Source organism: Panicum virgatum, chromosome 1K, assembly GCF_016808335.1.
Source record: "Panicum virgatum strain AP13 chromosome 1K, P.virgatum_v5, whole genome shotgun sequence".
In the NCBI taxonomy this organism is placed as follows: Eukaryota; Viridiplantae; Streptophyta; class Magnoliopsida; order Poales; family Poaceae; genus Panicum; species Panicum virgatum.
In genome coordinates this window covers 6,506,844-6,558,872 of record NC_053136.1, presented here as the reverse complement: position 1 = coordinate 6,558,872, position 52,029 = coordinate 6,506,844, and the positions used below count along the sequence as shown (strand labels likewise).

Here is a 52,029-nt window from a genome sequence, read left to right as displayed (position 1 = left end):
TAGTTGGTCCTCAAGGAAAGTCCGCTTTTCTCCAGTACTCTTTAAATAAGATCGAAATAAAGCAAAACTATAATGCCAATGACATAGAGATTTGAACCAAATGGAACTGGAAAATTGCACTACCTTGTCGCGAGCGAGAATCCATTAGAATGAAACCCACTGGAAGGAAGACCTATAAGATATCACCCTCAACTATGTTTTTTCCGTCAATGACCTTATCCTTCTTCACAACACCAACAGCAGAACCACATAGATCATATTCCACCTTCCGCATGGAGACCTGGTATTTCTGCTGTCTGTAATGATCAATTATTCAACAATCAGCTCGACTAGTTTGGCTTTTCGCAAAAGTAATCCATACTTAATCCTTGGGTGTTCGAATGTCAATGAGAGAATGGAATATATAGATAGCCATGAGGATTCGTCTCAAATTTTCTGGAGCAAAAATTTAAACAGACAAACATTCGGAATATTCTGTCACATTGATGCTACAATGGGGCATTCTGACAGCCTTTGCAAGGTATAGTCAAGGGGTAAAGAGATATATATTAAATTATTAATCTGGAGCAACTGTCGTCGAAGATATTTTTGCTCAACCATTTGCAGTGACTGCAAGGAAAAACACCACTGGTTAAATTGTTAAATCATGGTAATTTTAGAAACTCTCACCTCCCCTCGTACAAGAGTGCAATCAGATTGCTGACAGCCGTCCACAACCCCCTTTATAACCTACATAAAGCATAATAAAGACATTATGAGCAAACTTGAAATGTCCATGAGTAGAAAAGCAGCACAGTAAAATGAGCATGAAAAATAATATTGTGTTCAATGTGAGCAAAGAATTATGTCAGTGCCTTCTCTGCAAGGTCAACATCAAGCTTGCTTGTGGTAGTAATCTTGGAAGGACAATGGTTTTGCACCTGAAGTTACAATGTCATTGACACTCATAGCCACCTGCCACAACGACCTAAACCATTCAGTCACTGTACCATTAGGAAAACAGTGCATATATATATACCAGAGTGAGCACGTACCAGGTCAATGCCAATTGTGTCATGAATACCAGTTTCAAAAACAAGCTTCAGCTTTGTCCCTACTCCGTCAGTGGTTGCAACTATGCAATCACCATCCTCTGCCCAACAAAAGCAACACGGAAACATTTTTTTTCTTTTCAGAAAGAGCTACACAGTGAAGCTAGCATCACCAAATCAAAACTTGAAGTAAATTATTGCTGCATCTAAGTGAGCAGTTGCAAATAAGCAGTCAACTACAGGGGGCAGTCGTGCAGACTTCTCCCACAGGCCCAAGAGACGAGTAGGTATCGCATCAACACTCAATCAATGACTGAAAGGCTCAAAGCAACGCTCGTCGCTTCTCACACTTGTGGCACTGGCGAATCTCGACCGATAAACTTCACCAGTAATTTTTGCATCCAAGCACAAGCACAGACGCGACACATTGCTTATTTAATTTGCAAAAGGAAAAGGAGCAAACAACTTAGATTACCACCAGTAATTGTTTTTACCAACTTGGAAAAGGGCACAAGCATACATATTACACGATCAGTTTTTCACCCGACATGGAAAATACATAAAAAAAATTCCAGCAAAACAGATTAAGCTGGAGGGCGAGAAGTTAGCACAGGTATAAGGTGATGATCGCAGAGCATTACCGAAGATGTAGCGACCGCCGCCGCTGGTGATTCAGTTTCGATTTTTGAACGGACGTGATCTTTTGCAAACTCGTGCTGGGTTCGAATGTTCGCTCTGGGCCGTTTCTGGTGTTTTGTGGGGCCCAGAAGATACTTTGCCTCTAGTAGTAGCTCCTCAGAAAACTCGTGCTGGGTTCGAATGTTCGCTCTGGGCCGTTTTCTGGTGTTTTGTGGGGCCCAGAAGATACTTTGCCTCTAGTAGTAGCTCCTCAGAGCGTGGGCCGAATGAAGGCACTTGCCTGCGACAGCATGGCCCAATTAATCAGCAAACATCTCCAAACTCGCACATTTGTCAATCTTTTTCCTTTTTTTTGTATAATATGAGAAAGACCTTTGTCAATCTTTCGTCCAAGAGCGGCGCTCCTATACATAACATTTTTTTAGTAAAAAAAAAACGCGGCGGGTGGTGTTTGAACAGACTCCACTATTTTTCATTAAGAGAAAACAACACGGCTTTACCCGCCCGCGGAAAAATCCCCCGAACCCTACCTCATGCCCGAGAGGGCCAAATCTTGTGACGAGTATAGTGAGAGAGATTTTTTTTACCCCTGCACTATCCGCCGGAAAATCCGTCCCTAATGGGGATCGAACTTCAGCAGGAAGGCAGGGGGCGACCATACCTCAGCCCCTCTAGTCAAGGAGCTTTGGTACTCCCATTTTGTATGACTAAGAAGCTGCGCACATCTTGCAGTCCTATATCCGAACTGATATACTAGGTACATAAAAATGCTGAACTCCATCTTGTTCGGTAGCACTTGTTCATCGACGAAGAACCGTTCATGATTTCAAAAACAGAATTGCAAACCATTTTTGTCCTCGTCGCGAACCCGTGCGATCCTCTTCCTCCTCTCCTCTCCTCTCCTCTCCTCCCTTGTAACGCCGGCGACGCCAGATGCCCTGGGCACGTCGGCCTGGACGAAGGCGGCGTGCGGGCGGGGCGCCACCGCCCCGTCGTCCTCCGCGGCCTTTTCGGCAAACCAACCGCACCTCTTTCCCTCGGGCCTTTTTAGGCACGTTGCCTGCCGGGCCGCCGCGACCGCGACCACCGCCGAGCCGAGTGAGGGCGAGGCTGCCAGCCCGGGCCCCCCCAAGGGCAAGGCCCGCGCGCTTACCCACGCAAGCCAACGCCACCTGCGCCGCGCCTTGCCTGGACGCAAAGCTGCGCGTCAAAAGACTCTTCTCTCCTCCTCTCTCTCTCTCTCTCTCTCTCTCTCTCTCTCTCTCTCTCTCTCTCTCTCTCTCTCTCTGCAAAGGATGGAAAAAGGAGGGTTTGGCGAGGTAAAAAAAAGATAGTGGAGGTCGGAACGGAGAATGGGCGGTGATTAGTTAGTGGTAACTAGTAATGCGGCCGCGCCTGAAAGGGAGGGGAAAAGAGCCGCGCTTGCTGCCTTTGCCGGTGGTCGTGGTCTTTCAGTTTTAAAAAGTAGTGCGGCGAGAGAACCATTCGTGATTCGTGTTTAATTAGTTTACCATTTCCCTGCCCGGTGGTTTTTCAGCCTTCGATCTGCTTTCCTGGGTCAGTTGGGTGAACTTGCAGCACAATAGTGGCGCCACGCTGTTACTAGAGGATTTGCAGGCACTGTTGGGGTACCTGAATTTCACTGTCCTTCCACTCCAAAGCTATGGATCATCCGGTTATCTGCTTTCTCCTTCCCTTCTCAGATACGAATGAATTTCCTTTAATTTGTTTGAAATTTGAAGCTACAAACTGGAGCTGTCAGAGTTTGAGGGTGTCGTCCACTTGTCTAGCTAGCTCAATAGTCGTCGGCATGGCGGCGCTCTCCAAAACCATACCTTGCGCGGCAAGGACGGCATGGCACGTGGATGAGTGCGTGGGGTGAGGTTCAAGATAGGAGAATGAAAACAATCAAACATGGGACCTTGTTCTTGGGGGAAAAAAAAGAAAGAGAAAAGGACGACGGACCTAGCAAGAAGAGAGGAGGCCATCTATGGCAAAATTTAGGGTGCCAGCTAGATATCCTCGATACAACTTGACTGCGATCGAAGGAGGCATCTTTTATTCTTTTGCTACCTAAATTTGGCCGGTAGTGAGCGAATTGCTACCACGAGTAGGAATATCTCGCTGGTATCTGAACTTAGCATGCGTGTTAGATTGCACAACCATTCAACCAAAGTGTCGAGCGTCTCCCTCACTCCCTGCACACGCTCATAGGTCATAGCTTGGTGTTGATGCAAGCAAGGAGAATTTAGAGGAGTTTAAACGGACTTTCACAACACACTAGCAAAATATTGAGCGAGGCTACTGTGTGTTGTGTTGTGTAGAGTGCTAGACAGGGTGTTTGTAGTCTTCGCTCTTGTTTCGGTGGCTATGATGTCATGTGTACTCTTAAAACTTTCTTTCCCTCTTAATTGAAAGACAGAGCTCCAGCCATTTGCGTTAAAAAAAAAGAGAGAAGAGAAGAACCGATGAAATGCTGGCAGGCCAATAGCACCGTACTACTACTCCACTTTAGTTCAAAAGAAGAAAAAAATAGCACACTGCACATCACGCGTGTAAAAACGACAAGTAACACACTCCTTTTCCATCGTCCAAAGCGTGTTTCATGCTGCTGCTCCAGTAGCAAGTAGGCGTAGCGTTGAAGAAGATCAGTACTTGGGAATTGCAAACTCCGAATGTTTCTTCAAATTTTGTATGAAAAAAATAGCTGTGCATCTGCATTCAGCAGCAGCTGCGATGCTGCACGAAGATTCGTGCGCTGTAGCTTGGGATTTGTGGGGGCGGCCGGCCCAGCCTGCTAATCATTGTGAGACCGGTGGGGAGGAAGCAGTAAAAAAATCATTGCTTCTGGGAAATTAAAGGAGCAAAGCCAGCAACTTTACTGTCACTGCACGCTAGTATACTGGCTGCCTCCATCATCCACTTCTTTCTTTAGTTTATTTCATCTGAACAAGTGGAATTTTTCTCCTTTTTTTTTTAGCGTGACAAGTGGAATTTTTCGGTGATCAGCTAGGTTATTTTTTGTACAGTATTTACTAGCACAAAAGTTTAGAACTTTTTTACAGCTCGGATTACCTATAGTGACCTTATCTGGACTACGGTACTCTATGTATTATCTTCATGATAAAATGCTGTCAAGTGGGTATTGCACTGCTTCTTGCATCAGAAAACTCCAACAAAATCATGAAAAGCTAGCTAGGTCTCATCATCATCATCAGCTAGTTAGTGTGCAATTTTGGTAGCATGCAGTGTTGATCCATAGTTCCAGATATGGCAGTGGTGGTAAAGTGAGGCCATGTTTAGTTTGTGAAAAGTCGTTGGTTTTGGTACTATAGCACATTTCGTTGTTACTTGACAAATAATATCCAATCATAGACTCATTAGACTTAAAAAATTCATTTTGTTCTAATCAGTTAGACTGTGTAATTTGTTATTTTTTCAACTGCTGTTATCGCCATAAATTAACAGGGTTAGTTTATGGGCCGAAAGCAAGATGTGCTTAAAGCAGAAGATTGAGGAAGGCTTGTAAATCGGCTCCTGCGTGAGCATATGAGCCACATTGGCCGTGTATCCTTAGATTTAGTTTAAGATTAGAGATAGAGTCCAATCGGGACAAGATTAGTTTAGATTGTTTCCCAAGTCTCCGGACTATAAATATGTATCCTTTGTTATTCATAAAGGAGAGCGTCATCACGTCTCGCAAACAACAACTCTCGGCGCATCCCCACCCCTAATCCTAGGGTTTCATCCAAGTAAGTGCCATGCTGCCCTGATCGCTTCCTGCGATCAGGGCAGCGTAGTTCTTGCTTTTACCTTGGTATTACTCGTACTGAAGCGTTTTTTATGACGAGTAATGCTAGTTATCCTGATGTTCGTAGCATGGCTTTTAGTAGATCTGTTATGCTTCGTTGCTTATCATCTACGAATATCACGTTGTTCCTGTGCTGTCACGTTCCAATCTCATGCTAGTTCTTGTCGCATAGAATTAGTTGCACAGAAGCAACACTCTGCTTCTTTTATGTCCAGTAGATCTAATCTGTTATGGTTTGCTCTTATCTTAGGAGTCGGCGTAATATCTGCTAGGTTAGGCCTTACAAACGGATTGGACGATCCGGTGGCGTAGTAGATACTTTATCTTGGCCTTAATAGGGATTGTTCCGGGAATCGGCTCTTGCTAGTTCTTAGGCCTCTGTTTTGGGTTCTGGTTTAGTCGTCTGTTACGTTCATTAGGCCTAGTCACGTGTAGGATGTTCCGATCTAACAGTGAAGCTTTTACCATTGTGGATTAGATTAGCTAGATTTAATTGAAGTAGCTTTATAGTTATTTGCTTTATTCATCGAAATCTGGATGGTTACAGATCCGATCTGACACCGGGACTCGATCGGCTCTTTAAAGCCGATGCAAGAGTCGTCCCGGGGAGTCGACCACGGCTCGGACTTACGTTTACACGTGTCCTTGTATGCAGGAAACTGTTCGGAGCACGTCTGCACCCTCCTGATCGGGTATAGGTCAGGTGGCACGCCCAGTTTTCCACAAAACCTCCGGGCGCGTGACGGAATTGCGGGCCGTCGACGAGGGAGCAATGCCTGCCAGCGCCCCAGCAACCTCCCGGCTCTTCGTGTTGCCCGTCGCTACTCGCCGGTGGATTTCGACCGACAACACATTCTGGCACGCCCGGTGGGACACATTCTCGGCAACAACGTCCACTGCAACAATGACCGGAGCTCAAGATCAAGAACCTGCCCCCAAGCCCGTCATGTATGAAGAGCTCTCTCCCGAACACAAGACGAAGTATGATGAGATCAAAGCTCTGCTGGAAGCCGATCTCATCGGCTCTTTTGAGAGGACCCGCAACCATGGCATCAGGTGGAAGGGGTTCTCGTCTGAAGGCGCTCTCGACAACGTGGACCTGTCTGTACCATCAGAGGAGCGCACCAGGGCCCTGCGTCAGGAGATGAACTACATGGTGGCCCATTCGCTTCATCGGCATTCTCAGAGCCTGATGAACGAGCTTGAGCGCATGGCGCACCGTGTCATCCAAGAGATAATCAAGAACCAGTACTCTCCATCGGGGCCGACCCTGGGGAGTCACACAGAGGAAGCTACGCTGCATTCTAGACCAGTGTTGCCGTTCTCGTTTGCGGCCCCAAGACCACAAAATTCGCCGATCTACGTTGTCCACAAGATCGGCGGCGATCCTGGAGAAGGTCAATTCCTCACCGAGCCGCCCAAGGAGATCCCGCACGGTTACACGTGCATCTACATCCCTGACAGCGTCAATCCAACACGCTCGGTGCAGGTGGTAAGCCCAGGAGCTTCTGGAGTAGACGCAGAGAAACAAGCGTGGCTGGCAAAGTACGCTACTGGGTCGAGTGCTGAGCCATCGGCCCCAGGAGTTCTTAGTGTGGAGCAGGTCAGTGCAATACTGAGAGATCTGTTTGGTATCTTGCCCAAGAGGAAAGCGGTCGGCTATTCCAAGCCGTACCCAAGTGATTATGACTTGATCCCGTTGCCGCCCAAGTATCGGCTTCCTGAGTTCACTAAGTTCAACGGGTCAAAAGGAGCCAGCTCCATAGAGCATGTGAGCCGATACTTGACGCAGCTTGGGATGATCTCAGTGTCGGATCCTCTGAGGGTCCGGTTCTTCGGCCAATCCCTTACAGGCCCAGCTTTTGGATGGTATGCATCACTGGCTCCGGATTCGATTCGGACTTGGAGGCAGCTTGAAGATCAATTCCATACCCAGTACCATTCGGAGGCTGCTGAAGCTGGAATTGCCAACCTCGCCCAGGTCAGGCAAAAGCAAGGAGAGACCGTGTCGGAGTACATACAGCGCTTCAGAGAAGTTAAGAACTGATGCTACTCGTCGCGCATCACAGAGAAGGAGGCAGTCGATCTGGCTGTCCTCGGGCTTGCTAAGCCGATCAAGGATGCGGCTTTTCAGTTGGAGTTCACGTCTCTGGCACACCTGGTGCAGAAGCTTACCGCGTACGAGCATTATCATCCCGAGTTGTACCAAGATAAGTTCAAGCGCCATGTAAACGTGGCCCAGGCGGATGAATCTGACGACTCTGGCGAGGAGCAGGAAGTGGCCGTAGCAGAGTGGACTCGGGGGCAAACCCTGTTCCGTGCAAGTGGATCAAACAGCAGGGGCTTGTGAAGGGCTTCAACTTCGACGTGGCGAAAGCAGAGCAGATATTTGATCTGCTCCTCAAGGAAAAACAGCTGAAGCTCCCAGAGAACCACAAGCTACCGACGCCACAAGAGCTGCAGGGGAGGCTGTACTGCAAATGGCACCACTCGTTCACTCATGCCACGGGTGAATGCAAGGAGCCGCATTGTCAGATCCAATCGGCTATCGAACCAGGCCGATTAATCCTGGCTCAACACACAATGAAGGTTGACACGAAGCCCTTCCCGCAGGTTAATGTTGTGGAGCTGTCAGACTTCGGATCCGAGGGCCAGGATCTAGCATTCCAGATCAACATGGTGGGACCTATGCGCCGCCATGACAAGCAGAAGAGAGAGGCCGCTTCTGGCAAACGGCCGCAGGATGAACGCGAGTTGGAGCAGCAACATGTGACTGAAGAGCAAATACGTCATATCCGCAACCAGCTCCCAGCTTCTAATCGGCTCCTGGAAAAATACCAGTACCAGTACAAGCTGCGCCGCCTACGCGAATCGGAAGAAGACGAGTACGAGCACCGCACAGGAAGGACGCTGGGGAGGCGCTAGGCTATACGTGACCATTGGCATTGCCTGTTCTTCAGGTATTGCTAGAACTCCGGCATGAGCCGATTACCTACCATAGATGATTGCTTGGAGTGCAGGCCTCAAGGGCGCCAGCGGGTCGAGACATCGGTGTTACGGCGCTTGGGGCCCAGAACACGTCAAGACAATCATGTGAGGCGCCCATCCAGGGGTGATTCCGAGCCAGAAGAAGAGGACAGGTGCCATCGCCCACGGTGGTGTCCTGATGGGCTTAATCGCTCGCAGAAACGCAGAGTGCAGCATTTGCGCAACATGGAAGAGGCAGAAGCCAAGTACCTCGACGTGCTGAGGAAGGCGCGTCCGGATCTCGCGGAGCAAATCAGGCGACCGCGAAGGGAAGCGAGGCGTCCTCTAAGGAAGGAGTGGCGCCCCAAGCAGGCAGAAGCCGATGAGAGGCCATCGGCTGACGTGAACATGGTGTTCGTGCTCCCATCGGAGTTTCGGGCACCCCAACCGGAAGAATTGGCTATCGCGCAGCTGGACCTCGGCCCGCGGCCGATCATCTTCGAGAAGCCCAAGGAGAAAAACTACAAGCACCTGAAGAGATTGTATCTCAAGGGCTTCATCAACGGCAAGCCTGTAAACAGGATGTTGGTCGACACTGGCGCCACAGTCAACCTGATGCCGTATTCTGTGCTGCGTCGATTGGGTCGTTCTTCTGCTGATCTGATCAAGACCAACGTGATGCTCAATGACTTCAACGGACAACCATCAGAAGCAATGGGGGTTCTTAATGTGGAGTTGACAGTTGGCCGCAAGACGATCCCGACTTCGTTCTTCATCGTCAACAGCAAGAATACATATACGGCATTGCTTGGGAGGGATTGGATCCACGCCAACTGCTGTATCCCTTCCACAATGCATCAGTATCTCGTTCAATGGGATGGCGATGAAGTGGAGGTAGTCCGTGCAGATGATTCCAGCGAGGTTTCCCTCGCAGACATGAACGCGTGGGATGCGGAAGGGCAAGAGCCGATCTCAGGGATCGCCCTGGAAGATTGTGATCGGATCGAGGCGACAAAAAACAGACTGAGGCTGGTCTTATCCACTGGCCTCAAAGAGTAGATGCATCCTGGCATGCTGATAGAGAGGCCGGTCCCAGCGACCGGCCCCAAAAAATAGAAAAATTCCGTTTGTGTTCGGAATTCTTATATCATGTACATACGATGGCCTGCTCTGGCAGTTGGCCATTCGTCGACTATTTGGTTCCGAATGCTAATGGAAGAACAAAGGCGGCCAGCCCGTGCGGTTGGCCAAGTAATTTTTCCTGTCATCTCCCTGTGTTTGCCGCTGATCTTGTAGACAACGAAGACTCGCCTGCGTTCGCAGCTGGTTTTTCAGACGACGGTAAATTAGGATACGGGTTCACGTCGGCTGACGATTTGGAAGAAATTGATATCGGTCCTGGGGATAAGCCACGGCCGACATTTATCAGCAAGAAGTTGGATCCGGTCTTGCGTGAGGAGATGATTGCATTACTGAAAGAGTACAGGGACTGTTTTGCATGGGACTACACTGAAATGCCCGGTCTGGATAGAAGCATCGTCGAGCATTGGCTCCCGCTCAAGAAGGGGTTTCGGCCGTTTCAGCAACCAGCACGTCAGATGAAGGCCGAAGTCCTAGAGGAAGTCAAGAAAGAAATAGAGAAGATGTTGGATGCTGGGTTCATCAGGCCGTGCCGGTATGCAGAATGGATCTCCAGTGTGGTGCCGGTGCAAAAGAAGGATGACCGATGGCGTGTCTGCGTCGATTTTAGAGATCTCAACAGAGCAACTCCGAAGGATGAATACCCGATGCCTGTTGCAGAGACATTGATCAACGCCGCTGCTGGCCACAAAATGATGAGTTTCATGGACGGTAATGCCGGTTACAACCAGATCTTCATGGCCCCGGAAGACGTGAACAAGACCGCGTTCAGAGTGCCAGGCGCAGTTGGCTTGTTCGAGTACTTGGTTATGACCTTTGGACTGAAGAATGCCGGTGCAACGTATCAACGTGCCATGAATTACATTTTCCATGATCTCATCGGCAGATTGGTAGAAATCTACATTGATGATGTTGTGGTCAAGTCCAAATCGGCTGGGGGGCATCTAGAAGATCTGCGCCAAGTTTTAGAACGGACTCGAAGGTTTGGACTCAAAATGAACCCAAAGAAGTGTGCCTTCGGTGTATCGGCCGGTCAATTTCTGGGATTCCTGGTGCATGAACGGGGAATCGAGATCGGCCTAAAGAGTCAAGAAGCTGTGAAGACGATGAAACCACCTACTACGAAGAAAGAATTGCAGAAGCTCATCGGTAAAATCAACTTTGTCAGACGGTTTATCTCCAATCTATCTGGGCGTATCGAGCCGTTCATGGGTTTGGTGAAGATCAAATCCGATGATGAGTTTCGCTGGGGGGGGCAGAATAGCAGCAAGCTTTCGATGAAATCAAAGAGTATTTGTCAAAACCTCCAGTGTTGGTTCCTCCTCAGCATGATAGGCCGTTTTATGTGTACATATCCGTGGGTGACACTTCTATTGCTTCAGTATTGGTTCAGAAGCATGACGGCCAGGAGAGGGTGGTTTTCTACCTCATCAGACGCATGTTAGACGCCGAGACCAGGTACCCTGAAATCGAGAAGCTTTGCCTTTGCTTATACTTTACATGTACGAAGCTTCGTCATATTTTGCTCTCGGCGGAAACAATTGTCATATGCAAATCGGATGTCATCAAGCACATGCTGTCGGCTCCTGTCCTGAAAGGCCGACTTGGAAAATGGATGTTTGCTTTGTCAGAGTTCGACATCCAATACCAGCCTGCAAAAGCAGTCAAGGGACAAGCACTGGCGGATCTTGTTGCGGATAGGATCAGTACTGATATTGCCGCGGTATTTATCCGTGCTTGGGCTATGTTCTTTGACGGATCGGCTTGTGATGATGGGTGTGGTGTGGGAATTCTGTTGGTGTCGCCTCGTGGGGCGACTTATTCCTTTTCCATCAGAATGACTGCCCCATGCACCAATAATTTGGTGGAATATGAAGCCGTTCGCAAAGGGATGGAACTACTCCTTGAAGCTGGAGCAGAAGCGGTGGAAATTTTTGGGGATTCAAAATTGGTGATTTCTCAGTTCACGGAGGAATATAAATGTGAGAGCGAGGCTCTTTTCCCGAAATGGATGCAGTACCGTGAGTTGATGTCACGATTCAGGTACATCAATTTCCACTGGATACGCAGGACTCTGAATAACGAAGCCAATGATTTGGCACAAATGGCTTCTGGCTACAAGGAAACAGCCGATGGAGTCGTTGTAGAGGTTCAGTTTCTGGAACCTGGAGACTGGAGAGCCGATATCTTCAATTACTTGAAGGATTCGACTCGGGGGGCACCCAGAAGGGTAAGACTCAAGGCCATGAAGTATGTTCTGATAGGAGATTACATATTCTACAGGACCTTAGAAGGACTACTGCTCAAATGTCTGGGACCTTCAGAGTCAAATTAGCTCTTGCATGAGGTTCATGAAGAAGCCTGCGGTACGCACCAATCAGCTCATAAGATGAAATGGCTGATTAGGCGATCGGGTTATTATTGGCCCCACTATGCTTGAAGATTGTTTCAAATATTATAAGGGATGTCAGGCATGCCAGAGGTTTGGCAAAATTCAGATAGTGTCAGCATCAGTGATGAATCCTATCATCAAACCCTGGCCATTCAGAGGTTGGAGCATGGACATGATTGGACAGATCAACCCGTCGTCTAGCAAGGGCCACCAATGGGTCTTAGCTGCCACAGATTATTTCACAAAGTGGGTAGAGGCAGTGCCCATGAGGTCAGTAGCATCGAGAGATGTGATCAGCTTTGTCAAAGAACACATCATTCACAGATTTGGGATCCCTTAGACCATTACGACCGATGGAGGATCGGTCTTTATATCAGAGGAGTTCAGAAAGTTTGCTGATGACATGGGGATTAAGCTGATCAGATCATCTCCGTATTATGCCCAAGCTAATGGACAGGCTGAAGCATCCAACCAGAGCCTTATCAAGCTCATAAAGAGAAAGATCGATGAATATCCTAGGCGTTGGCATAAGGTGTTATCAGAAGCTTTGTGGGCATATCGTATTTCATGTCATGGGTCCACCAAGACGTCGCCGTACCATCTAGTCTACGGCCAGAACGCTGTGCTACCATGGGAGATCACGGCTGGATCAAGGCGTGTTGAGTTTCAGAATGATCTATCTGCCGAACAGTATGCAGTCTTGATGAACGATAATGTGGAGGGCCTGACAGAGCTAAGGCTTTGGTTGCTGGAAAAAATCAAATAGAACAAAGCTAAAGTTGCCCGTGCATACAACAAGAAGGTCAAGCCTAAGGATTTCCGAGTTGGAGATTTGGTTTGGGAGGCGGTATTGCCATTGGGAACTAAAGACAAAAAGTTTGGTAAATGGTCTCCAACTTGGCATGGGCCGTACAAGGTTGATCAGGTTTTGCCTGGGAACGTATACATGCTCGAGGAATTGGACGGCGTCAAGTTTCCTGTTGCTGTCAATGGTCAGCATCTCAAGAAGTATTTTCCGAGCATGTGGGAAGGCGAGTAATAAGAGCCGATGACATCCATCTGGCTATATCACGACAGGCCAACACGTTGAGTTGGCCGCGAAAAAAAAGAAAAAAAAAGAAAAGAGTCATGACAGGCCAACACTTTGAGTTGGCTAGTGAAATATATGAAAAGCGAACAGCCGATGTGTGACCATCGACTTAAGATGTTTTTTTAAAAAAAGTTACGGATTTCAAGTTAACAGGCAGTACTAATTCTCTCTTGAGCCTATCTACTAGTTCAGGAACTCTTCTATGGCATGGATGGCTTCAGTTCGGACGGTGTCTGCTTGTGCTACAATCGCTTCGTCATCCTTGTCATCGCCTGTAACTATCTGCCGACTCAAGGTGCTGATTTCTGCAAACTCTCCTTGTATCTGCTTGGCTAATTCCTGGGTTTCTTGCTTGGAGTTTGCAATGGAGGTTTCCTCGGCCTGGATGAGTTCTTTGGTGGTGCGGACCTTTTCTTCGAGTTCCGTCAGTTCTTTCTTCAGGAGGTCGAGTTGATTCATGTTGGCAGATATGTCAGCTTTGATATCTAGAGTTGCCTTCTTCTGGTTGAGGGCCTTGCACTTTTGGGTAATGTCAGCTTTCAGAGAAGCTTGAGAGCGACGTGCTTCCATCCTTCGTTGTGCTTTACTGACTTCTATCCGAAAGAATGGAAGGTTGCTGGCTGACCAGAGCTTGATTTGCAATGACTCTGGGAGTTGGGATTCTATTGCTCGAAGATGTTCTTTATTTTGCTGGAATCGTCATCCAGAGCGGTGATTGGAGCAGATAGAAGATCCTTGATAAGTTGAAGCTGATGTGTCAAGTTAGCCGATTGCTGCATAGATGATGTTTCTGTTCCAGGGACGATAAGACCCATTGATGCCGGGTCGAAATAGAGCAAACCTGAAATGTCAAAGCTCTATGGCATATTTGGAGTTAGAGTAAGGTGCATTTATGGAGCTATCGGCTAGTTCAGAATTGGTTTTGTAATGTTACCTGTTCTGAAGAAGAAGTGTTGGGTGGTTCAGGAGCAATCGTCCTGTCAGAGCTGGTGTTAGTGTCAAGAACAATGACTGTATCAGCTTGTTCTTCGTTTGCATCCATCAGTGCATCAGGAATTGCAGCCATCTCATGTTGATCCAGGCTTTCTACACTGGGGACTTCTTTAGCTGCATCCTGGAAATAGAATTATAGTCAAGCAGAGTACATATGTATGAAATAAAAGATAAGTTCTTGAATGATGAGTTACCTGGTTGGTGTTGGACTCTGATGGACTTGGAGGGGATGGTACTGGTTTCTTGATGACACGCCTTGTGATCATCTTCCTTTTCTTGGTCAAGACTCGGGGGGCAATGCTTGCAGAAGTTTGCCTTCGCTTGGAAGCCGACTGGAGTAAGTCTGGCTGAACAGTCATTATCACTTTCTTCATTGGTGGTGATCCTTTGCAGAAGAGTACATTAGGAGCGGTTGGAAGGAAGCGAAATGGCTCCCCAGTACTGGTCATGGGTTCTGGACCATCTTGTTGCTGCTAACAGGATGAGCAGGTTAAGCCAAGAGAAAGGAATAGAGGATTTAAAAGGATGAATGCATAGAATCAGTACCTCTTCCTCGGGGATTATGTATTCATGATCGATTTGCTGCAGTCGAGGACCTAGAGCTTTTCTGAAGACATGAGTTTTCCACATGTTCCACCAAGTATCAAAGCCGGTTGATGAGGAGGTGAAAGACAAATCGGCTGGTATTGGAATGTGGAGATTGTCAAACATGCTGTAGCATCTCGAGCTAGTGAGACCATCAGGCAGATCGGCTCTGCTCTCCACCAAGTGGTGAATATGGAAGTGGGGAGGGACCTGTCCTAGGCCAAATTGCCGAGCTGCTATGACTGGCTGGTAAGATTCATAGGCTGGCTTGATAATTCTATTAGAAGTGTTGATGCCAACAGGAAGGAAGCTAGGTCGAATCATCAAAGAATACTGATGCCGAGTGCTGTTGTCATCGGCAAAGCTATCTAGTCTGAAGGCAGTTGGGTTCTCAAAAGATTCAGATTCAGTAAATGGGAAATATAGGGGATTATCTAGTCCTTTGTAGAAGACTCTGAACCAGTTTGCTGCATCTGCTGAATTCAATTTACTGCCAGGGAGACTGAATAAAGCTTGGCCATAACTAGTACATCTAATTGGTTTGCCATTCTCATTAGGAAAGGAGTTCTTGGTCAGGCGTTGGAAGTTGGGAATATGGTGCTGGAAGTACAGTTGTGCCCACAATTGAATAAACCACCAAAGGCCTCCGGTTCTCAGTTTCTTATGGTTGAGCAAGTTAGATGTCATCAGATGGAGATATTTGTATGTTTCTCCGAGAAAAAGTTTGCCTAGGCTGGTGTGATTACCATGGGACAGGTGATAGGCCAAGGGGAGATAGTTCTTAGTTGGAGCTAAAGAAGGACCACAGAAGATGAAGTGCTCTAGCCAAAGATTTAAGAAGGCTGTGTGTTCCTTCTCAGTCACTGGACCATTTGTTTTCATGTGCTGACTCATGTAAGTACCCCAGTTTGTGCAGTTAACCTTGAAAGAAAGCTTGAAGGGGACTTCTGCCATTTTGTGAGCAGCAGGATTAGGAGAGCTAATATCTAGTCCAGTGATCATGGTAACATCTAGCAGAGTAGGGGTCATGGGTCCATGACCAAAGAGGAAACAATTCAGAGCATCGGACCAGAAATAGCCGATGGTTTTCAGAAGATTTTCATCTTTGTCAAGGGGTGACAGTGATAAACTAAGTGCATCGGCTATGTTCAAATCCTGCCATAAGGGCATGTGAGCTTTTGCTACTCTGTTGTACCATGTAATCCAGTTTTCAGGTGGATTAGGCCAGGCTCTTAAGCAGTCGGCCCAGAGGTTCGAATCGATGTTTTGACTCACAAAAGAAATCCTATTTGCTTCACAAGAGATCAAATCTATGGGGTTTTCATGAGTTTGTGGGCCAAGACAGAAAAATTTTGGGTTGGAAGGATGCGGCAAAAGGATGTCTGACACCTGAAGTTCAGAAGTTCAGAAATATGCGTATGGTGTCATGTTTCAGAGTTTCAGTTTCAGAAACTTGGTAAGCTGAAAGAAAACTAAAGGTTTAGGCCGGATATTACCTTCAGGCCGTGGGTTGCCGCATCATTAGAGCTTGTCGTCTGAGTTGCAGAATCTGCATGGTACAGATCTGTTGACTTAGGGTTTGCTTGCTGTGGGCTCTGATTCGAATTCCGGCTGCTTGAAGAGTTCTTGCTCGGATTTGTAGAGCTTGGTTTTCGAATTACACTCGAATTTGAGGGTTCGTCGAGTTCGGTTCAGACTGGAAGTATTATTCTTCTGCGGGTTGCTTCTAGTTTGAATTTCATCGGCTCTTGGATATTTATGGAAGCCTGATGCGTTGCCATCGGCTTTTTGAGAAATAAATGAAGACATGCGAAATTGGGGAAACTCGATTTCATTAAAAAGGAGTTTATTACAAGGAAAGCCGATTTTACAAAGGAATCAATCCTTCGGCTTTATGATCCTATGATGCTACCTACATCTACCAGTCGTAGGTGTCTGAACACCTACGGTGCTTCGGGCTTCGTGACGGTGCGTCTCCGCCGTCGTCGTCATCATTGTCGTCGTCGTCGCTGCTGCCATCGCCGCTGTCATCAGCGCTGCTACTGTTTCGTCCGCCGCTGCTGCTGCTTCTTTCTTCACTCCCCTCCGAGGGGGCTTTGAGGAATTGGCGGGGATTTCCTCTTGCCACCGTGTCGTCGCTGAAAGGGGAGCCGATCTCTTCGGAGGAGTCGGCTCCTTCCCAGGAGAAGGCGTCGTCTTCACTGCTCTCCAGTTCCTCTTGGAACAGGAACTGGAGGTCCTCCTCTCCATCAGTCGTAGAGTCGTCCTCCTCGGAGGCGGCTCCGAAGTCGAACTCCTCTGCGTCCCAGTGCAGAGGAGCCAGCGCCTCATGGGCTGCTGTTGGGTCCCACTCGGGGGTCGGCTCTCTGGGATAGAGTCGATGGAGGAGGCCGAGAGGGAGGAAGAAGAAGAAGAAGGGGAAGAGGAAGAGGAAGAAGAGTCTCCGAAGGAGTTGGAGCCGGAGGAAGAAGAGATGGCCATGGCTGCTGGAGAATTGGGGTGGTTTCTGTGCTACTGGCTTTGGGAGGAAGAAGGAGTTTTGCTATGAAGAAGAGCCGATGCAGAGGGAGGTTAAATAGTGAAAAGGTAGAAGATGGATCGGCAGTTTCACATTCTACGAGGAGCCAGTTGCAGAGACGTTGCGTCTTCTTTGGTAGTTGCAGTATGGTTAATGAGCATTAACGGGAAGATAAAGCGACAGATTGGTTTTGGAATTATCATTGCCAAAACCAGGGGGGCATGTGTTATCGCCATAAATTAACAGGGTTAGTTTATGGGCCGAAAGTAAGATGGGCTTAAAGCAGAAGATTGAGGAAGGCTTGTAAATCGGCTCCTGCGTGAGCATATGGGCCACATTGGCCGTGTATCCTTAGATTTAGTTTAAGATTAGAGATAGAGTCCAATCGTTACAAGAATAGTTTAGATTGTTTCCCAAGTCTCCGGACTATAAATATGTATCCTTTGTTATTCATGAAGGAGAGCGTCATCACGTCTCGCAAACAACAACTCTCGGCGCATCGCCACCCCTAATCCTAGGGTTTCATCCAAGTAAGTGCCATGCTGCCCTGATCGCTTCCTGCGATCAGGGCAGCGTAGTTCTTGCTTTTACCTTGGTATTACTCGTACTGAAGCGTTTTTTATGGCGAGTAATGCTAGTTATCCTAATGTTTGTAGCATGGCTTTTAGTAGATCTGTTATGCTTCGTTGCTTATCATCTACGAATATCACGTTGTTCCTGTGCTGTCATGTTCCAATCTCATGCTAGTTCTTGTCGCATAGAATTAGTTGCACAGAAGCAACACTCTGCTTCTTTTATGTCCAGTAGATCTAATCTGTTATGGTTTGCTCTTATCTTAGGAGTCGGCGTAATATCTGCTAGGTTAGGCCTTGCAAACGGATTGGACGATCCGGTGGCGTAGTAGATGCTTTATCTTGGCCTTAATAGGGATTGTTCCAGGAATCGGCTCTTGCTAGTTCTTAGGCCTCTGTTTTGGGTTCTGGTTTAGTCGTCTGTTACGTTCATTAGGCCTAGTCACGTGTAGGATGTTCCGATGTAGCAGTGAAGCTTTTACTATCGTGGATTAGATTAGCTAGATTTAATTGAAGCAGCTTTATAGTTATTTGCTTTATTCATCGAAATCTGGATGGTTACAGATCCGATCTGACACCGGGACTCGATCGGCTCTTTAAAGCCGATGCAAGAGTCGTCCCGGGGAGCCGACCACGGCTCGGACTTACGTTTACACGTGTCCTTGTATGCAGGAAACTGTTCGGAGCACGTCTGCACCCTCCTGATCGGGTATAGGTCAGGTGGCACGCCCGGTTTTCCACAAAACCTCCGGACGCGTGACGGAATTGCGGGCCGTCGACGAGGGAGCAGTGCCAGCCAGCGCCCCAGCAACCTCCCGGCTCTTCGTGTTGCCCGTCGCTACTCGCCGGTGGGTTTCGACCGACAACAACTGTATTTAATGTTCCATGCATGTGTCTGAATATTCGATGTGATGGGCACCGTAAAAAATTTTTTGGAACTAAACAAGGCCGGAATGGATTCTCAATTCCATCCAGCACAGTGCGAGTAGCTTATCCTTTGTCAACGTGCGCCAGTGATCTGGCCGTGTAGTGCTCGTCCCAATTATATGCCACTACTGTTCCATGTGTGTCCATGTGGTACAGGCTTGAATAATTGTATCTCTGCAGGTAAAAAGTGGGGCATGGCAAGCGCACCATCGCAAGGCTCGTCTTGTAGACAACATGCGACGCCCAATTATGGTTGGTCCGACAAGCTGGGTCATGTGAAGCTAGCCCACCTTGTATCATTGGTAAATTGAAGCACGCAATTGTCACACACATGACATGAGTGACCGATCTTATCTGGGAAATTCGTTGTTAGCATATCATTAGAAGCTGAAGGAATAAGGCCACATATAGTATAGATCTTCCCGTTTATACAAAACTTGGATGTTGAGCTTGGAATCAAGAACATTTTGAGGCTAATTGTAATGGAAATTTCATAGGAGTGTCATGAGCATTAAATTTTATATCATATCAGCAAATTTTCTGATATGGCAGATTTATGAGGAGGGAGGAGGGAGAGTTTAATGCGATGAGAAAAGAGGGGTTTCATCACTATGTCACTCCTCCATCTCGATTACCAAGTTTTGAATGTCACTCCCCATTGGCTCTTTTTTATTCATGAGGCAATGCAAAGTTGATGGATTCACCCTTGGGTTTTAACAGGGAGAGCATCCAAGCCAGGTGATCCTTGTTTTTTCATTACTGAGGCCAATTTCGCACAACAATTGTGCTGTATTAATTATATTTCTATTTCCCTCATGAGCCATTTCTGACTTCTTAAATTTTAGTGTAATATAAATCATTGCATTAAATATAGGCAAATTTTTGGTAACGAAATCACTTTGTCAATATCAGTGCGAGTATTTTATTAGAAAAAACTGCAAATCTAAACATTTTTTTTGTGAATCAATCCTACGATCCTCTGTCCTTTTACCGTTGTAAAAGTAGCACTAGTTTAAGAAAAGAAAAACAAACTTTACAAATTTTCACCAACAGTTAGTTTGTTGTAAAAAACAGTTAGTTAACCTATACGCTTCAATATACGAAAAAGGCACGTCAACGAATTCACGTTTGATTGATTTTTTTTATAAACGTTGAGATTATGTAGGCAGCGATGACGTACCCCAAGAGAAACTGACGGGCAGAAGAATGTACTGATTTGAAAGCCGTTTACCAATTCCAACGCATCCTAAGTTTTGTCTGGATGCATAAAGTTTTGGGTGTAAAGTACTGTACTACTTTCGTTTGTATTTAATAATTATTGTCTCGCCATGAGTTAACTAGACAAAAAAATTGTCTCTCAAAAAATTTGGAGTGTACGGTTCCAGGTACACCAACTTGTACGCGTAGCAGGAGAATAGTTCCGGCCCAATAGTCGGTGGAAACGTTGGCGCGGAGGACAGTCAGAGAGGAAAAGGCTACGCCTACGCCGGGCGGGCCCCCGCGCCAAAGTACACGCGGTGTTGGAGAGGGGAATCTTCGCTTGGGCTACCCGGAATCTTTGCCCGCTCCGCCGGTTAGCCCCCACGCTGTCGCGGACCCGTGCGGGCCCCACCAGCTCTATCGCTCATTCGCTCGCAGCCTGAATGCACGTTCGCACCTTCAGGCTTCTGGTTGCAGTACGCAAGTACAATCCTCCCTGTTATAAGAAAAGATATAATTATTTTTAGGTTTGATCAAAGTGAAATTTATTCAACTTTAATCATCAATATTTTTATGAATGAATTATTTTAAATATAAACACTTATATATTATGATAATTGCTTTCATAACGAATCTAGTGATATTTTTATTAGTAGATATTTATAAATTATTTACTATTTATAGTCAAAATTGAATAAATTTCACTTTGATCAAATTTAAAAATGCTTATATTGTGGGACGGAGGGAGTACACCTCCCAAAATTAAACATAAAGCTTCATTCAATTCAAAAAATTAAACATAAATTAAATTTTTATTTCTATGAGATTGGAGTTCTTCATATAAAACATATTGTTGAAAAAGTGCGGTGAAACCCTGATATCGAGAAATCCTTTTGTGAACTTCAACAAAGGACTCCTCTTGCAGGAGATTATTAGATTTTCTTAGGCAAATTTAAGCCTATAGTTTCTGTGCGATGTTTATAAATATTACTCAGGGCGATAGTCCTTGACATGGTTTGTTGTCTTGAAGGACTTTATTTAAGACCACCAACTAGTACCATATATATTGTGTTTAAAAAAAAGTTTTGATGGAGTCTGACATAAATCTTTTAGGATCCCCAATAACATGATGAAATCAAAGTCAGTAAACATCCACACAACACAACACATTATCTTCACAATATTCTTTTTTTAATGGTTCAGCACAATATTATAACTAAGCACATGACAATATATACTACCCTTTTTGAGAGAAGGAACACGCAGGGCGCATGTACTGCTACAACACAACCCCAGTGCAACAAGCACGAACTGAGGCTTTTTTTAATCAACAGTAACTCGATAACAAAATCTTTCCCCACGACAAAAAGAAAGGCTGGAAGCTTCGACAAGCTAGGCGTAAATGCAAAGATGTCCACGCAGGATAGCTGCGTGCTACTAGTAGCCTACTGCAGCAGATCAATGGGTGTGTTTAGATCCCTCAAAAACTCCCCCAAAATCCAAATTTTCTATCACATCTCCATCATATCTCCATCACATCGAAACATTAAATATAGCAAATGACTCATGTATGGAGTACTAAATGTAGTTAAATAAAAAAACTAATTGCATAGTTTTGATATACGTTACGAGACGAATCTTTTGAGCCTAGTTAGGTCATAGTAGGATAATATTTACCACAAATAAACGAAACACGCTACAGTGTGCTACAGTGCGTGATGTGACTTTTCGCATCTCTTTTCCCTCCATCTAAACACAGCCAATGAAGAAGAAGGCTGGAAACAGCTGTGCACGGATGCATAGGACGACCTGAAGATCAATGAAGACGAAGGAGGAGGAGAAAGCAGCAGTGATGATGGAGAAAGAAATGCATGCAGGCCCATCAATTCCTGTGCATGCATTCAGTCGCAGGATTGGAGACCATGATGAGCCTTCCGCTCTCTGTCCCCACATTAAACTCCCCCCGCGCATTTAACCGCAGTTAATCAAGAGCCAGGCCGAGTTAAGTTAAAAGTAGCGCGCAGTCACCACAGTAATAGCCAGCAGTTGAGTTAACTCGGGCCGCAGGTCGCGGCAAAGTTCACTGCACGGCACAACCAAAAAAAAAACAAAGAAGAAGAAAAGTTACTGCCCTCTGTTCTGATTCTGACGTCACGCACTCACCTTGCTGTGTGTACTGTACTACTCCTCCGCGCTGCGCCGCGCCGCGCCTTTACTGCACGCCGCCGTACGTACACGCCGGTAAAAAAAATGTTTACGGCGACGTCCCTGGTCGTCCATGTGATGTCGTGGTGGCAGCAGGAAGGTGTGCGTGTAACCGTCGTACGTGGTGGGCGTGCGTGCGGTACGGCTGTTGCTTTGCGCCCGCCGTTGAGATTCTGATTCTTTTCTTCCGTTCCATCACGGGCGCCGGCCGCCGCCGGAGCGTGAGTCCCGGACGGCCGGCCAGCCTTTTCTTTTACCCGTCGCGGTAAAAAATAAAAGATAAACGAAATAGCAGCTTGGGCAAACGAAGGGCACGCCCGGCATTTGCTCGGGCTAGCTTGCGGCTGACTGTACCCCGGTTAATTCGCGGTGAAAACAAGCTATAATGACTGCCATTAGAGTGGCATCCACGGCATTAGGATGGGGAGATCATGAGGCATAATTGCGATGTTACTGTCTCGGCGGCCACTGATTATTAGGGTTCGTTCCAAGGTTAGCGTCACCTTAATTAACCTCTCTATCCTGAGCATTAGTGGTAATTACTTACTCCCTCCGTACTCGAAAAAAAATTGTTTTGGACAAGATTTGGATCAAACATTGAGAATATGATTTATGAGTAACTTTTAAGTTGTTGAGTTGCAGAATACAAAAATCATATGAATAGATTCGTCTTGAAAAATACTTTTATAAAACTATAAATATATCACTTTGCGATAAATATTTCTACAAAAAATATAAAGTCAAAGTTAAGCTTTGAAAATGGTGTCGCTATCCAAAACAACTTTCTTTTCAAGTATGGAGGGAGTACTGGCTAATACTTGCTGTAAGATATTTTATTTTGTCCTAAGCTAAAATAGTCTAAGTTTTACTAAATTTGTAGAGAAGAATATTATAATAGCATCTTACACATCAACATAAGTATAAAAATATATTTTACAATGAATCTAATTATTCTTGTTTGATATTCAAAATATTATTACTCTTTTTATAAATTTATTCAAACTGAAAATAGTTTGACTTAGGACAAACCAAAATACCTTCCATTCCAGGACGTGGAAGCACATACCGAGGCCTTGTTTAGATGTGTAAAGTTTTGGGTGTAAAGCACTGTAGCACTTTCGTTTGTATTTGGTAATTATTGCCCCGTCATAGATTAATTAGGCTCAAAAGATTCATCTCACAAATTATAGATAAACTGTGTAATTAGTTATTTTGTTTAGCTACATTTAATACTTCATGCATGTATTGAAATATTCAATGTGATAGGGAATCTTGTAAAGTTTTGGAATTTTGAAGGGAACTAAACAAGGCCTGAGCATGTATGCACCACATTGCACCCACTAGTAGTGACTAGTGAGCATGTATAGTATGGAAATGTGACGAGATCTACTACCACGATAATTTGTGTTAAGTTTGCTCCGAGTCCGGACGGGAACACCGGCAATCTTGAGAGATTCTACGGGGAGGAAACATCATGATTCCTTATGAACTTTTTCTTTAGAAAAGAAAAACAATTGTCGGAAGAGACTGATTGCTAATTTTTTTTCCGATGTTTATGTTTGTTCTAGGTTATCATAGCCGAAGATGATGATAACTTTTATGTTCACGACGATAGCGACGTTGCAACAGCAGGGAATTGAAGGGAGTCCATGCAAATGCCCACCACCATCATCATTCTATTTTGTTGGAGATCGCCAAATCTTTCTCGTCACCCTACTCATGTTGATGCTGGGAGCAGAGGGCACAGTAGTGGGGGAGGCTTTCACGCCACTTGCAGCAAACACACGAGAGGGACCCCCCAATGCATGCAACACATATGAGTGCTTTGCAAAAGAGATGAGGACAAATATATGGGCTATTAGATGTGACATTGGGCTATACTTAGTGGTAGATCACCTGCACATAGCCATAGGTTGGAATAAGGGAATGGAGTCTTGGAGAGCTTCTGATCTGGTTTGTGGTTTGGTCTCTGATGATTCAGCAAGATGTGGTCCATGTGAAGCAGCTGGGGGCAAGAGGAACACAAGACACAAAAGATCAGGAATCGAGTGTGTGTGGGTGTTGTGGGGAGCTGTCTAACAATTGGCACTTTGTGTGGCACACTAGCTATAGCCAGCCTTTGAGGCTTTTGCTGTTGGCATGGATGGATATGTTCGGTTAGTGGGGTTCCTTAAAATATACCTTGGAGCATCACAATATAGCATAGTCCACTGCAGGCAAATGTGCACCCTGATTTTTCTTATCTGAAACAGCAAGATGAAATGGCCATCATAACTAGCCTTTTTTTCAGTATTTGGTACCATGAAAAATCTCAATATTAATTATTATTATTTATATTTTGGAACTAGAGAGAGCATCATTAGCAAATTCAACCACATTGCCACGAGGCGAATCCTATGATACAACTCTGCTTTTCGGTAGAATTATATGGCCTACGAGTTCACTCTCTCTGCTAGCTAAACATAGGTGTTTTGCTTCCTACTTGTTAGGCCATTTGAGCCTCAATAACTTTGTGACCCGGCTAGCTCACTGCCTTGACAATTTGACATTGACACCCGTATCTTATACCATTACAAGCTGCTTAATGTTAACTTTACTACAAAATTAATGAAAAATTGCGGGCATTTGCGTCCACGAGATCCCGTGATGGCAATGCAAGTTGAGGTGTTGATACCTCATCAGAATATTGCATTGCCAGGGAATACTTAATAAAAAAAATGGCGGGAAAAGAATATTATCACAAGTACAAGCACAGGGTGTGTGAGCCAATAATGTACTGGTACCTGACGCACTTGGGGCAGTATAATATACACAGGGCTTAGGGTCTCAAAGGACAGCTTTGTGTATTTAAACCAGCAGCCATTTCATGAGCACATTTTATTAAGAGTTTTGGACGGCAGATTAGCAAAGCACGTATACTCCAGTACGATTAAATACGCTAAGTTTTGGAAAAACAAAAACAAAAAATAAAAAAGGGGAATGCATTATTGTGCCTTGATTTGGGAAATTCTACATAGTGGAAATGGAAATAAATAATAAATTAATAATGGTATTTCTAGAAAAAAAAATTCTTGATGGCAACAGCAAGGTGTGCCTTCCGTGTAGAAAGATTTAACCTAAACATCTGGATTGCTTTCCTATCTCTTTGTGTGTGTGCGCGCGCGCGCGAGTAGTCTACTACTTATAGATCTGTGATCCCGTTGAAGTGGAAGCCGGCTAATCCCATAGATGACGCCGAGCTGTCGTGCATCACTAATCAATCTTATCGCGAGCATCGTTTAATCGAGCCCATAAACCAGCGAGCCCTGAGCCACGTCAGCATCAACCATAGGCGAAAAAGAAAGAAACGTACGCTTGATTGTCTGGCCTGATTGTTTGGGTAGATCCAAAACTAGAGCTATCCTTCGCCACTTTTGTCGCCGCAATCGTCCAAAAAAACAAACACTTGAGAAATCAGGGAGTTTTTGCGGCGCAATTCTTTTCTCTCTCGCTCACACGAAAATGTGCAACACATCCACAACAACTCAGGTGCACATCATCCTTTTTTTTTTGGGAAAACACATCACCTATTAGGAAATAATTGGAACGTACAAATATATATATCTACAAGGAGTTAATTAAAAGTTCATTATTTTTATTTTACTTTGCGAGGAGGAGAAATATCTCAACTTCTAAGGCGAACCTCAATCGAAACACAATGTTGTAATTTTTAAACATGCAAAAAAAGGTATTAGCTTCGCCATTTGAGGATGAGCATCAGAGTTATGGTCATTACGGGTTAATTTCCATGACAGGAATACGCCGCACGTTGTCCACAAATGCGAAATGGGAAAACCCAAAAGGCGACTCCGGACGGACCCAAAAGAGACGGTGGCGCGTACACACGCGGAATACACCACACGGCAACGAAAAACAAGAACCCCAACCCAACCCCGGGCTGGAATTGGATGGATGGATGGATGGAATGGATAGCATATAAAGGCCTGGATAAATGGCAAAAAATTTGGAAGCGTAAAAGGAAACGAAAGGGGGCCGGAAAAAAATGTTACCATCTTTGCACTGCATGAGCAGCAGCAGCAGCTCCGATCCATTCACCACCCTCCTCTCTCCTCTCCTCCCCTCTTATTATAGTTCTTCACCTCACCCTTCTCTCTCCTCTCTCTGCTCCCTCGTGGTGCTGGGCTGCTCTGCTTTGACCTTGCTGGCTTCATCCGCCTTTCCCCACCGTTTCTTGGATTTCTAGGATCCAAGAAACTCCCCCCTGCACACAGGGAGTTCGGTGATCCGGGCGGGCTTGGGTTTCTTGTTTCTTGATTCCTCCGGGTGCTGTCGGATTCGCGTAGCCGGGGGCGGGGGAGATGACGGTGGAGGAGGTGAAGCTGCAGGGGAAGGCCAACGGCGGGCATGGGGCCAGGGACCAGTTCCCCGTCGGCATGCGCGTGCTCGCCGTCGACGACGACCCCACCTGCCTCAAGGTCCTCGAGAACCTCCTGCTTCGCTGCCAGTACCATGGTATGCCAAACTCCTGCCTCCTCTTGCTGACTTGCTCCTCTGTTTCTCTCTCTCTTCCCTGTATGTTTGGATTCCTACTCCTCTGATCGGATCGTTCCTTCAGTGCCGTTTTTGTTTTCTTTACGATTTGGCTCTTTGCTTGATTTGGTTTTCGTTGTTCGCGTAGCAAGGAGGTTATTACAAAGACATCTGGGGTCCTGGTTTTGCATTCGCATAAATAGCAATCCTGACTTTATGCCCCACCTTTTGCCCTATTGGTTTCGCGGTCAAATATTTTTGTTATGTAATGTCATGTCAAGCTCGGTTTCATTTTTCTTGGAAAATAATGAGATTTTTCCTGCTCTAGAAAAGATTGAATTTTATCTTGTGTTCACGCACGGCTTGATTTGGAATAATCTTCTAGCCATAAGGTCTGTCGATTGGACCTCCAGCCGTCTAATTTCTTTAGGTCTCTAATCTTGTGTTCTGCAGGTTTTTGCCTGTCTATTTCCGTTTTCCATGGTTGGATTTTCTTCAGTGGAATGTTCTTCTGCTCTCTTTTTTCCGGGCGCGAGGGATTCCTACGAAGATTTGACTCGCATGCGAAATGTGTTCTTCCTTTGACTTGTGTACGCTAAACTTGTCTGATTTGATGTGCTTGTGATGTCGCAGTGACAACAACTGGGCAGGCGGCCACGGCCCTGAAGCTGTTGAGGGAGAAGAAGGACCAGTTTGACCTTGTGATCAGTGATGTCCACATGCCGGACATGGATGGTTTCAAGCTCCTCGAGCTTGTGGGCCTCGAGATGGACCTCCCAGTCATTAGTAAGTCTTGTTTCCCCACTTCTCTTCGTGTCATTATTGCAGCCAATGATCTGAAAAATGGCATTGCTTGAAAATCATTGTGGAATGAATAGATCCTGTACAGTATCTGGCTAATTTGGTTTAGCTCTCTTCGACTGCTGAACTGTGGAATTTAGGAAACAATACCCATTATATTGAATTTCAGAAATTCATCGTCATCGTCTCGGACATGGTTGAATTTATTAAGAGATTTATTAATTTGGAAAAAATGATGGACCTCATGAAAACTTCTGTATACCCAACATGTGACCACTAAAAAAGAGTTAGAAAGGACAAAGTCTGCAATTGTAATGAACGCCAATTAGTTTCCTGCAGGAAGTTCAATTATTTCCGCAGGTTCAACGTACAATGAACATTGTGTATGCATTTCTCTTTGATTACCTGAAGATCAATTATTTCCTCAGGTTCAACGTACAATAAAGATTGTGTATGCATTTCTCTTTGATTACCTGGCCACAGTCCCACAGTTTGAATTTCGTTACATTTATAAAAATGTAGTATAAGTTCTGAAACTGACCATGTATGATCATGCAGTGTTGTCTGCAAATGGGGAGACACAAACAGTCATGAAGGGTATCACCCATGGAGCATGTGACTACCTGCTGAAACCAGTGCGTATTGAGCAGTTGAGGACAATATGGCAGCATGTGGTTAGGCGGAAGAGTTCCGATGCCAAGAATCATGGTAATGATAACGATGATTCTGGTAAAAAGTTGCAGTTGGCTAGTGCTGAAGGTGACAATGGCGGTGTTAATCGCAACAAGAGAACTTCACGCAAGGGTAGGGATGATAATGGAGACGAAGGTGATGATTCTGATGATAGTAATGAGAATGGAGACTCGTCGACCCAGAAGAAGCCAAGGGTTGTGTGGTCTGTTGAATTGCACCGAAAGTTTGTGGCTGCTGTCAACCAGCTTGGCATTGACAGTAAGCGCTCTTGTTTCATCTTAGTTATCAGAATGTTCACTAATTATTTTTCCCAGATTAATTCTATTATTATCAAATCATAATAGCATGTACTTGTGTTTATAACTGCAGAGGCTGTTCCAAAGAAAATACTGGATCTCATGAATGTTGAGAACATCACAAGGGAGAATGTTGCGAGTCACTTGCAGGTTTAATTGTCCTACGTTTCACCTTGCATTTTTATTTCTTTGATAATGTTTCTGTGATGTTTATTACGGGATATCTTCGGAGCAATTTTTTGTGCATTTTGATTATTCAGCTATAAGCTCGAAAACTATAGCTTGAAAGAGGATTTGTTTGCATTTTTGTAAATGTAGTTCAGAACTCATATGAACTATATTTTCTTGATTTTTGTTTTCCACCTTATCTAGAAATGTTCAAACATAATACCTTATCTTTACGTGCTCATTATGCTTTCAGAAGAAACAAAAAAGTGGCATCTGATAGCATATTTGTTAAGTTATATAGTTCATGTCCTTGTAAAGACCATAAATTTCTTTGCTTTCTTCAGCATTTTAATTTTTCTTCCTCTTGCAATTAGAAGCACATTTAATAAATCCCTCCTGTTGGTTTGTTATTTCAGAAGTACCGGCTGTATCTGAAAAGACTTAGTGCTGATGCAAGCAGGCAGGCTAACCTTACTGCTGCATTTGGAGGAAGGAATCCTGCTTATGTTAACATGGGACTAGAAGCCTTCAGGCAGTACAATGCATATGGGAGATATCGGCCAGTTCCAACCCCTAACCATTCACAGTCCAACAACCTTCTTGCAAGGATGAACTCCCCTTCTGCATTTGGGATGCATGGTTTGCTGCCTTCGCAGTCACTTCAGATCGGACACACCCAGAATAATCTGAACACTTCCTTGGGCAATGTTGGTGGGATGAACAATGGTAACCTGATCAGGGGTGCTCATATGCCACTGCAGGATAGTAGCAAATGCTTTCCTACTGGTCCTTCTGGCAACTCTTTTGCAAACATATCAAATGGCACAACATTGGTTCCAACAAATAACTTGCCACTACATTCTCTTGAGCCAAGCAACCAGCAACACCTTGGTCGGATGCACTCTTCTTCTACCGACCCGTTTAACTCATTTGTTGGCGAGTCTCCCCAGTTTCCAGATCTTGGAAGATGCAACACCACCTGGCCAACAGCAGTTTCATCATCAAACGTTCATGAACTTGGTCAGAAGGACAGCATGTCCCAACCAAACCTGCATGTGAATGCCCCCAAGCTTGAGCCTCTCTCAAGCTTTACAGAAGCATCCAGTCAGATTCCCTTGCTGGGAAATGAAATGCAGGGCCAAGTAGCATCACTAGCAAGCACCGGTCTTCCAATGCCGTTCAATCAGGAAGCAGTGCCGTTCACATATGGAAGCAGCGCCAACTCAAGAGAGATGCTGAATAACAACCTTGCTCTTAGTAATTCAGGCATCAACTCCTCATTGCCGAACCTTCGCATAGACAATTCTGTTGTTCCAAGGCAGACACTGGATGGTGGTAATTCAGGGGGTGGTGTTCCTCCTCTCCAAGATGGCAGGATTGATCAGCAGGCTGTTAGTAGTCAGCTAAACTATAACAACAATCTCATGGGGACAAGTAGGCTGCAGAGAGGACTCAGCGGTGGTCTGGATGACATTGTTGTTGACATGTTTAGGCCGGTATGATCCTACCCTTTTATCTTCTTTGACATATGATATGCCTACCAAATATTAACAGTCGTTTTGTGGAGAATGCCTATAACAGCAGTAGAAGGACAAATATTGATAATTCAGTTTTGGATGAATCCTAGTATATAAGAAATAGACTAGGCCTCTTTATGTACATGAATCAGTCACACGTTGTCACTTAAACAAAATCTTGTTTCTACTAGCATCTTTAGGTACATGAACCAGTCATTAACTGTCAGGATGACTGCTCTGAATATTTTTACATGCAGCTACTCTTCCATGATTTGGTTCTCTCTCCTTTTTGTACACTTCTGACGTTAACTTCAATGTAATACTGAAAAGGTTTTGTTTCTAAGCATGTGAAATTTCTGAATGCAGGACCGTGCAGACGACGGTGTCCCCTTCATCGATGGGGACTGGGAGCTGGTCTAGCAGGTTTCAGCTCCCTACATCAAGTCTTGGTGTGAGATTTTCCGCATTTGTCGGGGTCGGCGGTTGATTGGTCCATGCTAATTGCCTGCTCAAAGTTGTTTATATAGTAGCAAGTTTGCATCACAAAGGCCTTTTTTGCATTTGGCTTTTCAGTCTAGCAGTCAGGTTCCAGTGTTATGCCTGAGCATCGACTATGTGGTATTTGCTACCTTAACTCGTATGGCTATGTTTAAGTCAGGTATAACTGTGGTTATCGTGATATATAGCATGGTTATGAGCGAAGCAATCCCTTCTTGTCTCCTGGAGTTGTCTTCGCTGTTCCCCTTTCTTGATTCTCATTGCCAATAGTGTTAAAAAAATTCAGAAAAATCCCAGCACACTGAATTCCCCGTGGTGTTGTAGTGTATCGCTGTCGTTGGAAAAACTTGGAAAATGATCTTATTCGTCATTTGCACGATTGCTTGGTAGCCTGGGCGAAAGATCTGCATATTTATAACAAAGGAAGATGGCCTGAATTTGTTTCTGAAGATATCAAACATGGTAACACACAGTAATGAAAGCTCTGAATTACAGGTGAGATTCAGCTCAAGCGTATGATTGCTGTGCTGGGTAGAAGTAAATAGAACAAAGGCAGATGACTTGAACTTGTTTGGTGTAACAGTCATACAAGCTCTGAATTTACAGGCGGGAATAAATCCCGATCCCAAATTCTGAACCAGTCACTGACTTGTACGGTGCCTTTCTTCCCCTCCCTGCTGCTGCCAAGCAGATGATGCCATGGAACCAATGTTGCAAATCGGGGGCTATAAAATTTAGCGCAGTGCATTTAGAAAAGATATAGAAGCTATAGCGTTGCTATAGCGGCAGCTATGGCCTTTAGCGGTATGCAAAACACTACTAAAAAAATATTTTTAGGAACAGGTAAAAATACATTTTTAGAGGTGGGTAGCGCACCCATTGCTAATTTCCGCAATTAAAAATAGCTATTTGCAGAGGTGGGTGCATTACCAATGAATCAGTTGCACCACCAGCTGTGGCAACATCAGCATCCCCTACCTGTTCGGCGTCGAGCCCGGCTGCTACCGCGACGGCTTCATTCTCACCAGCCGCCCAAGCTCTTCCTCGGCGACGGCGCCACTGAGGTCATCGACATCTTTGTCTCCAGCGGCACAGTACAAATTCGCAGCGGCTACATGAACATCAGCGACAACCTAGTGCTCCTGTCCGGCACCGGCGGCGGTGACCTCGCCAACGGGACAGCATGGGGAGACTGGAGTGTGTTTGGTTGAGCTATGACTTTTGAAAAAACTATTATGAGTTGTGAAAAAGTAGGTGTGGGAAAATAGAATACTGTTTGGTTGGACTTGGACAGCCGTGGCTTTTGAGTTAACCGAACTCCACATCTCTTACTTACGATTCTTGGACCAAAAGATGGCCGGCCAGCGTGGCCACGTCACCTGTTAAATCTCAGCCTAACATCTAGCATCGAACAGCCAAAAAAACGTCCCAAGCTCCCAAACGTCCTAGAGCATTCGCGACGCCGTTTCCACCCTCTCGCTGCTCCCAGCAGCGCGGCCAGCCTTGGCCGCGGCCCCTCCACCTCGCAAGCCACCGCCGCGTGCCTGCCGCTCCGCCTACCAGCCTCCGTCCTTTGCCTTCCTCCTCCAGCTCCGTCTGCCACTGCACCGAACGCCAACCCACTCACCCTCGCCGCCACCGCCATGGACGGCCCTCATAGTGAGGTACCCCTTCCAGCCTTTTCTTCCTTCAATTGATCGAACAAATAGAACCACCATTACATCACGATGCTCATGGGCCCGCCAATCGCTCGCGTTCGCAACAGTCCTAGCTAGAACACGCCCATTCCCGCCGCGGGCGCCATGGTCGCGCTGCCCGCACGGCACCTTTAGCATCAGTGAGAAGCAGTCCCAAGCCAGGGTATGCGCAGCCACCCAGGGCACTAGAGACCGCAAGTTGATGCTAGAGGACGACGTGGAACAGTGCGCAAGTAAAGTGCTCAACGAAATGTCTTAACTACTTGCTGTTGGTGGTCTTCGCGCATTCCGCCTATTGTGGTGAAGAGTCACCGACCAATGCACTGCTGTTGATGTCCGTGATGCCGCCACTTCACCCTCATGTCAAATCCCCACTATAGCTGACGCAGCCCAACCTGCAGGACCCTGGATGCAGCGGACTTCATGGACAAAGCCACTGGCTATGGTAAGCCCAGCCAGGCATGCACACTACTACCTGATGCACACATATGCTCATGTGTGTTTACTTATTTACATCCATGCTTATATTTAAGTAGCACACAATTAAATTACTAAGCACATGTTTTCTATTTTTCTCATTGCGCAGGTTTGCTAACAATAAAGCAGGATAATATTTTGGTGTACCAAAGTTCTTTATGACACAAAATATAACTAAAACATATGTTTGTATTAGCTTCATCTAAAATAATATAAACCTTGGTTAATCAAGTTAGGATTTCTTACAAATTGTTTTATCAAAAACAGGAAGGTTACAAGATCAAAAGAGCAGGAAAGGATCAAGACAAGACAATAGTAACAAAGGTAAACGCTTTGCTTTTTGCTACTATCGTGTGAAAAGCATCAGCTAAGCTCTGTTAGTTTATTTGATAGATATATGATGTGCAAGTTCTGAAGTCTGAATCCCCTTTTTTTATCGCAACAATCATCAGGTATATTCTAACTAAAGTTCAGCAGCTTATCTCTTGTGACTGCTCTACCAGAAATAGAAGGTTGCAGAGACAAATTAATGTTTTCTCCTGAATAGTAATATAGTTTATAGTAGATTTGTATTCATTGGGTGCCTTGATACTGGAAGTCTGGAACCACTTAATACAGATTTCTGGGTTACATTGGGTTCAGTATCAAGTGATCTGGCTTCGAAGCAGCACTCTTTTATTCGGGCACAACATACCTTTTCAACTGGTCTTATAAAATCTGCCTGAAAGTATTCTATTTTCCTTTGCTGTACAACAGGGACCTACCAAAAATTATCATTGGGTGCCTCGATAGTGGAACCACTTAATAAAGATTTCTGGGTTACATTAGGTTCAATATCAAGTGATCTAGCTTCGAAGCAGAAGGTATTGCTGTGAAAGCAACAGGTTATTAATTTCTGCTTGTACCAGGGGATAACTAATAGTTTGACCTCCACATTTATAGGGACTCAGGTGACAAGCAATTGGCAACACAAGCATTTGATCGTGCTCGAAGCATTGATCCCTCATTTGCCTTGCCATGGGCTGGAAATATCTCTACAGTTGCCAGTGGACCTGTGAGTTACAAGTAATTTTTTTTTCTTCTTCTTCTTCTTTACTGCACAGGGCATAGTAGGAGTACTGGACTTGCTTTTCTGAAGACAGTTTGTTCAAATTTGTAAACTTGAACAACACTGTACACTAATTAGAACAATAGCCTATTTAATTAAGAAAAGATCAACACCTATATTGTTCTGAAAAAAACATTAATGTTCAAGCCCTGATATCGATAATTCAAGAGGTTTTGACTGTTTGGATATGAGCTGAACTGATGACCTGATGTACTCAAGGATTCCAACTGAAATTATTACTAGTAGTACCCGAAGCGCTCTAGGATTTGGGTGCAGCGCTTTAGCAGCTTGCTGAGATTGGCATGGAGTGAAAAACTGATGACATGAGCTTGGTTTTGCAATTATAATTTAAAAGCTTCCTCGACCATCATCATTCTAATTTAAGATGTTTTACCATGTTAGTACTAAATTGTTCTGTTTCGGTTCGAATGTTCAGATGGCTGGGAGTCCCGGTGGGTGCAATCTGATTGTAAAAGGAGTGAAGGGAAAGCTGGAAGGTTAAAGCACACGGCCGGAACATACTCTGGAGATTCTGATGCCAAAGATTTATTTTTCATCCCTCGCACATTTGTGTTTCAATTGACTATGTATGTCGATCATTTGATCATAAAACATGATATACTTGCTCAACAGATTAGTTCCAGTAAATTTATTGATCCATGTGCTTTGTTTTTTTGTGTATACCGTATCAGGAATACAAACAACAATGGATGCTAGGCATTTTCCTATCTCAGCGAAGTTCCCACAATTCAGTAACAAGAACAGGACACTGGTGGTCCAGTACTCCATCAAGTTTGAGCAGGATATTGAGTGCGGTGGTGGATATATTAAGCTTATGTCCGGTTATGTCAACCAGAAAAATTTAGTGGGGACACTCCATATAGGTAAATTTCTTAACGGCTTTTGTCCCATGGAATTTCCCATTCTTTCAAAGACACGTTGATTCCTATATGCTCGATGTGTGCTTAGCTGCTCAATTGCTGGTGGGCGACAAATGCACTCTTAAAGTATAATTTAGTTGTGTTTTAGGAGTCATATAGACTTCACAGCTTGCAAACTAATAATCCTATCATTGCTTTTGAATTTAGTGTCTGAATATGAATTGCAGCCTCTATTGTTAGAACTGTGGATTTTGCTGCTGAGGTACAAGATGTGCTTAGAAATCTTAGTGGCAACAGGGAATCAATGAAGGGAATAAAGTCATGGTTTATGCAGAGGGCAGAGGGTGCTGTTTGTGTCGGCTCTGCCTCAAGTTCTTAAGGAAAGAGTATTTGCCTTTGAGGATTCAGAGGGGCAGCTGCACATTATTTTCCTGGTGAATGATATTTTGTTTGAAAGGTATGTTTTGAACTTCTCTTATGGCTATCTTGCAATTGCAGTGTCAAATAGGTCTTAGCCTCCATGTTTATTAGAGCATACATAACAGAATCCCAAGCAATATACTGATCTTATTCACATCTAATCTTATTGCCCCTGTTGTAGTAACATATCCATTTTTTAGTGTCAGGCATATTTCGCCCTTTAAATTCATTTACATATCAGTTGTATTCTGTATTTCCTATGAAAGACTATTGTGCTTCGTAAAGGCCAAATTGTTCCTTGGCAGCTAAAATGTGTTTTAAGAAAAAGCGGACAACAATCTAATCCAATCTCTTTTTACAATGCATAAAATCAATTACAGCTAGCGAAAGTACAATGCTTTGTTTGTACTACCAGAGCTCATGTCTATGAACAATATAGGAGCAGCCATTTAGGATTCTATTTTCATTTGCCGATGAAAGTGTTAGGCCGTTAGCTGCCAATTCTTTAAGCACTTAATAGTCCTTGAAATTTTGTGTCCACATAAACATAGTAAGTTCCTGGTGAATTTTTTAGGCGCTTTTTTTTTTGAACCATTTTTAGCCCATGTGCAGATGGCCATCTGGTTAAACAGCATAGTAACTGACATCTACATGAAGATTCTAATTCTATCTTTTTTAACCTGCACAGAATTTTTCCCGCAAGAAAAATAATTAAGAAAAAACAACCTTTTTGGACTACACGTAGCTAATTTTATCTGATTTGCAATTTTTGCACATACACTGCCACACGCGGCAAAGCCGCGACCATTTCTAGTGTCATCTAGAGCCCTATCAATCAATTCTCCTCCCTTCTCACCGACAAGCGGGCCACGCTTGTCAGCATCTCCTTTCCCCCGAGTGCACGGCGAAGAACAGTGCCGGGACCTCGGAGCGGCGCTGGCGGCCGGTAGAGCAAGCCTGGGGCCCGCGGCCGCGGAGGCTCGCGCCGTGGCGGTACCCTCCCCGGCGGCGGCTCGCGCGCGGTGGATCTCGCCCCTAGGGACGGAACCCATGGCGGCGTGATTTAGATCCTATGTACTATTCTTTGCAAGGTCAACTCCATACCTCCAAGTCCTCCCTTCATTTGTTGTTCCTGATATTTCAGCTGACATTGGGCCACTTTTCTTGATAGCATAGTGCAACCCTCGGCTCTTCATGCAACTCATGTGTCACGCTAGAAAGGATGCGCCTTTGAAGTCTATTGGCTCTCTCTTGCCTTGTGTACATATTCTCCATTATTTTGTCTCTAATCTTATCCATGAGATCAACCACCGGAAGGTCTTTGCAATCCTTAATCCAATTATTGAAGCATTCTGATATGTTGGTGTTAACATAATCAACTTTGCATTCTTTGGAGAATTTAGATCTGCTTCATATCAGCTTGTGATGCTTGTTTAGGAAGGGGATTGCTTTATATCAGCTTGTGATGCTTGTTTAGGAAGGGGATTGCTTTAGGACAATCAGTTGCAATACTCTCCATTAATGCATCATGCTTAAGAGTTGTGCAAGGAAGGGCTGGGAGAGAAGCAACTGGCGGTGGAGGGCTAAAAGCCTGTGCAGGCGGGTGCCACTAGACTGTTGTCTTAGGAGTGAGTAATACTCAATGATGTAAGCTGAGTCCCCCGCTGTACGGTTTATAAAAAAAAATGATATAAGCTGAGGCTGTTGTTCTTTCGGAACCATGGAGTTTCCAACGGTTTCCAGTGTTATGCGTTTCACCGAAGTGGCCTTGGAGGGGGTGTTCCAACTTGTAACAACTCTAGATTTTTCCTCAATTAATACAAATAATACAAAATGCGCAGCTCTCCTATGTATTCGAGAAAAAAGCATAAGAGCTATACATGCCCATGCACAAGGCCACGTGTACTTCAACACCTCACCCTTCCTAACGAAATAAGTATCAAATCGTGAATTTTCTCTATAAGGGTATGGGTATTATAAATTCAAACGGAGACGGCTACTTCTATAGTTTCAACACAAATATACTCATTGTGATAGATCGACGAATAGCAAAAAGAAAAAAGTATTGGATCTGAACTGAATTTATTCAATTATCCACAACCAGAAGAGCTCATATGCTTCAGGTTTGCACCTGATCAACCCCAGTTTTCATGGAATAATTACCTCCAAATCCCAAGAAAAATCAATTAGACAACTTTTTTTTTCTCGAACTAGACAGAAAACTTGGGGCAACCACATGCGCTTCCAAGTGTGCGCACATATTTTTCAGCAGTTTAATATATAATGTACACATAAAAATACATCTTGTACGCTAGCAAAAAGAAAAAAAGAAAAAGAAAAAAGAAAAAGAATAATGAATAATACCCACATACAGTTGTCTGGGTGTTCGCTTCCCAAGTGGCTGGGCTGGAGCCCGACCCTCGCCGTCTGCCCACGGCTCCAGCAGCAGCTTCCATTCCATCAGGAGCTCCAGCAGCAGCTTACCAGCCATTTATGCCGAGCCGACTGGGCTATATATAGGATGCTCGCAGCAGGCGTGGAGCTAGCTAGCCACTTGGAGTGGGTATCAACGCCAGCATCTGGTTCTTGATGATGCCCATACACATCTCGATCTCCGTGAAGATCGGGATGTTCTGGGAGCTGCACGGTTGCAAGCCCGACAGCGCTGAATCAAGGATGTGTGCAACTTCAGCAGGGTGATACTGCTTCTCCGTGCAGTTCTGGTGAATGGTACCGATGGCAGTGTTAGACCACTAGGCAAAAGAGTGTTGGAATGTAAAGTCTGAAGAACATACCAAGCTTGGATGATTTACCTTTATCATAAGCATCATAGCCACGCAGGATGAAATCAGCTCGGTAGGAAATTGGCCATCAGAATCACACCCATTTGGCAATCTTGAACTGCTATTTGTTGCAGGAGCAGGTGTGCCATTATCTTGATACGATGCATTTGACTGACCTGAATCAGGAGGTATCCGTCGTATGCCAAGTATGCTTGAACCAAAGCCAGTACCACGGCTATTCAAGTTATCTAGTGCTTCACCTATTTTGGCAAAAGCATTCTCTCCTTCACTAACTTTGCACATCGCCTGGTAAAGAGTAAAGGAAAAAAAAAACAGCAATGACTTCAATGGAACGAAATAAATTTAAAATATGGAAGGGAAAAAGACTTACATCTATGTAGCACAAAAAAAAAGGAGAATAAAATAGGCAAATGCTCTAATCCACACAATAGAAATAACTAACAAGAGTATAATATTCGCAAGCTTCCCCAACAAGCTGACAGCAGTGCATTTCAGAAGCAAATGCCCAATTGAAAACAAGTTCATGACCTCTTTAAAGATTCCAAGCAGAGATGATCGGTATAGAAAACCAGGTCCCAGGTTAAATCATGAACTCAACATCTAGAATTTAGGCAGGCAGTTTCACATTTTTTTAGTCGCCACTACAGAGTAGCGAGTTGTGAGAACCGAGTACAGCACTAGTCTATTGATTTCTTGTCAATGTAAATCTTAAATTTTATCATCCCCCTCAAAAATGTGGAAATAAGTCTCAGTAAGTTCAAAATGTGGAGCTGATAATTGAAACTACGTAAAGCGCTAAGCAGATCAGAACCATGAGGAATCCTAGGTGCAGATAGCATGACATGAACAGAAAAGAATACAAACAATTCTGACGAACAGACCTGGATAGCAACATTGACCATCGTTTTTGCTCTGCATTTTGAAGTCTCAATAACTTCAATCACTTGGGAACCAGATTCTGGATTAATATAACCGAAAAGGTTATACGGATCTGGTGCTCCAGCAAAGGCCATGCCATTTTCCATGGATTTAGGATATGACTGTACTGGATTCCCATGATATGTGTTACGTTGGCGAAGTGAAAGCAAGGCTGCAGCTACCTAAGTATAAAATAAGTTGTCATTCACCCAAGTACATGAAACTGAAGTTATTAAAGTGATAGCTTGAACTCGGGAATGTTACTTGATCATTGGAATCTCTAAGCTGCACAAGCACCATAGCGTATTGCTTCCTGAAATGCTCCAAGTCTCTGATAATTTCCCCGTCCTTTTGCATTCCAGACACTTCTTCATTCATGTGCCTCAACTCTACTAGTAAAGCTTCCTACAACAGATTTATAGTTCACCATAACCCACTTGAATGATGTAAATTTCAAAAGCATGTATATTCAAAATAATAATAATAGATGTCAGCAAATACAAACTGCAGAACCGATGTCATGCTTTTAACGATTACAGTGCTCTGTAGCCACAACCTAATCTGGGAACTAAAAGGAACTAATCTCTCATACCAGACGAGCAATCCTCATTTTGTACTCTAGCGCATTTCAAGTATCAGACAACTGATGGATTATCAAGACAACACAATGACCCAGCCTGAATAGATAAGATCAAGGCAACACTATTGCAAGATAATATATACTAATAGGTGAACCATCAATATCAGCTGCCAGCTTGTTGAAAGCGCACTACTGTAAAAGTTATGGTCAACTCAGTGTCAACTGCAATACAAACCTAAGTGTATGGATTTGTGCACACCGAATTCTTGGTTGCAATGCAACACAGCTGTAACTTATTTCATTGTTTCAAAGGCGTCGCCTAGGTGTTTGGGCGGACCCAGCTCGCCTTAGGCAACAGTTACGCCTTGTCGCATTTAAAACACTGAACTTACTAGAAAACAAAGATGTCGGAGATTCCAATTTGAGCTATGCGATTTGTATCCATTTGCAAACATTTAAAATAAGGCACAAGCCTTGTTGCACTTGCCTTTTTATCAAGAGCACGTGATAGTTCAGCGAGGGCTCTTATATCAGCTTCTCTTTCCTGTATCTGTGAGAGAGTGGATGGCTGATTGTACATTGCCTGTTGTGTAGCAGCTGTAACCTCATTAACTGTCGCTTTGGCCTGTGCAATGGAATCAATTGAGTCACCCTATTGCGTAAATTCCAAAAGGAGTACAGTTAGCTTATTCCACATTGGCTACACATAAGTATGTAGCTTCCGTGTCAAACATTCTACCTTTGCTTGCTTCATTAAAGTACTAATCGGATGACCAGAAGGGATATGGAAGGTTGCATCAGCACTATTCAAATTTGATGTGAATCTTGCTAAACCTCCAGTACCCAACTCTTTCATCTGATCCTCATTTGCTTCCGATAAGCGGCTATAATATTCATTGACAATGTTCTGCTGTCTGAGACTCAGGGAAATTTTCCAGGGGATGCAGAGGCATGCAATCAATATCCTGGAAAAAAAAAGGTTTGCAAGTCATGGTAATTTCTAGAGTACAAGTAATCACAAAGATCAGCTGCATTTAAGTCCAAAGACATTAAATGGAAGTAAAACTAAATAATCAAAAACATAAGTGAGATAGTAATTGATTACCATCACAAACTCAACACCCAGTTCAGGCCGATCAAACTGAACCCGACAACAATTATGATCAACAGTCAGAACATTCCCATCATGAAGTTCCCGTGTTCTAGGATGGCAGGCTATAACACGCTGCCCAACTGCTAGAGGTCGTGCAAGATCCGTTGGTAGACCTTCTCTAGCGCCAGATCGAAGTTCAGCATAGTGCTGTCTGACTGAATCACGATACTGGGAAAGCTTCTCTCTCTCCTCACGCAAAAACTGTTTTGACAACCGACGGGGCTTTCCAAGAGAACTGCAGAACATTAAATTTAGGGGACAAATACAACTAAAGTTAACAAAACTATTAAAGACTACAAACCTCCGTATGACACCCCACTCAACACGAGTCAGTCTTGGAACATGACCCAGCTTGACATGATTCAAGTACTCAACAAATTCACTCTTTGCAAACCACAGATAATCAATTGCACTATAGAACCACTCAAACATGCACCATTTACGGAGCAAACGTGATGACAAGCAGTGAGAGAGTTTGTCCTGCAACAGGTTAGAGTAATTAAGACTCTTCAACCATGCCAAGTAATGAAACACATCAATCAGCATATGTAACAAGATAAAAAAGCAGTACCTTGACACCAATAATATTACTCATTGAATAAGACAATTTCTCACTTCCGGAATCACCAGCACCCTCAGTAGGTTTACATTCTTGACTTAGCGATTTTTGAATGCCTAATTTACGACGGCTTTTAACCTTTGAGGTCAAGTCAGCTTGCGGAGTCATTGCACCTTGTGTAGTTGTGTCTGCGATATCCATGACCACTTTTCCAAAATCAGTATGTGCTGGAGAACATCCCAGTGCTTTGAATTTATTTTATTTCAGAAGTGGACTAATATGAGTATGCCTACCTTTATTAGAAGATGTCTTCCCTTCTTCAGCAGAAACCTATATAATATAGTAATATACAGATATACTAGAACACGAATTATGTTGTATCCAGCAAGCATAACGAGATTAGTAAGGGTAAAACTTGACTGTGCATTGGTGGGTGAAAATTGATACAATAAAGAGAGCTATTCAGTGAAGGCTTGGTACAATTGTGTATATTGCAATTAAGGAATATGATGCATGCCATTTTGATATTATTGTTACAAAATGTAAAATTCAATTTCATAGCATGTATTATGATTGTCACAGTTGGTGCCACAAGCTGTGATCCAAACAAAAACTACCGATATTTTGAAAGCTAAATCCCAAAAGTACAGACATAGCTGGAATTCTGATGTTGGTAAAATAAATTTCCATCTAGATATATCATTTGTGTGTGAAGAATTTACAGCATAACAAAATTCAACAGAAAAGGAATGTATTCTACTTTTATAGGAATATGACAATTATTACGAACAGCTGCACAGTAAGAAACTGTGAACAAAACTCTGAATAGCTTACAGATAGCAGGCAGTCTACAAATCAAATCGCAGTTGTGGCCTAACCTACACACTTACATTTTAACTTAATTCACCATATCCAACAACAAAAGGGCCTTTATCACTTTAGAGTAGATTCCGTATAGTCAAACCCAGGCTCTAAAAACCAGTCAAACCAAACAGGTTAAGGATGCCTACATCACTAATTTACATCCGATCCATATGCAAAAATAACTTTGTATCCAGGTTTAGTTGAGTACGCGTACCAGAACTTATGGGCTATTTGGTTTAATGGAAGAAGTTGGTCTATCACCAACCAACCTGTCTCTAATAAGAACCCGGCTAGTAGGGGGGGAAAAAAGCACACGGCCATCCCATGAAAATTATGGATTGATCTTGATCCTATGATGGACAAATCAATCTAGGATGGGGTGGTTTGAACTTCAAACAAATAACCCTTTCATCTATTGCATAAGTCTAGAATGCAAAAGGGAACGAACGAACGAAGGAAGGAAGGAAGGAGTTGGGCTAGATACCTCAGTCTTCTCTACATCTTTTAGTATATTTTTTTCATCTTTTGAAACCTGTATAAATAAAGCATACAAATTTATGCACACCATAAATGAATAAAAGCAAGGAACTAAATAATCGTTGTAGAATACAGAATAACAGTAGTGAGGTCAAGAAACAACGTATATAATATAGTGGTGCTATCACAGTAAGAGCCGATATTGATCTCAAAAAAAAAAAAAGTAAGAGCCGATATTGCAGTCCTTTTTTTTCTCGAACGCGCAGGAGAGCTGCGCATCAATATATTAAGAAGAGAAAAAGGGGGGGAAAGAGCCCCCAAAAAATTAAAAAAAATGTTACAGCGATAAAGGGTCTGTAACACACCCTAAACTAGATTCTCTCTTATACAAAAACTACTACTATGTTATGCAGTCCTACCAATATTGCAGGATGTGTTGGCAAATTTTATGTAACATATACATATGTTATGCTGACAAATTGATGCACAATATCCAATGTTATCTAGTCGTCCGACTAATCGCGATTAGTCGAGCTTATCGGTCCAGTGACCTCAATAAGGGACACCGAGTAGGTCTGAGCGACTAGTTTTCTAGTCGTCCGACTAGTCATCGCCTAATTGCGATTAGTCGGACCGATCAGGCAGGAAAACGATCAGACTCGGGATTGTTTTCTGGGTTGTTTGAGTTATGGGCTTCGGCCGGTGGTAGGCTGGCAAGGTGGCCCTCTTCCTTCCGCTGCTTGACTCCACCTCCACCAGCTGCCACCACCAGCAGCACCTGAAGATGAGCTCCTCATCCTCCAATGGTGTCTACTCATGCTCGAGCTCCGCTTACCCTCTTGCTCTACTTTTGCTTTCCTTTGCTATTGTTCTAGCTTCTTTCTCTCCTCTGCTATGTGTATGCGCAGATGTGGATCAACGACCATCATTGTTGTCTTCATGCTTGCTTTATATTAAGTAATATATAGCATATATATCATATATATCATATCGGCCCTGGTACACATAGGACGACTATACATACGACTAGGACCGACTAGGCTCGACTAATCGGCCTGATCGACGACTAATCGCGACTAGTCGCCTTATCGGTCCCATGGCGACTAGGTCCGACTAGACGATTCAAAAACATTGACAATATCTATTCGCATTAGTTTGACATAAGAAACGCTGAAACACATAATACACAAACAAAAACATAAATTGTGTGTAATTTTAGAATTAGCATATGAGAATACAGCAACCAATGGCAGCATGTACACTACCAACCAATCCACAATAGACTCAATCCGCAGTTTATAAACTTGACTACACAATTTATAACCTTCAATCATAGAGCAAACAATACTATTGCTTGAAGAAATGCTTAACAAATAAATTTTGGAAGTACCTTTCCCATGGAAGATTTCCTCTTCTTTTTTTCTGTTTTAATGCCACATGTACAACCTTGCTTCTTTACTTCAGAAGTGGTGCTCCCATCATGATGAGGATCTTTAGAAAGTTTGCCTTTTTTCCTAGTAACCATATCAGTGCTTGCAATTTCTGACTGCCTTTTGAGTTTTTTTACTATACTTTTGGAGTTGTCTTTCTGCTCATACACTGATACGGTGGCAGGCATACTAGGCTTTCCATCAGAATCATTGTCTTTGTTTTCATCCTTAATCTGTGCTGACGATTCTGGAAGATCATTAGGTGAACTATTTATAATCATTAACAGAAGCAATGTGCTAAAAAGCGCTAGGTGAGCAATGGTCTATATCACTATGCATGGAGTTATGGGGTTGTGGTATAAGTTACACTGTATAGGTTTTACGACATCGATTGTGGCGTTGGCTGGAGGACATTGCAGAGTTGGTACTTTTTGAGTGGCTGTACAAAATTTCAGACATTTCCAGAACATACGTCCATTAAACTATCAGTTTGCAAAAATTTGGAGGGCAGGGAAGGCAGCAGCTATTCCAATTCTATTCATATTTGCCTATGGATACATGCCCCTCCATGGCTCTATATATTTGAGCACACCATGCGGGTGCTGGTTAATATCCCATCCAAATAGGGCATGTCTTAAATAGCAAAGATGACTTTCTCAATAACAGCATTTTAGGAAGGGAACCCCCACTTTAACTATTTTGCCCGCTCTGTTTTCCAGGAAATGACCCTGATTTATTTAGTGTCACTTGTAGAATTATTAACTTTGCAATGTCCTCCAGTGGTCAGTAATTAGAAAACAAAACCCTGCATTACTGCCCTGCTGGTGAAATACAGCACTGTCTTAATACCTCTGAAAATGTCTATAAACTGTCCAAAACTTTATGCAAATTAGAGTAAGAGTGGCAGATGAAGTAGCACACACAAAATAAACAACTGCCCCTGCTAAGATACAACAATTGCCTTGTTCTGCCATCTTGCCACATAGTACAAGAAAAAACAAAATGGTAATGGAATAACGGAGTAAAATTGGTTGCATCTGACATAGTATTTAAACATTAACATAAAAATTAATTATAGTATAAGATAAGACTAACCAGATTCAATAACTGAAGATGGCTGTAGGATGTTCACAGATAAATCAGCTAAAGTATGTAATGCATCTAGAGCTGAACTTTCATCTGCAAAACAAGGGTGGATTTCAGTTTGCACTGTATAAATGGACTAAAAGCAAGAACCCAGCAGGTTAACCTTACAACTAAACAAGCACCATAGCAAAGAGCGTACATCCAAGCCAAACGACTCAATTAAAAGAACAACAACAAAAAATACTCGATCAGGACACCCCTACTGTTAGGAATACTTTTTGAGTGTGATAAGTAACAACAATGTATGGTTCTATTTATGTTTCCCAGGTTACAGAAATCATAGTGCAACAAACACATAAGACATGAGTACATGACCAATATTCCGAAATAGAAATTGGATGGTGAAAAGTATGATTCAGAACATGTTTATTTCACATGTTTGATCACCTTGCTGACACTTTTGTCTCACACTAGATGGGAATTGTCACACCATAATACAGGGCATGTTTGCTTTAATACTTTCTAGTTTAATTTCAAAGATTGAGAAAATATTGTGCAGTACAATTACAGAAAAGAAAATAAACACATTTATCCATTGCCCAAATTTCAATTCATTCATGACGCAAGAGAATGCTATTGTCATTCGTAGTGCAGTACTGCACTACAGGAAACAAATGGTAACTGCTAGAATACAGACATACCATCAAAAAACAGTTGACAGCTTCTTTTATTTGATGTGCTAGATGGCCATGCAGTTTTTCTTCCCAATGTCTCCAGTTCTGGTTCCTCTTTCACCTTTCTCCCACTATGCCCTTCTTCAGTACCACTGCAAGCCTCTCTGTCATACTCATACTGATCACCTGTTTTGTGTGCTTCTTTTTTCCTCCTCTTTTGAGACCTCTTTACTTTCTTCTGAGGCTTGCCAGACGAAGATCGTTTGTTAGACATCAAATAGGATGCACCTTTAGTATAATAACCAGTCTCAGCTTCCCTGCTTCCTAAGCTAGCTTCAGGGTAATCAGCATCCAACTGAAATCCATGCAACTTTGAGCTACCCATCTCTGAATCAGCATTCTGCAAGTGACATACAGGTATCTTGATCATGCAAATACTTTATTAATGAGTGACTAACATAAATGGGAGAAGGCCTAATAAAATTCTAGTTTCTTACTTTTCTGTCATTACTTTTAATGGGAGACAGGAACATATGATATGATCGCCAGATCTCCCAGGTGTTTGAGAAACCTGAGGTGAGCCTCCTCTTTGATATACCTCTGCCAGAGCAAGTGGAGCTACATGAGCTCCTTCATCATCACCATTGTTAGAATCTGGTTTTGCTTGTCTATTTGGCGCACCCCTCTCATCTCGATGGTACATGCTGGCAACAGGTACTCTTGGAGTCCTTTTTCCAACAGCACGTGGCCTGTTCCCTACAAACAGGTCTACAAAGATTTCAACATCTCAGTCCAGTCATCACTGTTTGAGGAAAGCAAGTACTTAACATCAGTTAAGTCGCAAGGTCATGTTCACAAGCATTTATAAGTTGTTGATATTGAAGGGAGATAATGCAACCGACATAAATCAGGTGCAAATATGAAAACTTCTACAGAAAAAGAAGGCAAAACAATGACCTGTTTGGATCCACCCAGATTGTTGAATACAGCTTTTTACAATCGAGCTTGTTCCAAAGTCCAAACACTCTATATTGTGGTCCAGCTTTTACAATCCACCAACCTCAGATTGTTGAAACCCACAAGCTGCCTCAACCTAGCTTTCTACCAGTTTGTGTGCTCCAACCACCCCACAATCCAGGAATACAAACAACTTTCCGGCTTTTACAATCCAGCTTTCAACAATCCACAATCTAAAGCTAGCTTCCACAATCTAGAGTGGATCCAAAAAGGGCCTAAGTGTTCTGGGTTGTCTACTTATGGTCCAAGAACAATATGAAATTGTGACAAAATTAGCTTTGCTGAAACAGACACAAATCTCATATGCAAAAAGAAGGTCCAGAGGGACTTGCAAGGCTTAGGGTAGACAATATTGACATCAAGTTTGGACTGGTAAGGAATCAGATGTTATTGTTTGTGCTCTAGCAGAACTTGCAGAATCAATTTAAGAAGAATAATTCAACAGTAAAATATAGATGATATATTCGAGGAGAAAATTAGATAATTAACTCAGATGCCTATTAAAGTAGTAATAATGACAAATCACAAAGAGGTCTAGCAAAGACTCAAGATTGCACAATCTGCATAGGTTGTGATTGGTAGGGTGGCCAACCCCCTAGCCAGGCTTATGCAATGCAGCCTAGCAATGTTTGGCTCCCTGTGCAATGCAAAAAGGGGCCTCCAGCCTGGCTTACCAGAAATGCAATTTTACTGCGCTTCCAGCCAATGCAGGCTGACTAGAGCTTGTGTGCTTCAGCTAGTGGGTCGCTCACCTCCTGTCTCTCGCTCCCAGCGGGCTGGCCAACGCCATTGAATGCTGATGCTTTTTTCCTTCACGTGCGTCTGATGTGATTTGATTTGCCGATCCAGAAGAGCTGATGGACATCTTTGTGCGGTAGATGGATTTGCTTGGACTAGGAAGCTCACGATCAATATTAATTTGATTGCAAACGATTTGCAATTGTCATGTGCATATTTTACCTGTTTTTTATCAGCTATTTTTTATATCCTCAATTTTTCTTAATTTTGCGATTTCAACACAGTTGAGCAATCCAAGAACTATTCTGACAAGAAGTGATGTCTAAATTCACCTTAGTAAAAATGAGGTGAGTGTACCAAAAAAAAAGAAAAACAAACAAACAAGATCTTTCTAATGCAGGCTTACCTAACCCATGTAAACAAACATGACTAGATTGCATTGTCCTAGCCAGGCTCATGCTAGCCTGGCTTAGTTTCTATCCAGGCTTCGTCTAAGCCAAGCAACCAATCACAACCATAAGATATTCATAGAATCATGTCTAGTATCAAGACTGTATCCTGAGGGATCTTATATCAGAAATTCAGAATTAAGATCATCATAAGATATTCATACTGTTGGCTTCTAGAACAGGATAAGCAGTGCCTAGATTCAGGGTACTACTAATTTCTTACTATTGTAAATCCAAACTTAAGATAGACACAAATGCAGTCAAGATCACAGCTGGCTGATAAGTTCCTGCCTAAAAATTCAAGTGCCGAAATGATTGAACTAAATAAACTAAAAACAGAATTCAAGATTCATAACCGTGTCTGCATTCTAGTATGATATAGGATTGTATTCTTCAGAGCGAAAATAAATTGTCCACTCCAATTTTAGCAAACAAGTGACATCAAGGTTAATTATGAGTACAATGATAGTAGAGAAAAATGAGTGATTTTCATTGCCTTGCTGGAACTAACTCTCTTAATCTTGTATTTGTGAAACCAAGATCAAATACCTATTCTACAGGATTATGTATGTCTCAGATTCCCACATAGCAAGGTAATATAATATATCAGATTATGTAGATTTCGTAGATGTACAAACCATTACCAGTGTCCTGTAAAAAAGACCAGGCATGTACATAGGAATATCTCCAATTACCTCTAGACCGTTTTTTCTTCAACAAAGAAAGGCATCCATAGCTTGATGAAGCAGGCTGAGATTGCAATTGATCAGGGTAACATGTATCTGATGTCTTGGACACAGATTGAAACTTTGCACGACCACGTTTCTGTGGTTTCCTAGAAGTTTTTGGCGAATCATTGCTTTCATGATCACTGTTACTTCCATCCTAAAATCCATAGCAGATGTCCTTTTGAGTAATTTCAACAAATATAGTGAAAGAATATAGCATTATTCTCAAATGTACATCATGGTTGCTGAAGCTGCATATGTCACATAAGAAGTAGACTTGCCAGCCAGAAAATTCAGAAAAATTGTTCTCATGGATGGAACAAATAGTTCTAGATCTTAGAATTTGTGATTGATGCCAAAGTTACTGATGTTGCATATACCAAAACGCAAAAGAAAATGTTTTTGAGACTTTGTTTACGATAATACTTCCTTTGATCACAAAAAAAAGTCCATCTAGGTTTGTCTTATGTCGAACATTTTTTGCTTTGACCATCAATATGTAAAAATTTATATAGAATCATTGATTGAGAACACAATGTTGATGTTAACAGATTCGTCATGAAATACAATTTCATAACATATAACTCTTTTCATTTAAGATAACATACTTGTATAGATATTTTCATGTTGATGTCCTACTGGATATTTGTGACTGGAGCAAAAGTAATTTTTAGTCCATGGTCACAAAGATGCAAACAGAATGTCTTGTTCAGGCGCCAACTTTTATAAACATTCACAAGATTTTTTAGTGGAGAAAAGAATTACAGAAGCTGCAGGTATAGTAATCCATATAGTGTTTGACCACTTAAATATAGTCTCACCAGAATATTGTAGTGGTCAGTCATCATCGCAATTAACCCTGCTGCAGTTGCTGTTCCCTCTGGTAGAGACAAATAGGCCTGGATATGACACACATGTTAATCTAGCACAATAAAGTGTGTATAGGAAAATAGTTGTGAAATTAGCAAACAAACATGAATACAGTCAAATTAAACACTGCTACCTTCGCACTCCATTGAACTGATCTAGGGAAATTTAGGTTATCAAATGGAAATACGAGTGGTTATATAATGTAAAATGCCCAATTCTTACCTTATTCATGTTGTAAAGAGCCTCCACTATGTCAGATGTCCTATCGCGGATAGCACCAGCAATCTGGAAAGTGAAATGAAAAATCAGTACATATCACATAGGTCTTTCCCTTGTCTCAATTCTGTCTAGATAAGCTCAAGATGTACCTTTCTCCAATCTTTTCCATATTTTCTATAGGCACCATAGAAGCGCTCGAGCTCCTCTTTACTCCACTGAGACCCAAGCATGTCTGACAACTTTTTCTTCTGCAGATGAGTTCTTTTTTTTTCTGTTATCAATGATTAACAATGAAGTGAAGGTACTGCTAACTACTCAAATGCGTTCGCACTACCCAAAACCATGCTTGAAACCACACTTTTTCCTAGAAAACATAAGATACCTAGAAGAAATATACTTGATAGTCCATTGAGTACTACCATGTCATGCACTCATACTGTCACATAATCCCATAGACGTCAATTATGTTCTTCGCAGATCAAGAAAAAGGAACAAAAAGTTGCATGGGAGAAGAAAAATATTGATGTTCATGTATACTTACTCGCACTTTACTTTTTGGTACACTTGCTGTATCTTCAGACTTCCAATCATCATTGATTTTGGCATAGCGTTTATTAGCATTTCTCACGTTCCTTGCAGAAGCCATTGGAAATCACTCAAGCTACCTGAAAACACAGTCCATTAGAGATTATTGCTAAGCTCTTCATTTACATTTTAGCAAAAGACACAAAGGAGAAATTCAAGAGGATAGTTGAATGACAAGACTATTTTGGTGCATGTATGATCACCAAAATCAAACATGCCTCGAGATTGACACGAATTTCAAATATTAGAATCACCATCAAATCTAATCATCCCAATGTCCATGCAAAAATCATGAGGCACTTTAAGATGGTACCTACACCTACATGCACAAATGTCTAAGCATTTTTTAATCACATGTCTTTGAGACATAAACCCTCGGCATTTCTTAGCATTCATTGCATCACCTAAACCCTGTTTTCCAGAGAACGGACGAAACAGAAACAGGGGGAGGCGTCTGTCGTCGAACCAGGGGGTAGCTAGACGAACAGAAAAAAGTGACCCTTACCCCTTTTTAGAGATTATATATTGACATGCTTCATTGTATTATCTTATTCTAATTTTGCCCGTAGCAACGTACGGGCATGAATCTAGTCTCATATAAGTAATGCAAATGCCTACATTACCATAAGATCCAAATAATTAATCAACGCAGATTAAGTGATTAACTCCAGTAGCTATGCAAGACTCAACAAGAGGCCATTTATCACTGCCTCACTCTGTCATTCTGAATACCACAAAGTTCTAGTTACAGTCATGGACAACTTGCAAGATAGGTCTTATACACTCACAATTGCTACACTGCTACCTTGACTGGATTGCAAATCACAACAATAATTTCTTCAGAGTAGTAATGATCCATTCAGACAATGCATCAAATATGGCACGCCACTGCAAAATGCTCCAATACAATCAAACCTACCAACAGTAGGAAAGTGCATGGGCGATTTCAAACATCAGCACATCACACATCCATCTTGGCAGTGGGCGGCTAGGGCTTCATACCTTGGGATTTTGGAGTGGCTCGTGGAGGGACGATTATCTCAGGGACGATGAGGGCAGCGGGTGGCCGGAGCTTCTTGGCGCAGCTCAGGAAGCGAGGACGAGATTGGACACGGAAGGAGCAGCGGGCGGCCGGAGGTTCTTGGTCCGCCTCGGGGAGGGAGCAGTCGCTGCCTCGCTGGGAGAAGGTCGGGGGCGGCCGGAACTTCGCTGGGAAATGGTCGGGGCCGGCCGGCCGGAGCTTCTTGGTGCAGATCAGGGAGGGGGGAGTCACTCGGGGGTGACCGAGCCGGGGCTTCTTGACGCACGGCGAGGACAGGAGGAGGCGGCCGGATCGGCGCCGCGCCGGCGCAGACCCGACCAGGGAGGGGAGCTTCGCAGGTCGCTGGTGCACGCCGCCGTGCCGCCCAGTGAACGGGGAGGTGAGGGGTGACGGGCTGCGGTCTGTAGCAAAAACGGGCTCGAGGGCGTGCTTTGCATTCCTGCCACAGCTCGCCACGCCGACGTGTTTGGATTTCGGGCACTAAACCATCACATCGGAACGTGTTTGAAAATATAGACTAATTATAAAACTAATTATATAAATAGAGACTAATTCATCAGATGAATCTACTAAGACTAATTAATCTACTACTAGTGTATGTTTACTGTAGCATAATATATTATGGACTGATTAGCTTAATGAATTGGTCTCAGAAATTAGCTTCCATTTATATTATTAGT

At 43.5% G+C, this 52,029-nt stretch overlaps 1 protein-coding gene, 1 long non-coding RNA gene and 1 pseudogene across 2 annotated transcripts; 2 read left to right on the top strand and 1 right to left on the bottom strand.

Annotated features, from left to right (window-relative positions):
- Nucleotides 1-26,027: 26,027 nt before the first annotated feature.
- Nucleotides 26,028-30,827, top strand: LOC120673997 (two-component response regulator ORR24-like). Its single transcript, XM_039955090.1, has 6 exons — nucleotides 26,028-26,582; nucleotides 27,234-27,386; nucleotides 27,960-28,352; nucleotides 28,464-28,540; nucleotides 28,975-30,054; nucleotides 30,442-30,827. Exons 1-6 carry the CDS (start codon nucleotides 26,429-26,431, stop codon nucleotides 30,493-30,495), a joined length of 1,911 nt encoding a protein of 636 aa, XP_039811024.1. The 5' UTR covers nucleotides 26,028-26,428; the 3' UTR covers nucleotides 30,496-30,827.
- Nucleotides 30,828-32,235: 1,408 nt separating this feature from the next.
- On the top strand, nucleotides 32,236-35,196 carry LOC120674076. Its single transcript, XR_005674972.1, has 7 exons — nucleotides 32,236-32,715; nucleotides 32,857-33,071; nucleotides 33,504-33,610; nucleotides 33,690-33,812; nucleotides 34,292-34,442; nucleotides 34,548-34,739; nucleotides 34,964-35,196. It is a non-coding gene; the product is annotated as an uncharacterized LOC120674076 (long non-coding RNA).
- A 2,105-nt stretch (nucleotides 35,197-37,301) lies between these two features.
- Nucleotides 37,302-51,767, bottom strand: LOC120673915 (annotated as a pseudogene).
- Between the last annotated feature and the right edge of the window lie 262 nt (nucleotides 51,768-52,029).

What these genes read in the sequence shown, in the direction of transcription:
- LOC120673997 (XM_039955090.1), top strand. Translation starts at nt 26,429, where the DNA reads ATGACGGTGGAGGAGGTGAAGCTGCAGGGGAAGGCCAACGGCGGGCAT. An exon ending in ATGTTGCGAGTCACTTGCAG is followed by an intron (nt 28,541 to 28,974) that starts GTTTAATTGTCC and finishes TTGTTATTTCAG; the next exon opens with AAGTACCGGCTGTATCTGAA. An exon ending in TTGTTGACATGTTTAGGCCG is followed by an intron (nt 30,055 to 30,441) that starts GTATGATCCTAC and finishes TTCTGAATGCAG; the next exon opens with GACCGTGCAGACGACGGTGT.